At 38.2% G+C, this 72089-nt stretch overlaps 2 pseudogenes; both read right to left on the reverse strand.

Moving 5' to 3' along the window:
• Positions 1–47121: 47121 nt before the first annotated feature.
• LOC149220630 (histone-binding protein MSI1 pseudogene) lies at positions 47122–47747 on the reverse strand (annotated as a pseudogene).
• A 5298-nt stretch (positions 47748–53045) lies between these two features.
• LOC149220631 (uncharacterized) lies at positions 53046–54635 on the reverse strand (annotated as a pseudogene).
• Positions 54636–72089: the final 17454 nt, after the last annotated feature.

The following is a 72089-nucleotide window of genomic DNA, read 5'->3' on the forward strand; positions in this document are numbered from 1 at the left end:
TGAGTCTTGAAGGCCTATTTATTGTTGAGAAACAATGGAAAACCCTAAACATTCAAACACCTAACGCTAGATGATGAAACACCAAACTATGGGCCCCGTTTGGTTAAATTGGTACATCAATTTCCCGGGGTCATAACTTTGGCATACGATCTCCGTTTGATGTGCACAATATCTCGTTAGAAATATCTATCCGAGAACTACAACTTTGGGAAAAGAAAAATCAATCCATGGACCCATGTTGCTCCTATTGTTCCCAAAAAACATCGTTTAGGGCCTCAAAACGACTCCAGAAGTTCAGGACCCGAAAAACTGCTAAAAATAGTAAACTGTGCTACAATTAAGGAAACTGAAAGAGACAGTTCTGGGGGTCCAAGTGGGATAGGTGGGTGGCCACCAACCTCCAGTTGGATCATTCTTCCCCCCTTAGGAAGCAATGGTTCCCATTGTGTTGAGTTCCTCCATCTACTAAACTTGGTCCATGGTGCGTTGTTCTGCAATCTCGGATCTGTCCAGTAATGGTGGGAAGCATGGTTGAGGACGGTACACATTGAACACTTGGTGCAGGCGAAGGAATGAGGGAATGTTGTGCTCCAAAGCATTGTTTCCCACGGCCTTGTTAATGGTGTAAGGACCATGTCAGAGTGGTCTGAGCTTCTGATGTGTTCTGGTAAGGTGTTCTTTCTGCAAATGTAACCAAACTTTGTCGCTTACTTGGAACTTGCGTGGTACCTGATAGTGCAATGGTGTCCCTGTGGATGAGGAGAAGATGTTCCTCTCTGTTTTCATGACTGTATCCATTTTTTGTTGTTGCTTCTACATGGAGGAACCCTTCACGGGGATCATGGATGTGGCGATGATCTTCCCCTTACTTTGGGAGTGAACTAGACAGAAAATGAATTTCCTAGTTTGGGAGATGAGCTTGCTGCCTCTCTTAGCAGTGATCAAAGAGGTGGTGGTAGGTGGGGCTACCTCAGGTATCCTATATAATGAGTTACCCAAAGGAATAATAACAACGTGAGGCCTTGAATCATACACAGCATGTCACCTCCACAATTATGGTTGGCCTAGTAATACACCACAATCATCCAGAGGTGTAACATCACACAATACCTCGTCTGTGAAGGGTTTGATGTTGTAAGGAAGGCAACATTGTTGGCAAACTCGAAGATCTCATCCTTGGTGAAGCCACCTGATACTGTACGGTTGCGGGTGTGGTGTAGTCGGTAGGCCCAACCGCTTCACTTGCTTGAGATTCAAAAATCCAAAGTCTCGCTTCTTCTGTTTAAACTTCTGCTCGATTTTGACAACGTATCGGTACGTCGTGCTGAGCGAGGAGATGTTTAGGAACTCCATCTCTTCCTTGATGTGTCTGTGTAGGCAGTCGTGGTATTTGAGTACCAAATGCAGCTCAGAGTCCTTGATACCCAACTGTGTGCGAACGGTATGAAAAATGTTTGTGAACTCTGGCACATCTTGGTCCCTTCCCTTCCGCAGCGTGGTCCACTTTATGTATTTGTCCTCATAGCTTTTGACAGGGTAGTACTACTCCTTGATGGCATCCCGAAATGAATTCCAAGTGAGCCCGTACTTTCATCCTTCTGCTCGTAGTAGGTTTCCCACCAGTCCTTGGCATGGGGGGCTACTTTGAGAAGAGAAAAAATAATCTTTTCCAGACTTGAAAATTCATGAATAGAAAAATACCCTTCTAAAAGATTTAACCATTTATCTATGACATCTATGTCTATTTGACCCTCAAAGATGGGGATTTCAAAATTAACTTGTACCTTAAAGGGCGTGGCGTTTCTAGAGTAGCTGTTGGAAGCCGATGCGTCACCTCTGGGTAGCCGCTGAAGGATCTAGGAAAAGTTGTACATCATCGCGTTCCTTTGTCGCTCAAGGGCTTCTTCGAGCAATATTTTGATAGGATCTCCCGCCCCCTCGTCTTTCTTTTCATCCGCCATGGGAGGCCGTCGGGATTTGTGAGGCTGGTCTTGCAAAGGTTCAACCAGTTCAAGCCCTAACTCCTTATATCCCACCCTCGTTGGGGACATGTAAGGAAAGACAGAGAAAGAGTAGACCACTCTAACTTTCTTAGCAGTGATCAAAGAGGTGGTGGTAGGTGGGGCTACCTCCGGTATCCTGTATAATGAATTACCCAAAGAAATAATAACAACGCAAGGCCTTGACTCATACACAACATGTCGCCTCCACAAGTATGGCTGGCCTAATAATACATCATAAACATCCAGAGGTGTAACATCACACAATACCTCGTCTGTGAAGGGTTTGATGTTGTAGGGAAGGCGGCAGTGCTGGCGAACTCGAAGATCTAGTCCTTGGTGAAGCCACCCAATATTGTACCGCTGCGGGTGTGGTATAGTCAGTAGGCCCAACCGCTTCACAACCTCTACTAAAATGAGGTTCGTTTGGCCACCACTATCGACAATGAATTAGAGCGGTGAACCCTTCACCCACATCTGTGAGTGGAAAAGACACTCCCCCTCCTCTGGATCTTCGGGCTCATTCTTTTGTATCTTGGTGGTGGCAACGATGGCATTGGGCTCCATGTCAATCATCTGCTTCCCTTTGCCATTCCCCTTGTCGAGTTCTGACTTAGGGTCGGAACATGTATCTGATTCTGAAGCCTTCAACTCGGCCACTAGCAACTGCTTGGTCCAACACTCACTTGTGTTGTGAGTGGGGCTCTTATGGAACTCACACCACTTTCCTGTGTCCTTCTTCAACTTCATGGTGATGTTATTTTCTTGTGGCTTCAACGGGTTGTCTTGGGTTTCCCCATCTTGGCTTTGTCCTTGGTTCTGCGATTTGGGGAAGCCCTTCCCTTGCTTGAGATTCGCAAATCCAAAGTCTCGATTCTTCTGTTTAAACTTTTGCTCAATTTTGACAACGTATCTGTACATCGTGTCGAGCGAGGAGATGTTCGGGAACTCCATCTCTTCCTGGATGTATCTATGTAGGCAGCCCTGGCATTTAAGTACCAAATGTAGCTTAGAGTCCTTGATACCCAACTGTATGTGAAGGGTATGAAAAATGTTTGTGAACTCTGACACATCTTAGTACCTTCCCTGCCGCGGCGTGGTCCACTTTATGTATTTGTCCTCATACTTTTGACACAGTAGTACTGCTCCTTGATGGCATCCCGGAATGAATTCCAAGTGGGTGCGGCTAAAAATAGTGAGCCCGTACTTTCATCCTTCTGCTCGCAGTAGCTTTCCAACCAGTCCTTGACGTGGGGGGCTACTTTGAGAAGAGCAAAAATAATCTTTTCCCAACTTGAAAATTCATGAACAAAAAAATACCCTTCTAGAAGATTTAACCATTTATCTACGGCATCTGTGTCTATTTGACCCTCGAAGATGGGGGATTTCAAAATTAACTTGTACCTTAAAGGGCGTGGCATTTCCAGAGTAGCTGTTGGAAGCCAATGCGTCGCCTCTAGGTAGCCGCTGAAGGATCTGGGCAAATTTGTCCATCATCGCATTCCTTTGTCACTCGAGGGCTTCTTCGAGCAATATTTTGATAAGATCGCCTGTCCCCTCGTCTTTCTTTTCATTCGCCATGGGAGGCCGTCGGGATTTGCGAGGCTGGTCTTACAAATGTTCGACCACTTCAAGCCCTAACTCCTTATATCCCGACCTCGTTGGGGACATGCAAGGAAAGACAGAGAAAGAGCAGACTGCTCTAATACCACTTTTCCGAATTTAAACAAGAACACAACAAATTACAAAAATTACCATAAATACATAGATGCAGCGGAAACAATACTTCATTTCATTAATGTAAAATACTAAAATATGATTACAAATAGAAATGGAAATAAACCAGCTAGGGCGATGGTAGCTTATCTCTAAGAAGAGATGTGGTGGCTACATGCCTCTGAACTATGTTACAATGAGGCTTGAAGGCCTATTTATTGTTGAGAAACAATGGAAAACCCTAAACATTCAAAAACCTAACCCTAGAAGATGAAATGCCAAACTATGGGCCTTGTTTGGGTAAACTGGTACATCAACGTCCCGAGGTCGTAACTTTGGCATACGATCTCCGTTTGACGTGCACAATATCTCATTAGAAAGATCTATCCAAGAACTACAACTTTTGAAAGAGCAACATCCATCCATGGACCCATGTTGCTCCCATTTTTCCCAAAAAAACGTCGTTTAGGGCCTCAAAACAGCTCCGAAAGTTCACGACCCGAAAAACTACTAAAAATAGTAAATTTTGCTACAATTAAGGAAACTGAAAAACTGGACAGTTGTGGGATAGCTCGGTGGCCACCAACATCCACATGGATCAATACTAGCTTGTACTAGCACCGTTTCAGTTGTCGTTAACATCTCACTGCTGTCGCATGCACGACATTGTTTTGCACGGACAGCCGTCGTTGCGGTGACTCGCTTCACACACATGTGTGCTTTCCCATTTTCCGAATCTTACACTTTTTGTTTGCATGAATGATCATTCACTCTTGTTTGCACTCATCTCATCATGCTTTCACACTTCTCATGTTTTCAGTAACCCATCGGCCGGACTAGGCTGCCTTGGCCCGGACTGTGCCTTGCCCGGCTAGCACTACGCATTTCTGGAAGAGAAGGTTATGCCTTCCCTCCAGAGATTGTGCAATTCTAGCCAGGTACTGCCCTCCAAGCATGCATTGCACAATTCTTGGAGGCATTGTCTTGTTGGCCCCAGAAACTGCGTAATGCAGTTTGCTGGTTACATGTCACTGCTGACTAAAATTGTGTATTACGTAGTTTCAGTCCTCAGCAGGCCAGGTTGGACTGTGCATTACACAATTTCAGCAGTAATTCAACCTCCTGACAGCTCGGACTATGCCTTGCGCAGTTTTGACAGTCAGTCTCCCGACCTCCTGATGGAAATTGCGCAAGCTTCATGATCAATCACACAGGTATGTTGCAAGTCAGTTCTCAAGTTTGTTTTGGTTTTCGACTGACAGATTGCTTGCCATGAGTGTTTCCATGTCCACATGTATCACAAGTGTTCATCTACCTCTTAGCAACACAAGCACAATGGCCTTCAGGAGAGCAGAGTCAAAGGACACCGTTGAGAGCAAAACATGGGTTGCAACCAAGCAAGTGTCTATGAACATGCATACCCATGAAGACATCAAGTTGTACGTAGACAAGGACATCAAGATATGATGGAAAAATAATCATAGCAAGCAGCACCATGAACAGCAGCTAAAGGCAACATATGGGATGCAACGAACACAAGAGGAAGGTTCTTAACAACATAGAGGCAGAAAAAAGTTGCAAGCTCAAGCAGATCCACTTGTGATGAAAGCAACTTTGGAGACTCAGGCTATGAGGTGATGGCACGACATGAAGATCATGCGAAGGTAGAGAATGGAACAAAGAATGAGTTTCATGTGCTAAAGTAGCAACTCAAGGAAGAATAGGAGTTGCATAGATGAGAGTATTATTTGCAGCAGGAATAGGTACAGCAGCGGACGCAACATGCACTCATGGATGAAACTCTGCCTGTATAAGTTATAGATCCATCCCAACAACTGGCACGGAGTAGACATGGTGAGCAGTGTTGTTGATCACATGCAAGGGAATTCAGCAACATGCATGTCATTGTGTGCACTCATGTGATCCCACCCATTCAACACACTCACCAAGGCAAAGATAAGAAGCAAGTCCAACTGGAGCTGAACATCCAGTTGATAGTTGATGTGCATGACCACCAGCACACACTAGAATATCAGCACAGACACTATGCATCAGTGTGTTGCCAGTTCGGGCGCACCCAAGAAGACCATGTGCATGTAGTAGATGAGTTGGATGGAGGATCCATACCAATGCACCCGAATGCAACAAAGGCAAGAGTTCACTTCAGCAAGATGTCACCATGGAGCGCATGCACACCATCACAGACAACCAAGCTTGGCATCAACTCACCACCTTCACCATCACAAGCATGTCAAAGAGTTGGTCTCACCACAACAGACCGAGTGTCAGTGCTATCTTGCATGGCTTGATCAAACCATTTTGTCTCACATGGGAACATGTGCATTGTAATGTAACATCTTGTCTAGTGGAAGTTCAAGTGTCGCGATTTGGATGTAATAGTCATAGAGTAGATGAAGAGTCATGAGGGTAGACGAACTGTCACAAATGGGAATGTCAAGGGTCACCCCACCCTTTGCTATAAATAGAACCTCATAACTCATTGTAAAGGCTTTTGTTCATCCAAGCTTCTGATAGGACTATCTTAGAGAGAGCGTGGACAGTATTATAACGAGCCTTGGCTTCTCCACTATGCAGAGCTAGTACATCTCTTTGGAGGAGCAGGTGGTTGTGGTTGTAACATTCCACTATCGAAACTAGTGGTTAGACATGGACGTGATGTATGACTGGAACTTGCATTTATTAATATAACGGAGCCATCATGTTTCATGCATATGTTGTATTGTATTCTATGCTATCTGGTTTACTCTAAATGATATATGTATTTTTTTGTTTACTCATGCATGTATAAACTTTTTTATGTATGCATGTATGAATCTTTCTGAAATGTGTTGTTGGTTTAACCATCACTTTGGATTGCTAGCCAACTTTCCTTCCATGTTGTGATGCATCTTTACTCGTGTGTTCCCTTCTTAACTCTGTGCTATCACAGGTTTCGAAGGGGCACACTCATCTCAACCCCCGTGTGTTTGAACCTCTCATGCACCTTCCTTGGCTTGTTGCAACTGTCACACACTTGCTACCAACATAGACACTTTACTTGCCTCTGTGTGAAATCGCAGTCAAGGCATTACCGTATGACCCACTTCTGGGACTCCTACACCAAACGGTCTGAGGTATAATTGGTACTTATTACCGTGGGAGATTCCCTGACATGTTGACGGTTCCAGCACCGTAAACATTTTGGTGCTAGAAGGAGGGCCAGACGACAAGATGAGTCCTCACATCTGTTTTGAACCTCTACATATCTATCATGACTAACTACAAAGTTGCTCTTCCGGAGTGTACGTATTATGGAAACGACTTAATAATCTCAGAAGATATCTCAGATAACTTGTCACATAAAACATTTGATGGTGGAGGCCACGTAGCCTTGGTTAGGCATGCGGTCAGCGTTGTAGGCTCATGCAAAAGACATGGAATATTTGAAGAGTACATGACCTGCGCCACCCTTCGAGGGCACCCCATGCACTAGTGTGCCAAGCTGCCCAAAAAATCTATTCATTCTCTTGCTCATCTGATCACAGAGATAGACCTTGCATTCAATCACTTTAACCATAAAGCACTTAATCAAGAAATTCTAAAAGTATGAAAAGAACCTGATGAATCCGTTGATCAGTTTTACACATTATTTTATAATCTTGCATACTAATTTCCCGAAGATGAAATTGATTGGGAATTTCTTTATGGAATATTTGAGTATCTTCTTCACATATCCAAACCCCGCTCAACACACTTTGGTGATGGAGCTGCGCAATCACACGCAAGCACAGTTGCTGTCACAAGTGATTGTTCGCCTTCACCTCATCAAACAACTCCACCACCGTAGAGTGATGTGGGAGATCATGTACACACATCCGTTGAACTGTCACATCCTCCCACCCCACCTGCTCTTGATATCTATGAAGATTTGACTTGCCAACTTATTGGTTGTCACGTGGATTCGTTCCCTCAACCTCCATCCCCACATTCTGTTGACCCTCTGGATTGTACTGTCTTGTGTTCTTCCATTCCGAACTCCTCACCTATTGTGAATGAGGATCAAGTTGTCGATAGAGTTGGTGTTATGTAGCCAACCTATACCATCATTCATGATGAGTGTGTGCAAGAATCTAAAGAAGAACCCGTGGTGAAGGATGACTCCCTACCAACCACACCTCATCCAGTTTATTCTGACATCCTTTGTGATTCTGCCACTGCTAATTTCCCCTGTGAAAAGCCATTTCCGGATGTTTCTACTTTTGATCATTCACAGGACACGTCGGATGTCAATCTGTCATCACAGTGCGGAGAGGACACATCTTCCTTCAAAAATATGTCTAATCAGTCATCCTTCATTTCTGAAAACATAGAGGGTGAACATATTTGCTTCTCATCTACCCCTCTACCCGATTCATAAAATCATCATGATGTCGACAAACACCCTGAATTTTCTGATCTTGGTTGTCGTGATCTCTCTACTTCTTCATCTGATCATGATGTTGATTCAATCGTTGTTAATCTGTCTAAGACACTGGTCTACGATGATCTATCTGTCGACGAAGTCGAAACCCCCCCAGAATGTCGAGGCACTTCAGCCCGAGCTGATGGTTATGTCAGGTCCTTGTTGTCCTGAGGTTGGTTTCACTTCCGATCAGGAAATTGTTGAAACATGTAAGGCTCCTCATCACTCTCTGCTTTTCATTGAATATCAACCAAACACCGATATTTCGCTTCCTCCACTCGAACTACATCATCCCATTGCTCATGCGTTGGAGGAATCTTGCACAACAAGCACACATGCACAACGTAAGTGGTCTACCTTTCTCATGTTTGCTTGCATGTCATAGTCAAGAGAATGCATACAATCAACATCTGCATGCAGTGTAGCACAACACCATGGCAACTCCACAGAATGCATATCATGCGCTTTCACTCATCTTTGTTTTGTGGTTGCTTGTAAGCTTAGAGTGTGTCTACATTCATCGATATATCTTTCATGCTTGCTGGTTTGTGCAACTACGATGTTCACAAACAGTGCCTTCACCAACATGGGTCAACCAATGCACCAGTGGCTGCATTGGAAATATCACTTCACGTGATCAGGCCCATGCATTGTTAGCTTAGGAGTAGGAGTAGTGTTTTCTTTCAGTTTTCTTTCTTGCATAATTGTTTGCTTTCTTTCTTTGTTTGCTTGTTGTTTGCTTGCTTGTTTGCTTACTCACTTTTCTTTTGCATTTACTTATGTTTCTGCTTTTCTTTGTTGTTTGTTCACTTGTTTTCGTTCGTAGGTTAGTTTCACATGAAACCATGCATGACTCTTGAAACGAGTTGGGTAAAGTACAAGCGACCTTGTGCAGCTATCACTACTTGGTTATCTATCATCACGGATCTGTATGAAGAACTTGTTACTTTTAGTCCATGATACATCGATGGAAAATACGTACTATTCGAAATGAACCTTAGTGAAAACACAACGCTTGCACACTAACTAGTGTCACCTACTCTAGTCGGTTGTTTTTGGGTTAACCCTTGTCAGCTCAGTCAAGTAAAGTAAGGTGAGGAGGAAAACCTTAATAGGCACGTTAGAGGTATATAATAAACTACTTCTTTGAAGGAACAACCCCTTCTACTCTCAATAAGTTGAGATCCCTCTTCCACCTCTGAGATGAATAAGTGTTATGCACAGTTATGAAAAAATGAAAGTGAAAAATTTCGAAAAAATGAAAAAAATGAATAAGGCGAAAGAAGAGAAAGGCTTCCTGCACAGAGAGGTGATGCAAGTAACTTCGCCAGGGTACTAACCAGGCTCTCTGGTAGCAAAGCCATGCTTGTGTTCTTGTGTGACTCCATCGGGGTACTTTCCAGGCCTGCTGGCAACGGAGCAACACCAGAGATGAAACTAAGACTCTGATGACTATACTGCTTGTGCACCAATATACCCCTCAACCCAAATCGAAACAACTATATTGACTTGGCTTGCAATGTGTGTCAATCAACCAAGATATCGGCAGATGCTACATCTTAAAATCAATCAAGTGTGGAAACCAAGACGAACTGAGAACTGAACAATACTTCTGGAGGTGTTAGACTTGGTTTTCACGAACAAGGCCCATTCAGAGAGTTGTAGTTCTACCAGTGTGTCGCCAAGTGTTGTAGTGACTATGACCACCCTCCAAAATTTTTCCTTAGATTTTTTTTTGAGCCGCCCTACCAACCTTTCACAACAGCATGTCTTGCCTTGTCAAGTACATAATATTCAGTGATTTTCTTGCAGAATGACAACCTGTCCATCAAATCTTGTTTCATCCCCCTCACAGGTTGTTTCACTGGACTTAGTCCAGCTACAGGCTGAGTAGCTCCCTCAAGAAATTGCTCAATTCTGGAGGGAAACCAGCCTTCCCTCCAAAAATTGCGCAATGTTGTTTGGAAACCTGCTGGGCTCTAGAATTGCGCAATTTTTCCTACCACTGTTCACTGAGAAAATTACGCAATTCCACCCAGCATGGCTGCAAAACCCAAAAATTGCACAATTCTAGGAAGCAGCCAGCTACTCTACCTATAAATTGCACAATCCCTCTGGGCAGCCAACTCGGCTCCTTCCCAGAAATGTGAATTCTTTCCTCCTAGTTGAGCAGATTGTTGCATGTGCAATTGAGTTAATCGATCCCGTCCGGGACCAAGCAAACCTGATTTGCATGCATGGGCTTCTCCTCCCAAGGTAGCATGCAAAGGCATCCCTTGTTTCAGGGATCTATTTTTAGTAGTTGGAGGTTACATGCAAGGATCATTTCAAAAACCTCCCACCAAGTGTTGCTTTCCCTAGATTTGTGGCATGTGTGTCGCAACCTCAATTTTATCGAAACTCATCAACCAGACACTGCAGAGCTCATTCCTCACATCCATCTTGCAACTTTGACATCCCACATTGCATCTAGGAGACATCGGCACATTCAGCTCAGTTGTTTTTGGGTAAGCCTGCTTTCCATGTCTCGCACTGTGTTTCTGGAGTTTTTTGTGTTTTGCTTCGTATGAATGATGCCTGCTTGATTTCAGTGAGTGCTTGCTATCATTTTGATACATACTAGCTTTTACTAGAAACGTTTCAGTTTTCGTTAACATCTCACTGTTGTCGCATGCATGACATTGTTTTGCATGGACGGTCATCATTACGGCGACTCGCTTCGCACACATGCGTGCTTTCCTGTTTTCCAAATCCTGCAATTGTTGTTTTCATGAATGATCATTCACTCTTGTTTGCACTCATCTCATCATGCTTTCACACTTCTCATGTTTTTATTAACCCATCGATCGGACTAGGCTACCTTGGCCCGGACCGTGCCTTGCCCGGCTAGCACTACGCATTTCCGGAAGCGAAGGCTTTGCCTTCTCTCCAGAAATTGCACAAGTCTAGCCAGGAGCTGACCTCTAGGCATACATTGCACAATTCTTGGAGGCAGTGTCTTGTTGGCCCCAGAAACTGCGCAATGTAGTTTGTTGGTTTCATGTCACTACTGACTGAAATTGCGCATTGCGCAGTTTTAGTCCTCAGCAAGCTAGGCTGGACTATGCATTGCACAGTTCTAGTAGTCAATCAGCCTCCTAATAGCCCGGACTGTGCCTTGCGCAGTTTTGGTAGTTAGTCTCCCGACCTCGTGATGGAAATTGTGCAACCTTCATGATCAGTCACATAGGTATGTTGCAAGTCAGTTCTCAAGTTCGTTTTGGTTTTCGACTGACAGGTTTCTTTCCATGAGTGTTGCCATGTCCACAGGTATCCCAAGTGTTCATCTACATCTCAGTAGCACAAGCACAATGGCCTTCAGGAGATCAAAGTCAAAGGACACCTTTGAGAGCACAGCATGGGTTGCAACCAAGCAAGTGTCTATGAACTTGCCTACCCATACAGACATCAAGTTGTTCATAAACAAAGACATCAAGATATGATGGCAGTAGCATCACAACAAGAAGCACCATGAACAGCAGCTGAAGGCAGCATACCAGATGCAATGAACGCAAGAGGAAGGTTGTTGACAACACAAAGGCAGAACAAAGTTGCAAGATCAAGCAAATCCACTTGTGATGAAAGCAACTTTGGAGACTCAGGCTATGAGGTGACGGTGCGACAAGAGGATCGCGTGAAGGAAGTGAACGAAACAGAGAAGGAGTTGCATGTGTTGAAGCAGTAACTCAAGGAAGAGAGCTGCATAGACGAGAGAATGAGTTGCAACAAGAATAGGTATAGCAGGGGGCACAACATGCACTCATGAATGAAACTATGCCCGTACAAGTTATAGATCCATCCCAACAGCTGGCATGGAGTAGACATGGTGAGCAGTGTTGATGATCGCATGCAAGGGAATTCAGCAACATACATTTCATTTGTGCACACTCATGTGATCCCATCCATTCAGCACACTCACCAAGGCAAAGACAAGAAGCAAGTTCAACTGGAGCTGAACATGCAATTGACAGTTGATGCATATGACCACCAGCACACACTAGAAGATCAACACAAACACTATGCATTAGTGTTTTTCCGGTTCGGCCGCACCCAAGAAGACCATGCGCATGCTAGTAGACGAGTTGGATGGAGGAGCCATACCAATGCACCTAGATGCAACGAAGGCAAGAGTTCTCTTACGCAAGATGTCATCATGGAGCACATGCACACCATCACAGATGACCAAGCTTGGCATCAACTCACCACCTTCACCATCATAAGCATGTCAAAGAGATGGTCTCACCACAACAAACCAAGTGTCAGTGATGTCTTGCATGGCTTTCTCAAGCCATTTTGTCTCACATGGGCACATGTGCATTGTAATGTAATGTCTTGTCTAGTGGAATCTCAAGTGGCGATAGTTGGATGTAACAGTCATAGAGTAGATGAAGAGTCATGAGGGTAGACGAACTATCACAAAGGGGAATGTCAAGGGTCACCCCACCCTTTGCTATAAATAGAACCTCATAACTCATTGTAAAGGCTTTTGTTCGGCCAAGCTTCCGATAGGACTATCTTAGAGATAACTTGGACAGTATTGTAACGAGCCTTAGCTTCTCCACTACACAGAGCTAGTACATCTCTTTGGAGGAGAAAGCAATTGTGGCTGTAACTTTCCAATGTCGGAACTAGTGGTTATACATGGACGTATTGTATGACTTTCACTTACACTTATTAATATAACAAATCCGACACGTTTCATGCATATGTTGTATTTTATTCTATGTTAACTGGTTTACTCTAAATGATATATGTATTTGTTTGATTATGCATTCATGTATGGAATTTTCTGTGTATGTATGTATGAATCTTTCTTAAACTTGATGTTGGTTTAACCATCACTTTGGATTGCTAGCCAACTTTCCTTCCATGTTGTGATGCATATTTTCTCATGGGTTCCCTTCTTAACTCATCTCAACTCCCATGTGTTTGAACCTCTTATGCACCTTCCTTGGCTTGTTGCAGTTGTCACACCCTTGCTACCAACAGAGACATATCACTTGCCTCTACGCGAAATCGCAGTCAAGGCATTACCGTACAATCCACTTTTGGGACTCCTACACCAAACGGTATGAGGTCTAATTGGGACTTCTTATCGAGGAGATCCCCTGACATGTTGGTAGGTTCAGTACCATCAACAGGTAGCATACATGCCTTCATCGCTGCATTAAGGCAACTCCCATAGCATACCCACTTGCATTTGTCCCCACTTCAAAGAGTCGCTGCAAGTTTGGTAATGCTAGAATTGGTTCTTGGTTGATCTTCTTCTTTAGCTCTTCGAAATCCCTTTGCTAGGCTTTTCCCCACTGGAAACTATTGCCACTTGCAATTATGGTGTGGAGTGATGTTGTTCCCCAATGAAACTCTTAACCTCAGAAATGTTAACAATGGCCATTTCATGATGGCCTCCATCTTGGAAGGATCTATATTTAGCTCTCCTCCACAAATCACATACCCCAGATACACCAATGATTGTTGCAAAAAAATTCACTTCGTGAGATTTGTTAGTAGCTAGTGCTTCTTTAATGTTTTTAGCACCTGTGTCAAATGTGACATATTCTCCTCCTAGGTAGCACTATATACCAGTATATCATCCAAATAGACAATAACAAATGAATTTATAAAATGATACAATACATCATTCATTAATCTCATAAATGTAGCTGGTGCATTACATTGGATAAATGGCATAACTAACCACTCATACAAACCTTGCTTGGTTTTGAAGGTGGTCTTCCATGTATCTTCTTCTTTGACTCGAACCTAGTGATATCCAGACTTCAAGTCCAACTTGGTGAAGTACTTCACTTACTGCAACTGATCTAAAAGATCATCTATCCTGGACAGGGGGTATCTGTTCTTGAGCATGATTTTTTTCAACACCCTGTAATCTATACACTTCTGCCAAGTCCCATCCTTCTTCGCCACAATGATGATGGGTGACCCACATGGTGATGTACTCAGTTTAATGACACCCTACTCTAGTAGTTTTTGTAACTGTTTCTTCACCTCACTTGCTTCTATAACAGACTTCCTATATAACCCAATATTTGGAAATGGGGAGTCTGGCAATAGCTAGATCTTGTGCTCCACTTCTTTCCTAAGTGGTAATCCTTTAGGATCTCAGAACACATCCCTGTATGTCTATAACATCTCCTCCAACTTTTGTTAATGTTTCTTAGTACACCCCTCTAGGGATGCCTTGCCTCTTATTGAATCCTCTTAAGATTGACTTTCTCTTAAAAACAATAAAACATACTCCATGTTGGAACTGATCAATTTCTTGGTTTGGTTAGCCTTACCAATGAGATTTTTTACTTGCCTTTGTGCACAATGATAATGAATGATTTTCCATCCTTGATGAGTCAGTAATAGTTATCATTCATTAATATTGTATTACGCATATACATGTATGGACTCCCAAACATGACTCCGCATACATCAAGTGGAACCACATCTAGGTCTTCTTCATCAATAAAATCAGCACTAATAGCAAATCTAATTTTTCACTGTTTAGTTACCTTAAAATTTGCACCCTTATTTACCCATCCCAACGGATATGGGTTTGGAAGATCGTGAACTTCTAACCCCAACTCCTTGACCAACTCTGCTGTAGTGATATTTGCCTACTATCCTGAGTCAAATATAGCACCAATATTTGTATTCTTGACTTGTATCTTTATATGGAAGAGTTTGGTCATTTCTTTCTCTTCCTGTTGTTGAAGGATACTCAGATTCTGACGTAAATATGATCTTCTCATCCACATTTGATCTACTTTCAAATTGTTTGCTCGAATCAATGGCCATGAGATTCTTCTTCTTCTTGTCTTTCTTCTTGTTCTTCAGGTTTATCTCTAAACGCAACTTCCAACATTTTTCCTCTGTATGGCCAACAATGTTGCAGTGATTGCTAGGATATTTTCACTGGTTTTTTATGGCTAACACCTTCTTATCTTCTGACTTTTTTCTTCTTATTCCCCTCCTTAGAATCTTCTTGTTGCTCCTCCTGCTTCAATCCACTTGATTGCGCTCCCTTCAAACCTATGTTCTCTAGGTATTGTTCCTATACAAAAGCCTCATCCACTAATTTAGGATTGCACAACATCACTTTCTCATCCACATGGCAATGCAAACCCCCCAAATACTTGAGGAGTACATTTGGGTTCTTTAAAGGCTATGCTCCAATTATCACCTCCAGGTTGGATTGACACATATGGATGGGTAGTAAGAAGAACATGCATACAGTTTTGGTGGGATATGACATGTTGATTCAAAAATTGCCCCATCTTCCTCTAAACCACCTATGGAGGAGAATCTGGAACAGAGACAAATTTCCCATGATAAATCTTTTTTGTTGGGAATTGGTCCACAAGAAATTTTTGACTGCGAAATATCTCAGAAAGTGAAACATTCATGGTCCCTCTCGATGTTTTTTACATGAAAAGGCTAAAGAGAATATCCCTCATGTATTTCGACACTATCCATTTACAATGCAGGTATGGAAGCTAGCATTGGAAAATGTGATTCATATCCTTTCCATTCACAAGAGTTGGTAGGAAATGATTGATCAATGGAGTCAAAAATTGCCTTGGCAGTGTAAATCAGACTTGACGGTAATGCGGTGTTGGATGGTTGTCCTGAAGTATTTTTTATGGGTGATTTGGATTTCCAGTAATCAAGAAATATCTAATAATTCTCGTCCTAATCCTATTAAATTGGCCCTCAAAGCAATTCAATTTATCTTTGAGGCAATTTTGGCTCAAGACTTTGATCCCAAGAAACTAAATGTATTGTATTTAAGTGAAAGGGAATGGTTCAATTTCGATCATCCTTCCAATAATGTTGGCAACTTCAATATCAAGCCTTCAGTTGACAAATATTTCTTAATTAGAATGGATCCATATGAATTCTTGAAATGGAGGAAAGATAAGAGTAGGAATTTTGTTTTCTTTGATGGAGTTTCAAAGGGCGACCCCGGGAGGCTGGAGCAGGAGGGATTATTTTTTGTTTCAGTGAAAAAAGAGTGATCTAATATGATTGGGGCTAGGAACATCAAGCAATAACTAGGTTGAATACTTATCATTATAGAAAGGATTAGAGCTGGCAATCTCAAAGGAAAATTGTCATCTTTTTTTGTGACTCTATGGTAGTAATCTAGTAGGTAGCCAAGATTGATGAGAACCCATTGAAGTTTCAAATTCCCATTCTGTGGAGGATTAGTATTCAAATTGCAAAATTCAATAGTGTGGAATTTTATCATATTAAAAGTAACCTTAATCCAATGGTAGGTTCGTTGGAAAATATAGGTGCCACATTGAATTAAGGAGAACCGGTTTTGGATGAGGGGAAACCTACTCACAAGCCTCTACCATGACAAGCATGAAAACAAAGATAGTTATTGAAGTCATAATTCGAATAATGGGATGAGATGTCTATTATCCCTCTGTTAGAGTAGTTGCAGGTGCATCATTTCACTCCTTTACTTCCTTTTTGTATCGATGACCCATTTCATATGTAAAGATTATGTTCCATTTTATTATCTAGAGTGCCCACATATCTCAATATCTCTAAGTGATAGATGTATGTTGGTTCTGAATGGAAATAAGTTCGAGTGGAGGAGAGGAATTAGTAGCTCTGCATTTGATATTCAAAAAACACACTCAAGCTTGCAAGAATTAATGGATCTAGGTATTAGTTGGAGGAAGGAAATTATGTTTTCATATCCAAATGTCTAGCGCTTGTCTGAGAAGCATAGCGACATTCAAGGTGCAGGAAGGACAACCGAATTGGGGAAGGAAGTAATGCATGGGTATAAGAGGAGACAACACTATATCATTGTAGTAAATTGGCCCATTTGGTTCTCATTCCATTTGGATTATTTGTGAGACAATGTCGTGACATTTCTAACAGAGATTTTTCACAGTGCAGAGAGCGAGAATTGCAATTTCTTCTTAGCCCAACTCTCAGCTTCCATGGAGTTTCTCATCAATCTCATTTCTAGGTAGGGAAAACTGCAATTGATATAGTCATAAGTGCATTTTTATTTTCTCAATGAGAAGCTCAATTGGTTGGAGGCTAAAATGGTAAGGTTGCAACTCGCGAGTGATTTGTTGAATGTCAAGATGGGAAAATTTGCCATTATATCTAATTCAGACTCAGTTGAGGAGAGCAGTGAAGAAGAAAATGACTATGGAGTACAACAGGAGTTGAGCTTAGAGCTGCATCTGGGGAAATTTGGAGTAGAGTCTGCTTCCTCTCAACCTAGACTTGAAATTCATGGAACTGACGAAATCCTCGATCTCGGGGTGAACCTTGACAGGTAGTTTTTTTTTGTTGATATAAAAATAGTTTTGTAATTTCATACTAGTTTTAGGATTTTTTTGTAGAATTTATAAGGATAATGTGCTTATAATAGTGGGATGTAGACAAAGGAGAATGAGGGTCACTTCTTTTTGGTTTATATTGAATGCAAATGTTGAAAATAGATTCCATTATGTAAAATGTTCTAGCCTTCAAATGAGATTGTGTTAATATAAAACTTATAATCATTTCTTTTAAAAAGATCCTTGTTTTTCTAAAATCGTTTCTTTAAAAAAGATCCTTGTTTTTCTAACCTCAGTTGTAATCATCCTTTTACATATAATTACCTTTCATTGGAAAAATTTAGCCATCAGATTATTGGCCTTGACTTAGGATTTGATTTAATACTCTAGGAAGTTGAGTTTTTCTTCTATAGTGTGGTAGTTGGTTATAGCAATGGCATCATTTGTTTGTGTTTATTAGAAATTGGGACAATTTGATTCTTATTATTCATCTTAAATTATAATAGCGACATCATTTATTTGTGTTGATTTGGAATTAGGAAAATCTAGCTTGTGCTTATTGCAAATGACAATAGTTGTGCTAGAGATAATTTGGATAAATTATGGGAATAAACAATTGAATTATATGTTGAAGAGTTGAATAGTAAAAATAAATACTTGTATGAGCATATCAAGCCTCCGGTGCAATCACTGAAGTGCGTTGATGAAATCCATGTTTTTTCAAATTGGGATTATTATTAATCTTGATGATTCTAAAAAAATCTCACATTTTTAATGTTCATAAATATTTAATCTAGATTCTAAATGCAAAAGTGTATTGAGCCTATTTCTTTGCATAGTAATAAAAATGGTTTGAATTCGTTGTAATCATATGTAAAAATTTCAAATAATATGCAAATTAAAATACTAATACTTTAAAATTCATTAACTAGGAACTAAAATTTAATCTCATGAAAGAGTGAATTTGTCACATTGTTTATGGCATATATTCAATTGGGATTATTATTAATCTTGATGATTCTAAAAAAAAAATCTCACATTTTTAATGTTCATAAATATTTAATCTAGATTTTAAATGCAAAAGTGTATTGAGCCTATTTCTATGCAAAGTAGCAAGAATAACACACACTCATAGTCAGATAAATAATAACGCACACTTTGCTTTTTTCATTGTTGTTAAATAGATCATTTTTATTATGAATTCTTATAAATACTTGTATAATAATATCAAGGCTCTCTGGTCCAATCACTGGAGTGCATTGATGAAAGCCAAGTTTATTAAATTGTTATTTTGGGAGTCAATTTCAAATTGGGATTATTATTAATCTTGATGAATATCAAAAGAAAGTCTCGCATTTTTTAATCTTTTGTAGATATTTAATATAGATTTATATGCAAAAGTGTATTGAGTCTATTTATTGGTGGAGTTATAAGAACAATTTTAAAATAATATGCAAATTAAAATATTAATATTTTAAAATTCATTAACGAAGAACTGAATGTTGTCTTGAAAGAGTAAATCAGTCACATTGTCACCACATATATTCATAATAAGAAGGATAAGGATTCATTTTTACTGTTTTTAAAAGGATAATTTTTGTTATGGATTCTTATAAACATTATGATCAATAAATTTAAATAGTTAAGATTTATTTTAATGATTTTAATTGTTTATGATATAGTTATGTTGTCATTTTTATTTTTTAAATTGTATTTTTAAATAACTTAATCTAATATATAGATGAAATGTTTTATCTACAATATATTATTTAGATGAAACGGCAAGTATTATGAAAAAAACATTTTCTTCTATTAGTTAAATTGCCTTGTCTATTTAACCTTAATTGTAATCATGCTTTTGCATATAATTAACCTTAATTTGAAAAAAATAGCCATCAAATTATTGGCCATGACATAATTTGATTTAGTGCCTCAAGCCGTTGAGTTTTCCCTTGAGAGTGTGGTGGTTGGTTATAGTAATAGCATCATTTATTTGTGTTGATTAGAAACTATGGAAATCTAGTTATTATTGTTGATCTTAAATTATAATAGTGTCATAATTTATTTGTGTTGATTTGAAATTAGGAAAATCTAGCTTGTGCTTATTGCAGATAACAATAGGTGTGGCAGAGATAAATTCAGTAAATGATGAGAATAAAAACTAAGTTCTATGTTTAAGAGCTTAGTAGAAGATATAAATACTTGTATAAGCATATCAGTACAATAAATAACCAGAGTGCATTGATAATATCCATGTTCATTATATTTTCATTTTGGGATCCAATTCAGATTGGGATTATTATTAATCTTGGTAAATCTAAAAAACCTCACATTTTTAATCTTTGTAGATATTTAATCTAGATTTTAAATGCAAAAGACAAAGAAATTGGAAAGACAACCATGATACACAAAACACATACAATTATTTTTGTATTACACACAAATCGATTTGCATATTACATTTCAAAAGAAAAATACATCCCACATATATAGTGCTCATGAGATCTAACAGATTCCAAACTAGGAGATTAATGTTGAGAAAATCTAGAGTCAGCGAACTCCAACAAACCAAATCTATCTACATTTTATTGTAAGCATTATTTCCAAGTCTCTCCCATAACGCTTACATTACACAATTAGCATTACATAACTCACAAATTGCATATAAGTCTCATTTGTCTCATATGGTCTTCACTAGCACTTCTACCCACTCAATTAGCATTACATAACTCACAAATTGCATATAAGTCTCATTTGTCTCATATGGTCTTCACTAGCACTTCTACCCACTTTGAAGTCACAGACCATGGTCTTTATCCACCACAATCTTCAAGCTTCCCACTTGACTCATTCAAAGTACAATTGTCTCTGACCACTTTGAAGTTTCACAGACCATGGTGTTTATCCACCACAATCTTCAAGCTTCCCACTTTCATTTAGGGTACAATTGTCTCTCACCATCATTGGAAAACTTGTAAGATCAACAATATTGACATACTGAACTCGTCGAGGCTTTCGTTATAAGAGCTATCAAGTAATGAACCACTATATGGGCTTACCACCATCTGTCAAATACTTTATTTTCGATTGTGGTATGGATATTGAATTTGTTCAAAAGTTGATCAAAAGCTTGACCTGTCTCACACACATGGATCTCATAAAAATAACTTGTAATTGATGCTCTTGAACCATGAAGCACAACAAGACCTACCAGTGTATAATAGATTCACATAATCAAATTAGAAATATATTCTATAGACACCAAAGAGCATCAAAAACCACTAATTTAAATTATACAAATTATACACATTTTACAAACCTAATGAAAAACTACTCAAATCTCACAACAAAAAATTCATGATGGTATCTGCTATCATCTAAGCAAATTCAGTTCAATCTTCATCTTAGAGTTTCTTCACTAGATTGAATTATTAAAGCGGTCAATTCTAACAAACTCACACTGCCATATGACCGGATTTAATATGTTTATCATATGACCGGACTTAATATGTTTATTATACAAACTCCAGATAAATTTAAACCATAATAACAAAGGATTTCCAGTATCAAAATTCACATGTTTTAATGTTTGCGTCATTTTTTGAGCTCCACATTCGCACTACACCATTATCATAACTCAGACCCACAAAGCGCTTGTTTCACACAACAATGGGTTGATATGATCAGAGCGAACAATCCTCACTCGGCGGCCTCTAAACACTCGTCTGCTACAACGCATGTCCACTAGCAACCACTCCAATGCGGGTCAACTCTCTTTGTAGTAGAAAATATTCACTAAGTAGTTTACTGAGCCACTGAAACTAGGCCACCTATTTAGCATGAGGTCAAATAACGGTAATACTCTTCCATGGGCAGGGACACCTTCTCCCGTACATTGAGCTTTGCAAGTGACTTGCAGCAAGAGGCCTGACCATTCCTTCATCTAGCGCTACTTTATGGGTTGTAGCATATCAATCCTCATCCTCGGGCCATCGTATCACAGTTATCGAATTGGAATCGGAGGAAGAGGAGGAATCAGCACCATATCCTGATCACCATCATCGTCATGGTCACCTAAAAAAAATCCGGCGTGTTGGAAGGCATGACCAATTTCAGAAGCATCAACAGGCTGCCATGGAAGGCGCTCAGTGGTAGCTTTGTTTGTGCGGCAGAGACCTTGAGCCGATTTTGCTTGGGCATCGATAGGCTTAGAAGACAAAGCAAGGTCGTATCAGTTGCCTTCAAATCTATTTCGGCACACAAAATTTCAATCGAACATCCAGTAATCCTTCTTTTGCAGCTAGCAGTGTTTTCATTTCTCCGTTGATGGCCAGGGTTTCCAGAAGCTTAGCGGAGTCAATCTTGGCATCTCAACTCCCATTAAGAGAATTTCAATAGTCAAACTCAATAGCTGAGGACTCACGACGATTCGACTAGTATAATTGGTGCGAACTGCATCAGCACCACGCAGTTTTTTTCTCTGCACTCCACATCATGACATTTCTGCTGAAGCATCGCCACTTTTCAGGCAGTAATTACCTTTGAAGCATCGCCAATTAGTGCCATCCTCAGCTTTGAACGTAGTTACCTCACCAATCATGGGCTTCGATGTCACCGCACACCCATCCACATCGGCAACAGAAATCACACACATCAACCAGCTTAACACAAAGTCACACTTAAAAACATGTCTACACTAATTTATCTAATCTGTGTATAGAGGATCAAACCTCATATTTCTTCCATTTTCTTGGCCCTCCCCGGAGGAAGTCAGGGATCATCATGGATATAGTTTTTTCATTCTCTTGGGCTCTCTTTTGAAGAAGTGAAGGTAATAATGGATATGACACCAACAAAGAAATAGGAAGAGCAATTATGATACATATAATATAATTATTTTTTTATTAAGCACAAATCAATCTATATATTTTATTTCGAAAGAAAAATACATCCCATTTATATAGTGTTCATTAGATCTAACAGATTTCAAATGAGGAGATTATTGTTGAAAAATCTCTCAACAAAGTCCAACAACCAACAAACCATATCTACCTACATTCTATTGTAAGCCTTATTTCCAAGTTATTTGTAAGTAAAAGTGTCTTGAGTCTATCTTTGGGCAGAGTAATAAGAATAGTTGGAATTCATTGTAATAATATCATCTATTCACATATAAATTTGGTTAATTGTGTTTCCTATGATTCGGAGATTACCAAATTTAAAATTAAATGTGATTTTCTCATTTAGTAATAGCATTAAATCTTAAAACTTAAATACTTGATAGAAAAATAATTGTTATTATTATTGATTTTTTTGTTTCTAGAAGATCCGTGAAATGTGTGTAAAACTTCCTTCTTCAAAACTTGCAAATTGCAAATATTTGCAAGTGTAGACTCTGAGAGTTTGAATTCATGAAATGCTAGAAGAAGAATTGTGGAATGAGTGTGAAACATCCTTCTTCAATATTGGACATTTCAGACTCATTCCATAGTTCTACTTGCAGCATTTTATATGAATTTGAACTCTCATAGTCTACACTTGCAAATAATTGTACTTTCTAATTACAAATTCTTCTAATTAAATAAATAAAACCTTGTATTTTGTGGATAGTATACTAATGATGACTCCAACTATGATAGTGAAATTTCTGAACAAAGTTATGTCTGGTTTGTAGCTAATGATGTGAAGGAAAAATAAAAATGTCAAATATACGAAAAGGTATAATGTCAATTCAAATTTATTTTGGTTAGAATGCAAAGCCCATCTCCAACCATCATAATAGTTTGTCTTAATATTAGCTCATAAAACATTATCTCTACAAATGATTAATATTACAAATTGGTTTCAATCTTAAGTCAATAACCCTGCAAATATATGAAAGATATAGATCTCAAATCTTAATTATGTTATGATTTGTATTATACTCTGTTTATAAATTGAATAATAAAGCTTGGTAGAATTCATATCCCAAAATAAAATCATCAGTTTTAGAATAACTATAAGCTATTGGTTGTAAATCCATTCATGTTAAAGACCACTAAACTAATTTTGATTAAAGTTGATACTTTGATCCATCGAATGAAAATAGTATTTAACTTCCACCTTATGAATGGTTGAGTGAATCCAACAAACTTTCACCTTACAAATTAAGTAAATGCTAAGAAAGTGACTATAGTGAGTGATTGTGTAAAGATTAATTGTATTCTATATACTTAATATATTTATTCTTTGTTTAGTTTCAATTGACATTGTTTTCTTATTAAAAAAAAATTAAAAACATGTATTACCTCAATATTGACCATGGATGGAATCACACGTCACCCTGATAATATGTTGTAAAGTGTCCCTCTCAATACAATAATCCTTAAATATTGATTAAGAAGAATAATCTTTAAATATTGATTAAGAAGTGAGTGAGATAGATTATTGAATATGAAATAAATAAAATAAATATATTTTTTATTATTTAAATTTCTTTTTCTATTTAAAAAAAGTTATAATTAACTAATTAACTAGTAATAGTTAAGTAAAATTAAGAAAATAAGAGTTGGAAATAATTGTAAAAATGAAATTGATTAAAAAATAAAAATTTAAATATATTTTGGATGGAGATAGTTTAATGGCCTTTAGCCATAAAATTGAGGAATTGATTGGCTGGAGAACCTTTATCTCATTACTCTTCACCCACACCAAAAAAGCATAACAACGTATGATCACATTTATCGCTCTCTTTTAAGTTATTCCTCTACCTAATCTTTTTTGCCAATAGCAAGCATGGATCTGGCCCATATGTGAAGACCCATATGGATGTGCCACCTGTTCTGGGGCGCTGAGAAATATTTGTAAAATTACCAACCCACCCACTCACACTCTAACACAATGTGTACGCTGAGCCTGCATAAATAAATTAAATTATACCTTGTTACATATGTTATTGAATTAATGTAATGTAGTGTACAGAAATTCGGAAATGAGTGCCATAGAAAGGGTTGGAGTAAAATCTTCCTCAACGTGGCCGCCCCCACGCCATTGGAAAGGGAGATGGCATTTCCTCGATCCTGATTTCTCACACAGTCACATGTTATCTCGGACTTACTTCTCACAGAAGGCTTCAACAACATAATTCCCAAAAAGGAAACTATCCTACCACCCACCCGACACAATCAGTTTACTACCCATTAATAACACACCTGATGGGAGAATGACATCTAAAATAACTTAGGAAACAGAATGCAATGAATTACTCGAGCAAAGTTGCAGGTAGTGCAGGTAGGTAAATAATTAAGTTAATTATTATATATATCAAATTTCAAAATATTTTGAAAATTTACAATCAAATTAGATTTAACTAAATAAAAAAAATTTCCCAATTTCGAGTAAATAACTTAAATGAATTTCTTAATATTAATTTAAGCAAGCTGCTGCTAAAATTGTTGGAAGGTTTTTAGTCTTAGACTAGGCAGTATTTCTAAATAACTTTTATCAACTTTGTTATTTACAAGAGTGTCATTTTATTACTTATTTTATTTTTTTGAGTAGAAAAATTTGCAATTGGGTCAGTTTACTATTTGATACTGATAGATTCTGGTCACTACCACTATCACTCCAAATACTTATATATAGAGATACCTCTTCTTACAACGAATAGTGCTTATGTATACAGAAAGAAAAACCCCCCTTAAAACAAAAATATATTAAGAAAATTTAAACTTATTAATACATAAGGCTTCATTTTCATGACTATCATCAATTGAACTACCCCTAAATACTATACTCCAATCACTTTACTTGAAAAAATACATATTTCTTTGCCAGTTTTCCCTATATAGACAGCCAAGCCATGAGATGTTGGAAACACTGGATTGGTTTTGAAAGGCTCTTGAGATTGGTCACAGTAAAATATAGTAAGAAAGCAGAAGGAATTCTTGGGCAGCAAAGAAATTAGGTTAGCGACATTGTTAAGTATCTGCTAGAAATTGTTGGGATGTTTACTGCATTCCATATCCCTGTGGAAGCTATGAAACCAAACACTACTGTTCATATGTATCTATGATAATAATATAGCTAAACAACAGGAATTTCCACCCCATCTTCTTCACAGGCGGTATACATCCCTTTGGGCTTCTTGGTATTGGCCCTTTTTCATGAAAGCCTGATATCAATTTAACTAAGTAATGAGAGAGATTAGCAATCCTTGTTAATGGATCAAACATTAAGTCTCAAGAGCACATGTGCAATGACACGCTTAGTGGAGAGAGACCAATTGAATTCCTAAGTTCCAGCCTGTTATGAGGATAGGATTCTAATGATTATTTCTATGTAGGGTGCTCATGTTCAAATTGTGTTGCATTAAGTCATACTCCTCCACGTGTTGCATTCATTATTTATTACTTTTTCCATTTCATTACAGATTTTGGAATTTGATATATATGAATGAAGTTAAAAAATTAATTTTATTTTTATCAATTAAATTTGAAAATATTCTCAAAAATTTATAATTTATATTAAACATTATTTATTAGATTGAAATTTCGAAGATTACTTCTCAGGTAATGGTCGTTGTCCTTGTCATTCACGGGTATGTGTGCAGATTTATGCTAGTTTGGTCTTTGGTTTGTTTTTTTCATAGCTTTAGTGTTCCAGCCATTTTACCTCTCACCATCCACTGCATTTCAATCTCCATCGAGTTGCAAATTTGTCACTTCAATTGGAATCAACACATATACCCAGAATATTACTGGGATATGATTTAAATGTGTTATTTTAATATATATTTGTTATTTCAGATAAAATTAAAAATATATATATATAATTAGCTAAAATATAAAATAATAAAAAAATTTGAAATTTTTAACCATAATAATTATTGTTTTTTAATTATTTTACGTAATAACAATTTATTTATTTTTTAACTATATATAGTATAGACATAATAATTGTTTTTCAATTGTTTTATGTGATATATTAAACTATTTATCTATTTTTTAACTAACTTATATAATATAATACATAAATTTATTTATTTTTTAACTATATATAATATAGATAGGGTGTAGGAATTTACAGGGTAAGTTCCTCAGACAGAACACCAAAGGACACCGCTCACAACCAGATCGCAGATCAATACACCAGTATTTTTGACGTGGTTAAAACCCTCAAAGAGGGAAACAGTCCACGGCCTGAACCAACGCGGCCACTTCAAGCAATTTATTAATAAAAGAATGAAAATTTACATAAGCTTCTCTCATAGACGGATTACCCTACAAATGACCCTCCATGCGCTTTAAATAGAAATCATGGACCAATCGGATGTCAAGCCACGGATCAAGTGTCGGTAATACCGAGGAGAGAATGAACCGTCGGATCACTACATATCGTGACCGTCGGATTGTAAGTTACAAAATGTACAAGGTAAAGAAACACACTTTACCTAACTCTATACTAGACCAAGTTGTACTTAACTATTTCCTATGTATCGGAATATCCTAACATCCCCCCTTAAGAACAACTTGGGATAGGATTGAAGGATTTACAAATATGACACAATAGGAGAAGGAAGGAGGCACTAGAGCCTATCCCCCCTTAGTGACAACTTCCTGAACTCCAACCATAAATCGAAGTTTAGTGAACTTCGCCTCTGTGAGAGCCTTTGTAAAGATGTCTGCAACTTGATCATCTGTTGAACAATATTGCACTTCAAGAACATGGTCATGAATGAGCTTTCTGATGAAGTGCATGTGCAGTTCAATGTGTTTGCTGCGTTGATGTTGGACTGGATCTTTGCATAGCTGAATGACACTTTGATTATCACACCAAAGTGTATTCGGATGCTGCTGGTGAAAGCCAAACTCTGACAGGATCTGACGAAGCCACAAGGCTTCCTTACTAGCTTCTACGGCACCACGATACTCTGCTTCTGCTGATGAAAGAGAAATGGCACCTTGTTTCTTGCAAGCCCATGTAATAGGTCCTGAACCAAGAGTGAACACATAACTGGCAGTAGACTTCCGATCATCAGGGTCACCAGCCCAATCAGAATCAATGAAACCAACCAATAGAGGAGTTGCTTCGGCACTGTAATGAATCCCAAACTGAACTGTACCTCGAACATAACGAAGTATTCTTTTAGCTGCTTTCCAATGACTTTCACATGGGTTTTGCATAAACCGAGCAACAAGGCTGACAGCAAAGGAAAGGTCAGGACGAGTATGGGTTAGATACAAAAGTTTTCGTACAAGTTGACGGTATAAGGTAGCATCAACTTCAGGAGAATTACAAGTGACTGAAAGTTTGACTCCAGACTGAAAGGGAGAAGGGGCTGGCTTACAGTCTTCCATGTGAAAGTGGCGTAGAATATCACAGGCATACTTGGACTAAGAAAGGGAAATACCTTCCTTGGATTGCAAGACTTGAAGACCGAGAAAATAATGTAAGTGTCCTAAGTCTGTCATTTCAAACTTCCTTTTAAGGCTAGACTTCACATGGTTTATAAGGTTGGGATCACTACCAGTCAGGATAAGATCATCAACATAAAGAACAAGAATGATAAGAGACTTGCCCACTTTCTTGGTGTAGACAGTATTGTCAGAATGACACCTAGAGAAGCCAGATTCTAAAAGAAAGTTATCCATTTTAGCATACCAAGCTCGAGGAGCTTGCTTGAGACCATAAAGGGATTTCTTAAGCCGAAATACAAGGCTGGAGTCTGTTTGTATAAAGCCAATAGGTTGTTCCATATAGATTTCTTCATGCAAGTCCCCATGCAAGAAGGTAGATTTAACATCCATCTGATGGACTTCCCATTTGAACGAGGCAGCAAGGCAGGCGGATAGAGTTCATTTTGGCAACAAGGGAGAAGGTTTCAGTGTAGTCAATGCCTTCAACCTGTGAAAAACCTTTAGCAACAAGACGAGCTTTATGTTTATCAACTTTCCCATCTAGTCCATACTTGGTTCTGTAAACCCATTTGCATCTAACAAGTTTTCGTCCCTTTGGTACAGGAACAAGATCCCATGTATCATTTGCCAATAATGAATGATATTCTTCATTCATAGCTGCTTCCAAGGCTTCCATCTTCTTAAAGCATTTGGATTCTAAGTGGCTATCTCGATTACAAAAGTTGCAATGTTTATCAGTCTTCTTCCATTTGTTTTTATTTTTCTTATAATTTTGTTGAAATGATTTTTCATTTTGAGGCTGAGATTGCTTAGGACCCTTATTTGGTTTAGGACCATTCTTTTTAGGATATGACTTCTTAGGATTCTTTGAATTTGGTTGCTGCTAGGTGGCTAACGCTTTCTTGGAAGAGTTTCCAAGATTAAGAAGACCAAGGTGTAAGAGTTTTTCTTGTTCTCTTATTAAAGAATCACAAAAAGAGTCAAAGGAAGGGGACTTGTAATCTGTTCCTTGAGAAATGAAGGTTTCTCTTGTAGAATGGAAGGTGGAAACAAACACAGAGTAGGTTGGTCCCAACTTAGTAAGAATGGAATAGATAAGGTTACTATCTTCTTTCTTAACCTTAACACCTTCCAAGAGATATCTAAGGGTCTTGAACTTGGACAAGAAATCTTCAATGCAAGAAAAATTATTGGGGTCCAATGTAAGCAACTCATTTTCAAGTTGATGGGCTCTAAGTTCATTTTTAATCCCAAAAACTTTATTGATTTGTTTCATTGCTTCATCAGGAGTATCAAGTTCTGCAATATGGAATCTAAGATCTGGAGAAATAGACATCCCTATCAATCCACGTGCTTGATCTTGCCTATTTTCCCATTTAGCAGCCTTATCTTCATCCTTCGGTTTCTTTTCTTGGCCTAAGGCTATTCTGTAGAGACCTTTACTTCTAAGTAAATCCTCAATGTAGGACAACCATTGGAAGTAGTTGGTGCTGTCAAGGGTAACTTGGTATTGACTTTCCATTTCAATGGAAACTGAAGCTAAAGATGCTGAAACTAAGTGTTCCAATGGATAGATCTCGAAAAATTAGGCTGGTTTAAAAAAAACGGCTCTGAAAACGGCTTCCGGATGAAGAAGTTATGGCTTTTTGAAAAAAAGTTGATGAAGTCGCCGACGAAGTGCGGGAATGTGCGGAAATGAAAAAATCCGCCCCCAAAAAATGGAGACTTGAACCCAAGACCTCTACTCTCTTAAAATAGCTTTGAACCAATTGAGCTATACAAAAAATTTGAGAGAGAGAGAGAGAGGGGGGGGTTGATGCTTTGGGTTGCGTGCTTGCTTTGAGAAGGCTCTTTTTCCCTACAAAACAAAAAACACAAAACCCAACACGGACATACAAAAAAAACGAACCTTGCGGCTCGAAGTTAGCTTTAGCCGAAAAACTAAATATTTTCAAAAATGAACCTTGCGGCTCAAAGTTAGCTTTAGCCGGAAACTAAATATTTTCCTCAATGTTTCTGATTTTCCGAGATCACACTAAGGCGCAAGGAAAAGAGCATACGCATGAGAAAAATCCTTCCTTTCTGTTTCTGATTTGCCCAGATCACACAGAGTCGCAGGGCAAAGAGCATACGCAGAAATGAAAGGTATAGATCCGGTAATAAAAAAGGCTAAATAAACTGAAACCGAAATAAACAGAGAGAAAATAACTGTAAACTGCAAATAAACATTGTATACCTCCATATCTTAAAAAGACGCAGCTAGGGCTACCGGAAACCTTTTCGCGTGAAACGAAATGGGTTCCTCACTGGAACAGATGCTCCCAACACAACAGAGCAGTCCTCTCGGCCCGAAAGCAGTCAGAAACAGTAAATCTAGGAAACGGCACTCGGATGCAGTTCTACCGGCTTCAGATTTGGATCACCAACTGACGCGGCCCTCAAATAGCTCTGATACCATGTAGGAATTTACAGGGTAAGTTCCTCAGACAGAACACCAAAGGACACTGCTTACAACCAGATCGCAGATCAATACACCAATATTTTTGACGTGGTTAAAACCCTCAAAGAGGGAAACAGTCCACGGCCTGAGCCAACGCGGCCACTTCAGGCAATTTATTAATAAAAGAATGAAAATTTACATAAGCTTCTCTCATATACGGATTACCCTACAAATGACCCTCCATGCGCTTTAAATAGAAATCATGGACCAATCGGGTGTCAAGCCACGGATCAAGTGTCGGTAATACCGAGGAGAGAATGAACCGTCGGATCACTACATATCGTGACCGTCGGATTGTAAGTTACAAAATGTACAAGGTAAAGAAACACACTTTACCTAACTCTATACTAGACCAAGTTGTACTTAACTATTTCCTATGTGTCAGAATATCCTAACATAGGGTTGATATCAAAACCTTTTACATAATATGGATAAGGAGATATTTATTTATAAATCTTAATATGGTAGTAAGATATTTTATTTATAAGCTACATATGTTGTTATGTTATTAATATATTTTTAAATACATGTTAATATTATTTAACAATATATGAAAATCATAATTTTGAATAAATTATTATGATACACATATTAATGTGTTAAGTGGGGACATTTTACAACTATGTGTGATTCATTTTATGCTAAACTTGAAGTTGACATGTGTCTTTCTAAGATTATATATATATATATATATATATATATATATAAAAAAACAACATATTAAAAAAAAAAAAAAAAAATTAGTTAAAACATCTATTAGTGTATTGCTCAAAACCACCATCTTATTCTACCAAGAGAAAAGAGGAATTAAATCTCTAGAGCTCCACATATTTCTTCAAGTTTTGCACTCATAAAAGGATTTACATCTTGAGAGATTTGATCCCTCTTGGCCTTTGGTAGATAGGGAGTTAAAATAGATTTATGGTGGTTATAGTTTTCTCTTGTAATTTGGCAACCTTAATGGCTTCTTCCACACTCCATAGAATAGATGGCTTCTTCCATGTCAAGGAAGTCTCCACAAAATAGAAGAAAAAGAAATCATGGGGATTGTCGCCAATGGCAGAAGGTGATGAAGAAACCCCAAGAATTGTTGGCAATGGCAGAATGTGATGGTGTACACAAACAGATAATAGGAATAACAACATTGCTTAATGTTATCATCATTGCCATTTCTCGCATTATCCTCAATACCAAATGTAATCAATGGTTGCTAACCAGCAATCTAGGGATGCGATGGAGGAGAGTATCAATGTGAATGAAATCTTATCAAAATATTGAGATAGAGAAATGCATTATTACATTGAATCCTCATCTTAATTTGATATCCATAAAAATATGGTTGAGAAAAAGAGTTTGGGAAGAGTGTGAAGCTTCCTCAACTGTATTATTGGAAATAGTTTGAATTGGAATTATAGCCATCCTTTACAAATCCCCATGCTACACTTTCCCAAACATTTATGTAACAACTTCAAAGATGGAGACAGGCGTGCTCAACATTCATACTCTATGTTTTGTATGCTTTTGAAAGAGTATTAAGCAAGGATATAGAACTTACAAACTCCTGGAGATATTTGTTACTAGAATTCGAAAGAAACAATTTTAAACAGAATCTTGGTGTGTAGGGTTAAGGATTTAAGATAGGGTAGGGTTCAAACTCATTCTTTTAGCTACTCTATATCCAATTGGACATTGGCTATATATAATGCCAAATTTCATAAAAGATATAAATTTTATAGATTCTTCTTGGATTCTACTCACTAAAACAAACTTCCATATATGTGGACATTGTAGGTTTTAACATTGTACAGAAATTACCTGTATACGAATTCTAAAACACAGAAAAATAAACAATGCGAGAGCATAACACATAAAAAACATATACACATAGATTTTCCCACTGGATCCCAAAACCAAAAACCATCGCGTCCAAAAAACATGTGCGAAAATCATGCACAAAACCATAGGTGGGTCTGCCCAACCTAACATAGGGTCAAAAACCAAAATTTTCCGGGGCGTTGCCCCGGACCCCATAAAGTGGGGTTACGAGTGCCCTTCAAACCCCCTGTTAACTATGTGGAAAGAATATAACACAACCCAACATTCTCCCACTTGTTGTTTTCTTTCCATAAGGGCCATAAGAGAGCTTAGTCATTTTCCCAACCCTGAAATGCCCATTGTCTCTCTACACCAAGAGAACTTCTCAGAGCTCACAGATTTTTTCAACGCATCTACAGTTTTCTTCAAAGTGTCCACCTTTACCAGCAACACCTTTTTGTCTTCTATCATATCCCTCACAAAGTGATACTGAACATCAATGTGCTTTGTCTGAATGATATGCAGGGTTCTTTGCCAAGAAAATTGCACTTTGGCTGTCACAGTCTATCCTTATAGCTTCCTGTACTAACCCCATACTTGAACACAATCTCTGCAACCAAACTGCTTCCTTGCTTGCATGAGTGGCTGCCATGTATTATGCCTCTGTAGTTGATAGTGCCACTACAGATTATTTCTTACTCATCCAACTGACTGCACCTCCAAATAGGTTAAACACATAACCACTTGTAGATCTTCTCTGATCTAGATCTCCAGCCCAGTCTGCATTAACAAAGCCACGAATATCCAACACTCTATCCAATCCTAGTCTTCCTTGGTAGCATAGACCATAATAACTAGTGTCAAGCAAATACCTGAAAACCGGCTTCACTGCTGTTCAATGCTCCTTTCCTGGTTTTGACATAACCCTGCTCAATACTCCCACTGCATGTGCAATGTCTGGTCTAGTACAGACCATTGCATACATCAGGCTACTGACTGCACTTGCATATGGAACACGGGACATGTCCTCTTCCTCTTCTTGTGTCTTGGGACATTGTTCAGCAGATAACCTCACACCTACAGGAACAAGAACCTTCACCAGTTTACTATCCTGCATATTAAACCTCTGTAGTATTGTCTCGACATACTTCCTTTGGTTTAACCAAAGCTTCCTCTTTGCCTGAGCTCTTTTAATTTCCATGCCCAAAATATAGTTTGCAGCACCAAGATATTTCATGTCGAATTTGGAGGACAATTGGGTCTTCAAATCTTGGATAATTTCTTTGTCATTTCCAACCAGCAACATATCATCCACATACAAGACCAGATAAATAACACGGTCACCAATTAATTTAAAATACACACAGTGATCTGCTTTGCTTCTGGTGAAGCCAAGTCCCCGTATAAATGTATCAAATTTATGATACCACATCCTTGGTGACTGTTTTAACCCATACGGAGACTTCTTTAACTTGCATACTAGTTCTTTCTTACCCTTCGCTGCAAAGCCTTCAGGTTGCTTCATGTAGATTTCCTCTTCTAGATCCCCATGAAGAAATGTTGTCTTCACATCCATCTGTTCTACCTCAAAATCAAAAGCAGCAGCAACAAATAAAAGTAATCTGATAGAAGTTGCCTTGGTAATAGGAGAAAAAATATCACCAAAATCAATTCTCGGCACCTGCGAATAACCTTTTGCTACCAACCAAGCTTTGTATTTCTCCACTTTTCCTTCTGCATTTGTCTTCTTTTTGAACACCCATTTGCTGCTAATGGGTTTCCTTCCAGCCAGCAACTCCACCAGGTCCCAAGCCTCATTTTTGTGCAAATATGCCATTTCATCAACCATGGCCTCTTTCCAGAGTTTTCCATCCTCTGAATTAACTGCTTCCTTCACAGTTCTGGGATCATTGTCAGTAATAGATAAAGCAAAATTTGAATAGAAAGCAGATGGACTATACCTTTCAGGTTGCCTTCTTTCTCAAACTGATCTTCTCATAGCCAGATTTTGTGGCTCTTCATCCTCTGATTCCTCCTCTGCTGTAGAGTCTGATTCTTCCTCCTTTAGGTCAAACTCTATCTTCTCAGGTACCTTTCGTTGGACTTCATGTTTAATAACATCTTTAACCTCTCTGAACACCACATCTCAGCTATACACAACCTTCCGTGTGACTGGGTTCCAAAGCTTCTAACCCTTTAAACCATCCTTATACCCAATAAAGATGCACTTTTCAGATTTACTATCTAACTTGGTTCGTTTCTCCTTTGGAACATGTACATATGCATCACATCCAAATACCCTCAAATGTGAAAGAGAGCGTTTCTTACCAATCCATACCTCTTGTGGAGTCTTATCCTCCGATGCTAATGAAGGTGACCTGTTCACCAGGTAACATGCAGTATCCACCGCCTCTACCCAGAATTCTTGTCCTAACACGGCACCAGTGAGCATGCTTCTTGCCCTTTCCATCAACGTCTTATTCATTCTTTCTGCAACTCCATTTTGCTAAGGTGTATATGGAGTAGTCTTCTACCATGCTATACCACACTTCTTACAGAATTCTTCAAATTCCTTACTGCAAAACTCTCCATCGTTATCTATCCTCAGCACCTTTATCTTCTTCTTTTCTGGTTTTCCACCAGGGCCTTAAATTCTTTAAACCTATCAAAGACTTCAAATTTCTTCTTAAGGAAATTTATCCATGTATTCCTTGAGAAGTCATCTATAAATGATACATAGTACACAGAATTACCTAGTGATGGAACCTTCAGAGGTCCAAACACATCACTATGCACAAGTTCTAATATCTGTTTCACCCTCTTACTTCCAGAGTAGAAACTCACCCAATTCTGCTTCCCATATACACAATTTTCACAGAAATCAAAATCCAGAGAGTTATTACTCATACCTTCTACCATACCTTTACCATGAAGTATTCAAAGGCCCTTCTCTCCAATATGTTCAAGCCTTTGATGCCACAGCATGGTCCTCTCTCCAGAGATGACTAGATTTTTTGCTCCACTTTCAAGAACCACAGAACTGTTGCACCCATCAACAACAGTGCTACCTTGTAGCTTGTATAGAGTTCCAGTCTGAACTCCCCACATCGATACCAGTGCTCCCCGAACCATCTTGCAGGTATCCTTCTCAAACACTGTTTTTACACCTACATCATCCAGCTTGCTTACAGAAATCAGATTTCTGGCCAATGCAGGAATATGTAGAACACCTGGAAGTGTTCTAACCCTTCCACCTTACAACTTCAACTTTACTTTTCCGCGACCAATGATTCTAGCCTTCCTGTCATCCCCCAAGAAGACATCACCACCATCATACTCACAGAACCACTCTCTATGGGGAGTGAAGTGAAAGGATGCACTTGAGTCAATCAACCATGCCTCATGATCTACATGTGTACTTGAAGAAGCCAAGTACACATCCCCACCTTCATTTGAGGTGGTTTTCGCCTTTGTAGAAGGAGCATCATCAGATCCCTTTCCTTTATCAGGAGCTTTAGATTTACAATCCATTTTGAATTTCCCTTCCTTTCCACATTTCCAGCACGCCACCTTTACAGGTTTTCCTGGAGATTTAGATTTCCCTCTAGATTTAGATCTCCCACTCGATAACTTATTTTTGTTTCTATTCTAGGACCGTCCTCATACAGACAAGGCATCACCATTCTGGATCTCCATATTTTTCCATCTTATCTCCTCCATCAGCAAGGATGAGACTATTTCATCAAAATGCAAGGCAATTGCATTGCTACCTATTACAATAACCAGACTATCCCACGAATCTGTTAGAGAACACAACAAACTGATGCACTTATCTTCATCTAAAATTTTAATATCAACAGATGCTAACTGACTTACCACAATATTAAACGCATTCATATGCTCTTTCATCGAGTCTCCATCTTTCATCCTCAGGTTATACAACTTTTTTCGCAGGAACAATTTATTCACCAGACACTTAGATTGGTACAAAGTCCCTAACTTGTCCCACAAAGCCTTTGTTGTAGCTTCCCTTGATACATTCAACAATACTGAATCTGAGACACACAATCGTATTGTGCTCTTTGCCTTCCGATCCAACTTCTTCCATTCTTCATCGGTCACTCCCGTTGGTTTAGTACCTGGATCTACTACAATCCACTGATCTTTATCCACTAATAGATCCTCCATCTTGAGTTTCCACAACTCAAAACTTTGACCACTAAATTTCTCAATCTCTATCTTTCCACCACTCATCATCTTCTTTCACCACCAGAATCGATCTTGCAGATCTCCTACTGAACAGGGTCTACCACAAGCCCGAGCAAAACCCCTCAGCAACAAAGGCGTCCCCTTGAAGCCAAAAACAGCTCCGATACCAAACGTAGGTTTTAACCTCGTACAGAAATTACCTGCATACGAATTCTAAAACACAGAAAAATAAAAAATGCGAGAGCATAACACATAAAAAACATATACACAGAGATTTTCCCACTAGATCCCAAAACCAGGACTACCAGCTTGATTTTTCATTATGTTCCTTTCAATGTTACAATACATATTTATACATGCCAAAGCATCCAATACCATGGACCGAAAACCATCGTGTCCAATACCATGGACCGAAAACCATCTCGTCCAATACCATGGACCATCTCGTCCAATACCATGGACCGAAAACCATCACATCCAAAAAACATGTGCGAAAATCATGCACAAAACCATAGGTGGGTCTACCCAACCTAACATAGGGTCAAAAACCAAAATTTTTCGGGGTGCTACCCCGGACCCCATAAAGTGGGCTTACGGGTGCCCTTCAAACCCCCTATTAATTATGTGGAAAGAATATAACACAACCCAACAGACATGCATGATAGAAATGTTGATGGTGCATAATGTGAATATGCTTGAGAAGCTAGTGCTTGATTGACACAAGTCAATTTGGACCACTACCACTGTCACTCCCAGGTGCCTATGTATGTCCCTTCCTAAAACAAGGGTAAATCAAGGGAATTTGAATCTCGAACCTCCTCGTACATAACACTTCATTTTCACATCCATGGCCAATTGACTTTCCCACTAAGGGTTGTCATCCCATCACTTTATTCGGAAGTCAATACATATTTCTTTGCTAGCTTTCCTAATATAAATACCCAAGCCATGAGTTTTTCATAATAGTGAAATGTAGACAAAGGAGAACAAGGGTCACTTTGTTTTGGTTTATCTTGAATGTAGATGTTGAAAATAGAGTCCATTATGTAAAAAGTTATGGGCTTCAAACCAGACTGCATTAATATAAAACTTACAATTGTTTCTTAAAAAAAAAATTGCCTTGTTTTTCTAACCTCAGTTGTGGTCATCCTTTTACATATAATCACCTTTCATTTGAAAAAATTTAGCCATGAGATTATTGGCCTTGACTTAGGATTTGATTTAATACCCTAAGAAATTGAGTTTTTCTTCTACAATGTGATAGTTGGTTATAGCAATGGCATCATTTGTTTTTGTTTATTAGAAATTAGGGCAATTTGGTTCTTATTATTGATCTTAAATTATAGTAGTGACATCATTTATTTGTGTTGATTTGGAATTAGGGAAATCTAGCTTGTGCTTATTGCAAATGACAACAGTTGTGGTAGGGATAAATTGGGTAAATGATGGGAATAAAAATTTGAATTATATCTTGAAGAGTTAAATACTAAATATAAGTACTTGTATAAGCATATCAAGTCTCTGGTGCAATAAACGAAGTGCGTTGATGAAATCCAGGTTTATTAGATTCTCAATTTGGAAGCCAATTTCAAATTGGGTTTATTATTAATTTTGATGATTCTCAACAAAATTCTCACATTTTTAATGTTCATAGATATTTAATCTAGATTTTAAATGCAAGTGTATTGAGTCTATTTCTTTGCTAAGTAATAAGAATGGTTAGAATTTGTTATAATAATATATAAAATTTTCAAATAATATGCAAATTAAAATACTAATACTTTACTATTCATTAATGAGGAAGTGAAATTTAATCTTGTAAAAGAGTGAATATGTCACGTTGTTTATGGTATATATTCATAGTTAGTTAGATAATAACACACACTTTGATATTGTGAAACTAATCTATGATTTTTTTTTATTGTTGTTAAATAGATAACTTTTACTATCAATTCTCATTAATACTTGTATAAGAATATCAAGACTTTGGTGCAATCACTAAAGTGCATTAATGAAATCCAGGTTTATTAGATTTTCATTTTGGGAGTCAATTTCAAATTGGGATTATTATTAATTTTCATGATTCTCAAAAAAAAAAAAATCACATTTTTTAATATTCCATAGATATTTAGAAATAGTATTTAATATGGATTTATATGCAAAAGTGTATTGAGTATATTTAAGGGTGGAGGAATAAGAATGATTGGAATTCATTGTAATAACATCTATAAAAAAAATATGCAAATTAAAACTAATAAATCACTCACATTGTTCACCATATATATTCGTAGTAAGAAGATAATGATTTTTTTTATTGTTTTTAAATAGATAATTTTTATTATAGATTATTATCAACATTATGATCAACAAATTTAAATAGTTAAGTTTTATTTTAATTATTTTAATTGTTTATGATATAGTTATGTTGTCATTTTTAATTTTATAATTGTATTTTTAAATAAATTAATCTAATATATATATGGAATTGTCTATCTACAATATATTATTTAGATGAAGTGGTAAGTGTTATGAAAAACAATTTCTTCTATTAATTAAAATGCCTTGTCATTTTAACCTTAATTGTAATCATCATTTTGCATATAATTACTCTTAATTTGAACAAATTTAGCCATCAAATTATTGGTCATTACTTGGGATTTGATTTAATGCCTCAAGTGGTTGAGTTTTCCCTCTAGAGTGTCGTGGTTGATTATTGTAATAGCATCATTTGTTTGTGTTCGTTAGAAACTAGGGAAATCTAGTTATTATTGTTGATATTAAATTATAGCAATGGCATAATTTTTTTATGTTGATCTGAAATAAGGGAAATCTAACTTGTGCTTATTGTGGATGAAAATAGGTGTGGCAGAGATAAATCGGGTAAATGATGAGAATAAAAACTAAGTTCTATGTTGAAGAGCTTAGTAGTAAATATAAATACTTGTATAAGCATATTGGTACAATAACCAGAGTGCATTAATGAAAGCCATGCTCATTAGGTTTTCATTTTGGGAGCCAATTTAGATTGGGATTATTATTAATCTTGGTGAATCTAAAGAAAAAACACACATGTTTTAATCTATGTATATATTTAATCTAAATTTTAAATGCAAAAGACAAAAGAATTAGAAGAGTAGCCATGATACAAAGAGAACATACAATTAATTATGTATTATACACAAATCGATTCAATAATACATTTCAAAAGAAAAATACATCCCACATATATAGTGTTCATGAGATCGAATAGATTCCAAACTAGGATATTAATGTTGAGAAAATCTAGACTCAACAAACTCCAACAACCAACAAACCAAATCTCTCTACATTTTATTGTAAGTGTTATTTCCAAGTCTCTCCCATAGCACTTACGTTACATTATTAGCATTACATAAATCACAAATTACATATAAGTCACATCTGTCTGATATGGTCTCTACTAGCACATCTACCCACTTTGAAGTCTCATGGACCACGGTCTTTCTCCACCAAAATCTTTGAGCTTCCCTCCTGACTCATTTAAGGTACAACTATTTCTGACCATCATTGACAAACTTGTAAGATCAACAATATTACCATACTCGGCTCGTCGAGGTTACCACTATAAGAGTTTTCAAGTAATAACCACTCTATTGGGTTTTCCCACATTGGGTTTTTCTAGGGACAATTGTCCAAAAACAACTGTGTTGATGTGATTGGTTCTTGGACTTGTTATTTTCTCTATGTAATTATGTTATAACTGTAGTAGAATTTATTTTAATGTTTGTTGAAGGGATTTCGTAAATAACTTATTGTGAGAAATAAGTGGGTGAAATAAATCAGTTACTACAGTAGAATTTCGGGTTAGAAATTTTCACGTGGTATTGGAGCAGAGATTCGAAAACAAGAGAGAAGAATCAGCTATGGGTCAGGAGCATGATGCAGAGGCATCAACTCAAAGGGAATCATGCAGATTTCCAAAAAAATAAGAAAGCATGAAGAACATGGATCACAATTATTCTATGTTAGCTTCTAGACTGGAAGAAGAAGTCGCTTGCCTAGAAAGTTCTCCCTCCTCTGAGGTTTGGTATATAGACAGTGGAGCTTCTTGGCATATGACAGGAATTCGAGATTTTTTTTCAAATTATCAGGAAGAAAGGCTGAATTTTCAGATCACCATGGGAATTAAGGCAAAGTGTACCCTCGTAGGAAGAGGTACTATAGTCTTTCAAACCAAATCAGGAGAGCGGCTTCTAGCAACCAATGTGCTACATGTGCCAGGATTGGGGATGAACTTACCCTCTGTATCTCAAGTTCAAAGCAAGGGCTATGACGTTTTCTTCATTAAGGAGAAAGTATATGTCAAACACCTGAGTTGGAAAAGGAAGGCCCAGATTGGAATCAGAAGTAACAGGTTGTATAGATTACAGCTAGAATATCTAATGGCACTGATAGGCATCAATGGAGATAAATATTTGAATGAACTATGGCATAAGAGGATGGGACACTTACACCATGGGGCTCTGAGAATTCTCGTGAAAAAAGTATCAGGAGTTCCATAATTAAGTATCGAGTGAGATGTTGTATGCAGAGGGTGCGCTCTAGGCAAGTATGTCAAAGCAGCGTTTTCCAGAAGTAACAATAGGGCTCAGACTGTTCTAGGATTGATACACTCAAATATCTGCGGACCTATGTCCACAAAATCTCTTAGTGGTGCCAAAGACTTCATCACCTTCATCGATGACCATTCCATGAAGACTTGGATCTAATTTCTGAAAACCAAGGATTATTTTTTTGGTCGATTCAAGGAGTTCAAGGCTCTAGTAGAGAATCTGACAGGAAAGAATATAAAAGTGTTGTGCTCAAACAATGGTGGAGAATATGTTGACAAGGAATTCACCGATATTTGCGCTAGGGAAGGCATCAGAAGAGTGTGGACAACTCCCTACAACCCAAAGCAGAATGGAGTAGCAGAAAGGAAAAACAGGACTATTGTGGAAGCAGCTAGGGCGATGTTGTATGATCAAGATATGCCCAAATTCCTGTGGGCAGAAGCATGTAACACGACATTTTATATCTAGAACAGGACTCCACACAAGGCATTGACAAAGATCACTCTAGAAAGTGTATTCGCCGAGAAGACACCTGAAGTCAATTATTTCAGGATATTTGGGCATTTGGCATATTGTCGTATGCCCGAAGAAAAGAGAAAGAAATTAAATCAAACTACTCATAAAGGATATCTTGTGGGATATAGCGAGAATGCTAAGGCATATAGAGTCTATCTTCCAGGGAGTAGGAAGGTAGTAGTTCAGTGAGATGTAAAGTTCATGGAAGACAGAGCTTTCAGGAAATCCCGAGAAATGCCTTACGAGGAGCAATCAAAAGACAATCCATTGGTCCAACCATTTCGACCAGCAGAAACTAGTGCCAACAATTCTCCTAAAGGAAAAGCTTCAGAACAGGAGGAATCTCAGGAAGAGGAAGAGTTAACAGATGTACCCGCTACCAATGGAAGAACGAGTCATGAACTACGAAAGATTCTACAGGATGCAGAGGACTTCATTGGTGCACCCAGGAATGATAAAAAGGAGTGAAGACAACCAGACAGATACCAGGCCTTAGTAGCTCATGTCGGGGAACCCTCTATTTTTCAGGAGGCCACTCAGAATCAAGTATGGGTAGATGTTATGGTGGAGGAATATAGTTCTATAATGGTCAATGATGTCTAGGAAGTGATACTTAGGCCTCAGGATAGGTCAGTCGTAGGTTCGAGATGGATCTACAAAGTCAAATATGTTGCAGACAATAGTGTGGAGAAATACAAAGCTAGGTTTGTGGCTAAGGGGTATGCTCAAAAGGAAGGGATAGACTGCGAAGAAACCTTCACCCCAGTAGCCAGGTATACTTCTATTAGAACCGTGATATCCCTTACAACACAGATGGGGTGGGAGATTGACCAGTGGATGTCAAGACGACATTCTTGAACAGGGTGATAAAAGAAGAAGTATACATTGAACAACCAGAGGGTTTTGAGACACATGAGAAGAAATCTCATGTATTCAGATTAAAGAAAGCCTTGTATGGGCTTAAATAGGCACGTACAGCATGGTACGGTCGAATTGATGGATACTTGCAGAAGATGGGGTTCGTTAAGAGTGATGCAAATCCTAATCTCTATTATCTTGTCGTAGAGAATGAGCCTCTAGTCCTGGTGTTATATGTGAATGATATTTTCCTGACAGGATCATCCAGGCTCATCAAATATTGTAAGAAGAACCTAGGCATAGAATTTGACATGAAGGATTTGGGATAGATGCATTATTTCCTTGGGTTGGAAGTTTAGCAACAGAAGGGTGAGATCTTCCTTGGACAAGGGAGATATGCTATAGAGATATTGAAGAGATTCAGGATGCAGAAATGTAGACCTATGGCTACTCCAATTACCACCAACTAGAATAATATTGATGCATCAGAAGATAAAGACATTGATCCCACCTTGTACAGGCAGCTTATAGGGTCCCTGATGTATCTGGTCAATACTAGGTCAGACATTTGTTACATTGTCAACACCCTCAATCAATTCATGGTGGAACGCAAGAGGGCACACTGGGTAGCAGCCAAACATATTCTCAGGTATATAAAAGGAACAATTAAGCATGGACTATTGTACACCCAAGGCAATGACATCAGGTTGAGTGGGTTCACTGACGCAGATTGGGTTGGAAGTTCAATAGATCGGAAAAGTACAACTAGGTATTGTTTCAACATTGGATCAAGAATGACCTACTGGTGTAGTAGAAAACAGAAATTTATGGCTCTGAGCTCAGCTGAAGCAGAAGATATGGCAGCTAGCACAACTTTGTGCAAAGCCATATGGCTTAGGAAATTGCTTGTGAATCTATTCTGGAGAAGGATGGAAGTAAACAGGATTTTGTGTGATAATCAAAGTTGCATTAAGCTCTCTGAGAATCCAATATTTCATGATTAGTCGAAACACAGTGATATCAGGTGTCACTTTGTCAAAGATTGTGTCCAACGAGGGGCAGTACAGTTAAGGTACACTCCTACAGGAGAACAGGTAGCATATATCCTCACCAAGGCTCTAGGAAGAAAAAAGTTTGTTTATTTCAGGGAGAAAATGGGGATGGTGAAGAATACATTTCAGTAGAACAAATGGATAAGTATCGGGAGTTGGAGTGTAGCAGTTAGCAATGGTAGTGTTATAGGCAGCATGATGCAACATATTCAGAGGGAGCTACAGTATAAATGTAACAGTGATAGTTGGAGTGTCATGGATAGCAATACAGGTTGCAACAACGCAGTAAATGAGGGGCATAGGACTGATGCCATGGATCAGTGTGGTGCTTCAATTGGGAAACACTGCTATAGCCATTCCTCGCTAAGAGGGAGTGTTGATTTTAGGTATCATCAAATATGCTCTAGCTCCAAAATTTTGTGGAGGGGCTAGAATACATGAGATCTCCTAGACCCAGAAATCGTTTGGAGAATTCCACCCAAATGAGGAGTTATTAAAATAATTAATATTTTTAATGAGTTCCTAAGTCTAAACTTCGGAAAACAAAAATATTAATGGGTATTAATAAAGATAAGGGTGAGAAGCTTCTAAGAGACGAGAATCAAGTATGTTTTAATATTATCCATTGATTAGAGACTTAATCTCGGTCATTGATTCATCAATAGGAAAAGTATAAGAGAAGACTTGAGAATCATTTGAAAACACACTAGCGGATACTCATTATCCCAAGGAAAATCGATTCTCAAAGAGAAGAAGATTGATTTCAAAGGGAGAGGCGCAGGGTGGAGGAAGAGGAGGGCATTAGCAGTAGTCAGTGACTGAGGAGGAGGTGACGCAGGGGTATTGAGAGACATCGTAGAGGAAAGACGCAGTCCTCATGTAGGCTTACGCAGAGGGTTGCAGAACCACGCAGAGTGACGCAGAAACTTGCAAAGTGATGCAGAAGTGACGCAAAAGTGGAAGAAGGGTCTCCAGGGTGACAGAAAGTTTTCAAGAAAGGGATGAACCTTGCCTCAAGTGTTTTCTCTCAATAGTGTCTCAGTTTCTTTGTAAAATCATTCCTTGTAAAGCGATTGTTGCTGAAGATTAATAAAACCCTCATCTGTTGCACCGGTTTTCCCACATTGGGTTTTTCCAAGGACAATTGTCCAAAAATAACTGTGTTGATGTGATTGGTTCTTGTGCTTGTTATTTTCTCTATGTAATTATGTGATAACTGTAGTAGAATTTATTTGAATGTTTGCTAAAGGGATTTTGTAAATAACTTATTGTGAGAAATAAGTAGGTGAAATAAATGAGTTACTACAGTAGAATTTCGGGTTAGAAATTTTCACAGTAAGCATTATTTCCAAGTAAAAGTCTATTGTAAGCATTATCTCCAAGTTATTTCCAAATAAAAGTGTATTGAGTCTATCTTTGGGCGGAGTAATATTAATGGTTAGAGTTATTGTAATAATATCATCCATTTAAATTTAAATTTGGCTAATTTTGTTTTGTATGATTTGGAGATTACCAAATTTAAAATTAAATGTGATTTTTTTCATTTAATAATAGCGTTAAATCTTATTATTATTATTGAATTTTTTGTTTCTAGAAGAATTGTGGAATGTGTGTAAACTTCCTTCTTCAATACTTGCAAATTACAAATATTTGCAAGTGTCGACTTTGAGAGTTTGATTTCATGAAAGCTGGAAGAAGAATTATGAAATGAGTATGAAATGTCTTTCTTTAATATTGGACATTTCACACTCAATCCATAGTTCTTCCAACATTTCATATGAACTACACTTACAAATAATTGTACTTTCTAATTGCAAATTCTTCTAATTAAACTTATATTTTGTGGATAATATACTAATGATGACTCCAATTATGATAGTGAAATTTCCCAGCAAAGTTATATGTCTAGGTTATGGCTAATGGCTTGAAGGAAAAAAAAATGTCAAATCTATGAAAAGGTATAATGTCAATTCAAATTTGTTTCGGTTGGGTTAAGATTAGCTCATAAAGCATTATCCCTACAAATGATTAATATTACAAACAAGTTTCAATCTTAAGTCAATAACTTTGCAAATATATGAAAGATATAGATCTTACACATCTTAATTATGTTTATGATTTGTGTTATACTCCGTTTTATAAATTGAATAATAGAGTTTGGTAGGATTCATATACCAAAATAAAATCAGCCGTTTTAGAATAACTATAAGGTATCCATTGTAAACCCATTCATGTTAAAGACCACTAAACTAATTTTGAAATAAGAATGGTAGCATCTGGGTCCTTCATAACTCCAGTGGAATCACCATGAATGTATGAATTTTGAATTCTTCAACAATGGAGTCACCAAGGTAGATTCGCAGCCTCAAAAATTCTTCTGAGCTCCTGCTACCTTCAGAAGTTCAGTCTCTTGATTTCGGGAATGAATAATCTTCAGGCTCCCGGCAGACGCACCAAAATGTTATCTCAAAATCAGACCCTGATAGGCTGCTGGTCAGGTTGACTCTAAGTAACTATTTCAAACCTACTTTAGGCTGAGACCTAGCCTCCTCAACCTGAGAGGGCTCTCTCTTGATGGATTAATGATTTTGATTAAAGATAAGATGGCTAACTCTTATAGAACAACTGTGAAAAATATGAATGCTGGAAACACATTAAACAACTATCCATTGGGCTTATGGAGTCAACAACACCTCAATATAACAGTGAACTTAACCTTACATGGAAGTCAAGGCATTCAGCATTTAGACATTCAGAACATCAACTCATATGGGACCACACAGTTTATAAATGTATACAGGAAATCAGAGCACATTCAGTGAATTCTGAGTGATTATACATCTATACCACTGTAAGAATTAAGAAAAGGACAACATCACATATTCTGAACATAAGAAATCCTTCATGAATCCTGAGAAGTAAAGTCAAAATTATATTACTGAAAATGAGTCTTACATAAGCCAAATACAAGCTTTGTTATAAAGTTTTCCAACCCTGATTACATTGCTGTTTCAGCTATATATAGAGCTCTTCTACCTAATTGAGGTTCCTCCTCCAGCGTGAGGGGAACTCCAATTCTGCCTATGATGACACCTACTAACATTTGAAACTAACTAATAAATACAGCAAACTACAAATTGACAGCTCTAAAACCTAAAACAATTAGGATTCTAATTCGACATCATGTTGAATATATCATTTATTACAATCAAGATGGTGCTCCTACGAGAAAAAGGATAAAACGGGCTCATTCTCTGACAATTGGTCTTTTTTTAGTTTAGCTGTGATGGATGCTCGAAGCTTCTTACTGGTCCTTAATGTCGTATCCCTTTACCTCTACTGAGAAACAGGAAACTGTCCCTGTTTTTATGCCTTTGTTTTCCTCAAAGATATTCGGAAGTAATTAGCCATGTTGATTTTCTTGAATTAGTAATGAGTGCCACGTCCTTCGTGTGTTGTAAGCTTTTCCCATGTGCATGTGTGCTGACACAAAAACTTTTTTAATGCTGATAGGAAAGTCTTCAAAATTTGGTTCATTGATCGTTAATTATGTAGCTTCAGCAGTTTCGTAGCGTGCTACGAAACTGCTGAGTTGTTCCCAAAAATCACAGTTTCAATGCTAAACTCTGACTGTCTTGAGCTTTATTTTCTCAACAGCCACTCATTGAACGGATTAAAGGCCAAAGAGTTAACCTCACTCTGATGAGCTACAACTGATTGTTGAGGCTTGTTAGGTGCAGGTGTACGCATGTCCCATATGAGCAAATGACAGTCATCTCCAACATAGCCAAAAATATATTCGTGCTTCAAATGCCATGAAACATCCCCAACTTCTCCCTCATGGACCTTAAATATTTGATTGGCCTCAAGCACTTTCTTTCCAAATGCAGCATTTATATCCCACAAGCATATTTGTGCATCGTTTGAACCACTTAGTAGGTGACCTTCTTTGAGAGGATTCCATGACAAACCATATCCTTCATTAGAATGACCTTTCAATATCGGTTCAGGATTGCAAATCCTTTCTTGAGGAGCCTTTGATGGATGCTTGCTGTAATCAAACACATAAACATCTGGGCTCACTGTCTTCGTTGCAATGACAAATGAATTCTGTGGCATGATTAATCTTCTGGATTATTTGTACCTTGGCTTTGGTGGATTGAAAAACCTTCAATGATGTCATTTTCAGAGTTTTGCAGGGGAATCTGGACTTCTGCTATCACCAAATAATTTGGCTCGTCCTCTGAAGTACGGGTACCCACTATCATTTTCTATTGAATTGTTTTTTTTTTTTATCATCCATTAACACTGACCAGTCATTTGACAGCTTCAGTGCTGCAATCTGGTGTTCGTTTTGACTTTTGTTGAAAATGATTTGCTCAAACGAGAGCGCTTTAGCCAGCCGCAGCAGAGTAATCCCGCAATGACATATATGACACCACATGCAAGCAACATGTAGCTTGCAATCTCACGCAAAAGAATGATATATTTTTTACTCACTGTTCCTTCAAACAGAGCTCTTGTCATGATAGCAACAAATATTTGAAGCATTCCTCTTTCCACCCAATACTCCAGAATTCGCCAAAACTTCTGAATCCACTTCCATTCAGTCTCTGCGATCACCACAAATAACGCAATAAGCACTGTATAACCCCAGAGGATGCCATCAAAGACATCTTCACCATTTTTGAATGAATGGCTGAGAGCACGTTTATAACAACGCAGAGGAGCGTGCTGAGGATGGTAATGACGCTGAAGCATCTGCAGACGACCAAGAAGGGATCCATGCGGTTCACATTCTGAGAGTTTTAAGTGTAGTTTTAGGCTCTATGAGCACCTGAACAAGTTGGTCTTCAGTCAACGTTGAGAGGCTAACAAGAACAGGAAATCGTCCAGTGAACTCTGGTATTAAACCATATGCAATAAGATCACTACTCTCAACCGACTCTAGCAAGGATGATGTCACCGCAGCATTTGTCAGGCCACCAGTCCTCATATTAGCTCGTATAGGCATTCCAAAGCAAATAGAAGAATCTTGCCGTCTCTCAGAAATCGTTTTCTCTAGATCCACGAAAACCCTGCCACATATAAAGGGAATATCCTTTGTATCGATCTGAATATGATCGCCACGAGGATGTTTGCGAGCTCCCTTTTCTGGAACATGTACAACTGTTCCTTCTAGCATTTTAAGTAATGCCTGTTGAACAGCTTTAACATTGAAATCAGCGACCATGAGTAGTTTATACAAAATAGACTACAAAAGTAGTAAACCTGAAGTTTCCTTCACTGGGAGAAAGCATGATCTTGGAACATTGACACCAATTGCACGATCAAAAACTTACAGCAATGCCTGCAGCCATTTCAAGCTGAAGCACCTTTACCGCATTTACTTCCTTCGGATTTGGAATTATCTTCTTCTGGGGGTTTTTCTATCTTTCTGTTCTTCAAGACATTTTGCAAATTAGAAACAAAGGAAGGTGGCAAGAGCCCGTTCTTCTCAAAAGTGATACTGCCAGATTGATCACAAATCGAAACCAGAATCAGAAGTTTCGGTCTTAATAGAGAATTTTCAGATTTGGTTTTGGATGGAAGTCCTGATTTGAATGGTACAGGCAAGAATCAAATTTGAAGGTTACAGAACACGCGTCAAGACCGACATGTAAGACCTTGCACATGCTATCCCCGTAAACTTCTTGCAGAAAATATGACAGCTGGGGTGAGATTTGCTATGGATCAGCACGAATTCCCGATTTCATAGCGCAGTTAGTGCAAAATCGGTGTTTTGCGCTACGAAATCACCTAGACGGAGGTTTTTGCGCTGTGAAATTTGAAATAGAATTGACATATGGAGCTTAGGTGTGGTGTGAGACCATTGATGGACTAAAACAAAGAATTGACCCCATTTGACACACTAGCAAGACTCTTAACAAGACTCTAAAACAAGATGAAAAGACTAGGCCCAAAACTAACACCAACCCTTTGACAAATTTAAAAAATTGATGTTCAGAATTTAAACTAACTGCGCTATGAAATCGGGAATTCGTGCTGATCCATTCAAAAATAAGAAAAGGACAACATCACATATTCTGAACATAAGAAATCCTTCATGAATCCTGAGAAGTAAAGTCAAAATTATATTACTGAAAATGAGTCTTACATAAGCCAAATACAAGCTTTGTTATAAAGTTTTCCAACCCTGATTACATTGTTGTTTCAGCTATATATAGAGCTCTTCTACCTAACTGAGGTTCCTCCTCCAGCGTGAGGGGAACTCCAATTCTGCCTATGATGACACCTACTAACATTTGAAACTAACTAATAAATACAGCAGACTACAAATTGACAGCTCTAGAAACCTAAAACAATTAGGATTCTAATTCGACATCATGCTGAATATATCATTTATTACAATCAAGATGGTGCTCCTACGAGAAAAAGGAGAAAACAGGCTCATTCTCTGACAATTGGTCTTTTTTAGTTTAGCTGTGATGGATGCTCGAAGTTTCTTACTGGTCCTTAATGTCGTATCCCTTTACCTCTGCTGAGAAACAGGAAACTGTCCCTGTTTTTATGCCTTTGTTTTCCTCAAAGATATTCGGAAGTAATTAGCCATGTTGATTTTCTTGAATTAGTAATGAGTGCCACGTCCTTCGTGTGTTGTAAGCTTTTCCCATGTGCATGTGTGCTGACACAAAAACTTTTTTAATGCTGATAGGAAAGTCTTCAATGACACATGTTTTCCAATGCCTGAAAGATAGGAAACTACCCCTGTTTACTGGTCTTTAGTTTTCCCCAAAATATTCGAATGCAAATAAGCATGTCCTTTATCCTTTACCCAAAATGGAGCAGACTGCCACGTCCTTGATGCGTTGTAAGCTTTTTCCCATGTACATGTGTGCAGGCAAAAGTTTCTTGTAAACTGTTTGATATATCCTGAACTGTGGTAAATGTGCTCTCTTTATGGCAAAAATTTAAAGTTGGATTTGAATATATATTTTCTCCATGGTTTTCATCATTGTTTCAAACTTGTCTTCTTGAGCAGAGGTAGAAGGTTTCTCTTCTTCCTTCAGCTTAGTCTTTGCCATCTTTGATTTCTTAGCAGCAAGCATATTCACCTCTACCTTAATTGCATCATTTTGCATGTCAGCAAGAGAGGCAGACTCCCTTTCTCTGAGTAAAAGAGAGAAATCTGAATCAAATGATTCAGCATATCTCAACTGTGCCAAAGCTCCAGGAGGTTTCAAATGAGCTGGAATAGAATTGTATATTTTGTTAAACCTCTTAGAGAAGTTTTGGACAATTTCGTCTGGAGCTCTTCTAAGATTGTTGTATTTGGTAAGGGCTTGGACAGGGTTGGTTCTGTTTCCCCATTTCCTTAGAAAGATATCTTCAAATTCTACCCAACTGTGAATGCTTCCGGCTCTAAGGGCTTTAAACCATTTTCTGACTTCCCCAATGAAAGTTTGAGCAAACAATCTTAGTTTTACATCTTCATCATCCACTTCTTCCCTGTCAACAAAATCATTGAACCTATCCACATGTTCCTCTGCTGTAATATCTTCATCTCCTCCCCATGTTGGAATTCTGGCAGAATATTTGCTAGGAAGATCATGTAAAACAGCAGGGAGAGCTAGAGGAGCATACCTAGCAGGTATAGCCATAATGAATGGAGGAGCAGTGATAACAGGTATTGTATGACCAGTGGGAGCAGAACTAGTGTGAGATAGTGTCTGAGGACTATTTGGACTAGCAGAGGCAGAAGATAAAGTATTGGTACGAAAAGGACTATTTGGACTTTGCAAACCACTGACAAAGGAACTCCAATTTGGGAGAGGTAAACCGGTTTTGGATTTGAGCAAAACTTCAAAAGGATCAAGCTCTTTGAGTTGATTCAAATCTTCTTCTTCTAACAGTAATTCTGAAGTAACAACCTCCCAAAACTCTTCCTTATCTTTTTGTGACACTAAGGATGAAGTATCAATGCCTCTTTTTTGTAAATCTAAAATAATTCCAATAAGTTCTTCTTCGTTCTCAGACCTCAACAATACCTCATGAATTTTATCATCTACAATTTTATCTTCAGGACTTCTAGAAAATTCAGGGAACAAAGATTTTGATACAGATGAAGTACCTGGTATATCAGGAAATCTTTGCCTGCTCCTTGAGATGGTGTTTGGATTATCCACAGGAGTAGGCGGATCTGGGTCAGGATTACTCCTTGTATATCTTCCTCTCGAAGCCACCTTTTTAACTTTAAGATTGTATGGAGTCACCAAGGTAGAATGCAGCCTCGAAAACCTTATGAGCTCCTGCTACCTTCAGAAGTTCAGCTTCATGATTTGGGAATGAATAATCTTCAGGCTCCCAGCAGACGCACCAAAATGTTATCTCAAAATCAGACCCTGATAGGCTGCTGGTCAGGTTGACTCTAAGTAACTATTTCAAACCTACTTTAGGCTGAGGCCTAGCCTCCTCAACCTGAGAGGGCTCTCTCGTGATGGATTAATTATTTTGATTAAAGATAAGATGGCTAACTCTTATAGAACAACTGTGAAAAATATGAATGCTGGAAACACATTAAACAACTATCCATTGGGCTTATGGAGTCAACAACACCTCAATATAACAGTGAACTTAACCTTACATGGAAGTCAGGGCATTCAGCATTTAGACATTCAGAACATCAACTCATATGGGACCACACAGTTTATAAATGTATACAGGAAATCAGAGCACATTCAGTGAATTCTGAGTGATTATACATCTATACCACTGTAAGAATTAAGAAAAGGACAACATCACATATTCTGAACATAAGAAATCCTTCATGAATCCTGAGAAGTAAAGTCAAAATTATATTACTGAAAATGAGTCTTACATAAGCCAAATACAAGCTTTGTTATAAAGTTTTCCAACCCTGATTACATTGCTGTTTCAGCTATATATAGAGCTCTTCTACCTAACTGAGGTTCCTCCTCCAGCGTGAGGGGAACTCCAATTCTGCCTATGATGACACCTACTAACATTTGAAACTAACTAATAAATACAGCAGACTACAAATTGACAGCTCTAGAAACCTAAAACAATTAGGATTCTAATTCGACATCATGCTGAATATATCATTTATTACAATCAAGATGGTGCTCCTACGAGAAAAAGGAGAAAACAGGCTCATTCTCTGACAATTGGTCTTTTTTTAGTTTAGCTGTGATGGATGCTCGAAGCTTCTTACTAGTCCTTAATGTCGTATCCCTTTACCTCTGCTGAGAAACAGGAAACTGTCCTTGTTTTTATGCCTTTGTTTTCCTCAAAGATATTCGGAAGTAATTAGCCATGTTGATTTTCTTGAATTAGTAATGAGTGCCACGTCCTTCGTGTGTTGTAAGCTTTTCCCATGTGCATGTGTGCTGACACAAAAACTTTTTTAATGCTGATAGGAAAGTCTTCAAAATTTGGTTCACTGATCGTTAATTATGCAGCTTCAGCAGTTTCGTAGCGCGCTACGAAACTGCTGAGTTGTTCCCAAAAATCACAGTTTCAATACTAAACTCTGACTGTCTTGAGCTTTATTTTCTCAACAGCCACTCATTGAACGGATTAAAGGCCAAAGAGTTAACCTCACTCTGATGAGCTACAACTGATTGTTGAGGCTTGTTAGGTGCAGGTGTACGCATGTCCCATATGAGCAAATGACAATCATCTCCAACAGAGCCAAAAAGATATTCGTGCTTCAAATGCCATGAAACATCCCCAACTGCTCCCTCATGGACCTTAAATATTTGATTGGCCTCAAGCACTTTCTTTCCAAATGCAGCATTTATATCCCACAAGCATATTTGTGCATCGTTTGAACCACTTAGTAGGTGACCTTCTTTGAGAGGATTCCATGACAAACCATATCCTTCATTAGAATGACCTTTCAATATCGGTTCAGGATTGCAAATCCTTTCTTGAGGAGCCTTTGATGGATGCTTGCTGTAATCAAACACATAAACATCTGGGCTCACTGTCTTCGTTGCAATGACAAATGAATTATGTGGCATGATTAATCTTCTGGATTATTTGTACCTTGGCTTCGGTGGATTGAAAAACCTTCAATGATGTCATTTTCAGAGTTTTGCAGGGGAATCTGGACTTCTGCTATCATCAAATAATTTGGCTCGTCCTCTGAAGTACGGGTACCCACTATCATTTTCTGCTGAATTGTTTTTTTTTTTATCATCCATTAACACTGACCAGTCATTTGACAGCTTCAGTGCTGCAATCTGGTGTTCGTTTTGACTTTTGTTGAAAATGATTTGCTCAAACGAGAGTGCTTTAGCCAGCCGCAGCAGAGTAATCCCGCAATGACATATATGACACCACATGCAAGCAACATGTAGCTTGCAATCTCACGCAAAAGAATGATATATTTTTTACTCACTGTTCCTTCAAACAGAGCTCTTGTCATGACAGCAACAAATATTTGAAGCATTCCTCTTTCCACCCAATACTCCAGAATTCGCCAAAACTTCTGAATCCACTTCCATTCAGTCTCTGCGATCACCACAAATAACGCAATAAGCACTGTATAACCCCGGAGGATGCCATCAAAGACATCTTCACCATTTTTGAATGAATGGCTGAGAGCACGTTTATAACAACGCAGAGGAGCGCGCTGAGGATGGTAACGACGCTAAAGCATCTGCAGGCGACCAAGAAGGGATCCGTGCGGTTCACATTCTGAGAGTTTTAAGTGCAGTTTTAGGCTCTATGAGCACCTGAACAAGTTGGTCTTCAGTCAACGTTGAGAGGCTAACAAGAACAGGAAATCGTCCAGTGAACTCTGGTATTAAACCATATGCAATAAGATCACTACTCTCAACCGACTCTAGCAAGGATGATGTCACCGCAGCATTTGTCAGGCCACCAGTCCTCATATTAGCTCGTATAGGCGTTCCAAAGCCAATAGAAGAATCTTGCCGTCTCTCAGAAATCGTTTTCTCTAGATCCACGAAAACCCTGCCACATATAAAGGGAATATCCTTTGTATCGATCTGAATATGATCGCCACGAGGATGTTTGCGAGCTCCCTTTTCTGGAACATGTACAATTGTTCCTTCTAGCATTTTAAGTAATGCCTGTTGAACAGCTTTAACATTGAAATCAGCGACCATGAGTAGTTTATACAAAATAGACTACACAAGTAGTAAATCTGAAGTTTCCTTCACTGGGAGAAAGCATGATCTTGGAACATTGACACCAATTGCACGATCAAAAACTTACAGCAACGCCTGCAGCCATTTCAAGCTGAAGCACCTTTACCGCATTTACTTCCTTCGGATTTGGAATTATCTTCTTCTGGGGGTTTTTCTATCTTTCTGTTCTTCAAGACATTTTGCAAATTAGAAACAAAGGAAGGTGGCAAGAGCCCATTCTTCTCAAAAGTGATACTGCCAGATTGATCACAAATCGAAACCAGAATCAGAAGTTTCGGTCTTAATAGAGAATTTTCAGATTCGGTTTTGGATGGAAGTCCTGATTTGAATGGTACAGGCAAGAATCAAATTTGAAGGTTACAAAACACGCGTCAAGACCGACATGTAAGACCTTGCACATGCGATCCCCATAAACTTCTTGCAGAAAATATGACAGCTGGGGTGAGATTTGCTATGGATTAGCACGAATTCCCGATTTCATAGCGCAGTTAGTGCAAAATCGGTGTTTTGCGCTACGAAATCACCTAGACGGAGGTTTCTGCGCTGTGAACTTTGACATAGAATTGACATATGGAGCTTAGGTGTGGTGTGAGACCATTGATGGACTAAAACAGAGAATTGACCCCATTTGACACACTAGCAAGACTCTTAACAAGACTCTAAAACAAGATGAAAAGACTAGGCCCAAAACTGACACCAACCCTTTGACAAATTTAAAAAATTGATGTTCAGAATTTAAACTATATCTATATCTATATCTAGCAATAAAAATATAGTTGAGAAAAAGAGTTGGGGAAGAGTGTGAAGCTTCCTCAGCTGTATTATTGGAAATAGTTTGAATTGGCATTATAGCCATCCTTTAAAAATCCCCATGCTACACTTTCCCAGACATTTATGTAACAACTTCAAAGATGGAGACAGGCGTGCTCAACATTCATACTCTATGTTTTGTATGCTTTTGAAAGAGTATTAAGCAAGGATATAGAACTTACAGACTCCAGGAGATATTTGTTACTAGAATTCGAAAGAAACAATTTTAAACAGAATCTTGGCATGTAGGGTTAGGGATTTAAGATAGGGTAGGGTTCAAACGCATTCTTTTAGCTGCTCTATATCCAATTGGACATTGGCTATATATAATGCCAAATTTCTTAGAAGATATAAATGTTATGGATTCTTCTTGGATTCTACTCACTAAAACAAAATTCCATATATGTGGACATTGTAGGTTTTAACACCGTACAGAAATTACCTGCATACGAATTCTAAAACACAGAAAAATAAACAATGCGAGAGCATAACACATAAAAAACATATACACAGAGATTTTCCAACTGGATCTCAAAACCAAAAACCATCGTGTCCAAAAAACATGTGCGAAAATCATGCACAAAACCATAGGTGGGTCCGCCCAACCTAACATAGGGTCATAAACCAAAATTTTCCAGGGCGCTGCCCCGCACCCCATGAAGTGGGGTTACGGGTGCCATTCAAACCCCTTGTTAACTACCTGGAAAGAATATAACACAACCCAACATTCTCCCACTTGTTGTTTTCTTTCCACAGGGGGCCACAAGAGAGCTTAGTCATTTTCCCAGCCCTGAAATGTCCATTGTCTCTCTACACCAAGAGAACTTCTCAGAGCTCACAGATTTTTTCAACGCATTTGCAGTATTCTTCAAAGTGTCCACCTTTACCAGCAACACCTTTTTGTTTTCTATCATATCCCTCACAAAGTGATACTGAACATCAATGTACTTTGTCTTTGAATGATATGCAGGGTTCTTTACTAAGAAAATTGCACTTTGGCTGTCACAGTGTATCCTCATTGCTTCCTGTACTAACCCCATACTTGAACACAATCTCTACAACCAAACTGCTTCCTTGCTTGCATGAGTGGCTGCCATGTATTCTGCCTCTGTAGTTGATAGTGCCACTATAGATTGTTTCTTACTCATCCAACTGACTGCACCTCCAAATAGGTTAAACACATACCCACTTGTAGATCTTCTCTGATCTAGATCTCCAGCCTAGTCTGCATCAACAAAGCCACGAATATCCAACACTCTATCCAATCCTGGTCTTCCTTGGTAGCACAGACCATAATCACTAATGCCACACAAATACCTGAAAACCCGCTTCACTGCTGTCCAATTCTCCTTTCCTGGTTTTGACATAAACCTACTCAATACTCCCACTGCATGTGCAATGTCTGGTCTAGTACAGACCATTGCATACATCAGGCTACCGAATGCACTTGCATATGGAACATGGGACATGTCCTCTTCCTCTTCTTGTGTCTTGGGACATTGTTCAGTAGATAACCTCACACCTATAGGAATATGAACCTTCACCGGTTTACTATCCTGCATATTAAACCTCTACAGTATTGTCTCAACATACTTCCTCTGGTTTAACCAGAGCTTCCTCTTTGCCCGATCTCTTTTAATTTCCATGCCCAAAATATAGTTTGCAGCACCAAGATCTTTCATGTCGAATTTGGAGGAAAATTGGGTCTTCAAATCCTGGATAATTTCTTTGTCATTTCCAACCAACAACATATCATCCACATACAAGACCAGATAAATAACACGGTCACCAATTAATTTAAAATACAAATAGTGATCTGCTTTGCTTCTGGTGAAGCCAAGTCCCTGTATAAATGTATCAAATTTCTGATACCACATCCTTGGTGACTGTTTTAACCCATACAGAGACTTCTTTAACTTGCATACCAGTTCTTTCTTACCCTTCGCTGCAAAGCCTTCAGGTTGCTTCATGTAGATTTCCTCTTCCAGATCCCCGTGAAGAAATGTTGTCTTCACATCCATCTGTTCTACCTCAAAATCAAAATAAGCAGCAACAGATAAAAGTAATCTAATAGAAGTTACCTTGGCAACAGGAGAAAAAATATCACCAAAATCAATTCCCGGCACCTAGGAATAACCTTTTGCTACCAATCGAGCTTTGTATTTCTCCACTTTTCCTTCTGCATTTGTCTTCTTTTTGAACACCCATTTGCTGCCAATGGGTTTCCTTCCAGTCGGCAACTCCACCAGATCCCAAGCCTCATTTCTGTGCAAAGATTCCATTTCATCAACCATGGCCTCTTTCCAGAGTTTTCCATCCTCTGAATTAACTGCTTCCTTCACAATTCTGGGATCATCGTCAGTAGTAGATAAAGCAAAATTTGAATAGAAAGTAGATGGATTATACCTTTCAGCCTGCCTTCGTTCTCGAACTAATCTTCTCACAGTCGGAGTTTGTGGCTCTTCATCTTCTGATTCCTCCTCTGCTGTAGAGTTTGATTCTTCCTCCTTTAGCTCAAACTCTATCTTCTCAGGTTCCTTTCGTTGGACTTCATGTTTAATAACATCTTTAACCTCTCTGAACACCACATCTCGGCTGTACACAACCTTCTGTGTGACTGGGTTCCAAAGCTTATAACCCTTTAAACCATCCTTATACCCAATAAAGATGCACTTTTCAGATTTACTATCCAACTTGGTTCATTTCTCCTTTGGAACATGTACATATGCATCACATCCAAATACCCTCAGATGTGAAAGAGAGGGTTTCTTACCAGTCCATACCTCTTGTGGAGTCTTATCCTCCAATGTCGATGAAGGTGACCTGTTGACTAGGTAACATGCAGTATCCACCGCCTCTACCCAGAATTCCCGTCCTAACATGGCACCAGTGAGCACGCTTCTTGCCCTTTACATCAACGTCTTATTCATTCTTTCTGCAACTCCATTTTGCTAAGGTGTATATGGAGTAGTCTTCTGCCATGCTATACCACACTTCTTACAGAATTCTTCAAATTCTTTACTGTAAAACTCTCCACTATTATATGTCCTCAACACCTTTATTTTCTTCTCTGTCTGGTTTTCCACCAGAGCCTTAAATTCTTTAAACCTGTCAAAGACTTTAGGTTTATTCTTAAGGAAATATATCCATGTATTCCTTGAGAAGTCATCTATAAATGATACATAGTACACAGACTTACCCAATGATGGAACCTTCACAGGTCCAAACACATCACTATGCACTAGTTCTAATATCTGTTTCGACTTCTTACTTCCAAAGGGGAAACTCACCCGATTCTGCTTCCCATATACACAATTTTCATAGAAATCAAAATCCAGAGAGCTATTACTCATACCTTCTACCATACCTTTACCATGAAGTGTTTGAAGGCCCTTCTCTCCAATATGTCCAAGCCTTTGATGCCACATCATGGTCCTCTCTCCAAAGACGACTAGATTTTCTGCTACACTTTCATGAACCACAGAACTGTTGCACCCATCAACACCAGTGCTACCTTGTAGCTTGTACAGAGTTCCAGTCCGAACTCCCCGCATCGATACCAGTGCTCCCCGAACCATCTTGCAGGTATCCTTCTCGAACACTGTTTTTACACGTGCATCATCCAGCTTGCTTACAGAAATCAAATTTCTGGCCAATGCAGGAATACGTAGAACACCTGGAAGTGTTCTAACCCTTCCACCTTGCAACTTCAACTTTACTTTTCCGCGACCAATGATTCTAGCCTTCCTGTCATCCCCTACGAAGACATCACCACCATCATATTTCTCATACTCGCAGAACCACTCTCTATGGGGAGTGAAGTGAAAGGATGCACCTGAGTCAATCAACCATGCCTCATGATCTACATGTGTACTTGAAGAAGCCAAGTCCACATCCCCACCTTCATCTGAGGTGGTTTTCGCCTCTGTAGAAGGAGCATCATCAGATCCATTTCCTTTATCAGGAGCTTTAGATTTACGGTCCCTTTTGAAGTGCCCTTCCTTGCCACATTTCCAGCACACCACCTTTACAGGTTTTCCTAGAGATTTAGCTCTCCCTCTAGATTTAGATCTCCACTCGATGACTTATTTTTGTTTCTGTTCTGGGACCGTCCTCGTACAGACAAGGCATCACCATTCTAGCTCTCCATATTTTTCCATCTCATCTCCTCTGTCAGTAAGGATGAGCCTATTTCATCAAAATTCAAGGCAGTTGCATTGCTACCTATTGCAATAACCAGACTATCCCACGAATCTGGTAGAGAACACAACAAACTGATGCACTTATCTTCATCTGAAATTTTAATATCAACAGATGCTAACTGACTTACCACAGTATTAAACGCATTCAGATGCTCTATCACCGAGTCTCCATCTTTCATCCTCATGTTATACAACTTTTTTCGCAGGAACAGTTTATTCACCAAACACTTAGATTGGTACAAAGTCCCTAACTTGTCCCACAAAGCCTTTGTTGTAGCTTCCCTTGATACATTCAGCAATACTGAATCTGAGACACACAATCGTATTGTGCTCTTTGCCTTCCGATCCAACTTCTTCCATTCTTCATCGGTCACTCCCGTTGGTTTAGTACCTGGATCTACCATGATCCATTGATCTTTATCCACCAACATATCCTCCATCTTGAGTTTCCACAGCTCAAAACTTTGACCACTAAATTTCTCGATCTCTATCTTTCCACCACTCGCCATCTTCTTTCACCACTAGAATCGATCTTGCAGATCTCCTACTGAACAGGGTCTACCATAGGCCCAAGCGAAACCCCTCAGTAACAAAGGCGTCCCCTTGAAGCCAAAAACAACTCCGATACCAAATGTAGGTTTTAACCCCGTACAGAAATTACCTGCATACGAATTCTAAAACACAGAAAAATAAACAATGCAAGAGCATAACACATAAAAAACATATACAAAGAGATTTTCCCACTGGATCCCAAAACCAGGACTACCAGCTTGATTTTTCATTATGTTCCTTTCAATGTTACAATACATATTTATACATGCCGAAGCATCCAATACCATGGACCGAAAACCATCACGTCCAATACCATGGACCGAAAACTATCGCGTCCAAAAAACATGTGCGAAAATCATGCACAAAACCATAGGTGGGTCCGGCCAACCTAACATAGGGTCAAAAACCAAAATTTTCCGGGGTGCTGCCCCGGACCCCATAAAGTGGGGTTACAGGTGCCCTTCAAACCCCCTGTTAACTACGTGGAAAGAATATAACACAACCCAACAGACATGCATGATAGAAATGTTGATGGTGCATAATGTGAATATGCTTGAGGAGTTAGTACTTGATTGACACAAGTCAATTTGGACCACTACCACTGTCACTCCCAGGTGCCTATGTATGTCCCTTCCTAAAACAAGGGTAAATCAAGGGAATTTGAATCTCGAACCTCCTCCTACATAACACTTCATTTTCACAACCATGGCCAATTGACTTTCCCACTAAGGGTTGTCATCCCATCACTTTATTTGGAAGTCAATACATATTTCTTTGCTAGCTTTCCTAATATAAATACCCAAGCCATGAGTTTTTCATAATAGTGGAATGTAGACAAAGGAGAACAAGGGTCACTTTGTTTTGATTTATCTTGAATGTAGATGTTGAAAATAGAGTCCATTATGTAAAAAGTTATGGGTTTCAAACCAGACTGCATTAATATAAAACTTACAATTGTTTCTTAAAAAAAAATTGCCTTGTTTTTCTAACCTCAGTTGTGATCATCCTTTTACATATAATCACCTTTCATTTGAAAAAATTTAGCCATGAGATTATTGGCCTTGACTTAGGATTTGATTTAATACCCTAAGAAATTGAGTTTTTCTTCTACAATGTGATAGTTGGTTATAGCAATGGCATCATTTGTTTTTGTTTATTAGAAATTAGGGCAATTTGGTTCTTATTATTGATCTTAAATTATAGTAGTGACATCATTTATTTGTGTTGATTTGGAATTAGGGAAATCTAGCTTGTGCTCATTGCAAATGACAATAGTTGTGGTAGGGATAAATTGGGTAAATGATGGGAATAAAAATTTGAATTATATGTTAAAGAGTTAAATACTAAATATAAGTACTTGTATAAGCATTTCAAGTCTCTGGTGCAATAAACGAAGTGCGTTGATGAAAGCCAGGTTTATTAGATTCTCAATTTGGAAGCCAATTTCAAATTGGGTTTATTATTAATTTTGATGATTCTCAACAAAATTCTCACATTTTTAATGTTCATAGATATTTAATCTAGATTATAAATGCAAAAGTGTATTGAGTCTATTTCTTTGCTAAGTAATAAGAATGGTTGGAATTTGCTATAATAATATATAAAATTTTCAAATAATATGCAAATTAAAATACTAATACTTTACTATTCATTAATGAGGAAGTGAAATTTAATCTTGTAAAAGAGTGAATATGTCACATTGTTTATGGTATATATTCATAGTCAGTTAAATAATAACACACACTTTGATATTGTGAAACTAATCTATGATAAAAAATTTATTGTTGTTAAATAGATAACTTTTACTATCAATTCTCATTAATACTTGTATAAGAATATCAAGACTCTGGTGCAATCACTAAAGTGCATTAATGAAATCCAAGTTTATTAGATTTTCATTTTGGGAGTCAATTTCAAATTGGGATTATTATTAATTTTCATGATTCTCAAAAAAAAAAATCACATTTTTTAATATTCCATAGATATTTAATATAGATTTATATGCAAAAGTGTATTGAGTCTATTTAAGGGTGGAGGAATAAGAATGATTGGAATTCATTGTAATAATATCTATAAAAAAAAATATGCAAATTAAAACTAATAAATCACTCACATTGTTCAACATATATATTCGTAGTAAGAAGATAATGATTTTTTTTTATTGTTTTTAAATAGATAATTTTTATTATAGATTATTATCAACATTATGATCAACAAATTTAAATAGTTAAGTTTTATTTTAATTATTTTAATTGTTTATGATATAGTTATGTTGTCATTTTTATTTTTCTAATTGTATTTTTAAATAAATTAATCTAATATATAGATGGAATTGTCTATCTACAATATATTATTTAGATGAAGTGGTAAGTGTTATGAAAAAACAATTTCTTCTATTAATTAAAATGCCTTGTCATCTTAACCTTAATTGTAATCATCATTTTGCATATAATTACCCTTAATTTGAACAAATTTAGCCATCAAATTATTGGTCATTACTTGGGATTTGATTTAATGCCTCAAGTGGTTGAGTTTTCCCTCTAGAGTGTCGTGGTTGGTTATTGTAATAGCATCATTTGTTTGTGTTGGTTAGAAACAAGGGCAATCTAGTTATTATTGTTGATATTAAATTATAGCAGTGGCATAATTTATTTATGTTGATCTGAAATTAGGGAAATCTAACTTGTGCTTATTGCAGATGAAAATAGGTGTGGCAGAGATAAATCGGGTAAATGATGAGAATAAAAACTTAAGTTCTATGTTGAAGAGCTTAGTAGTAAATATAGATACTTGTATAAGCATATTAGTACAATAACCAGAGTGCATTAATGAAAGCCATGCTCATTAGATTTTCATTTTGGGAGCCAATTTAGATTGGGATTATTATTAATCGTAGTGAATCTAAAGAAAAAACACTCACATGTTTTAATCTACGTATATATTTAATCTAAATTTTAAATGCAAAAGACAAAAGAATTAGAAGAGTAGCCATGATACAAAGAGAACATACAATTATTTTTGTATTATACACAAATCAATTCAATAATACATTTCAAAAGAAAAATACATCCCACATATATAGTGTTCATGAGATCCAATAGATTCCAAACTAGGAGATTAATGTTGAGAAAATCTAGACTCAACAAACTCCAACAACCAACAAACCAAATCTCTCTACATTTTATTGTAAGTGTTATTTCCAAGTCTCTCCCAGAGCACTTACATTACATTATTATCCAAGTCACATCTATCTGATATGGTCTCCACTAGCACATCTACCCACTCTGAAGTCTCATGGACCATGGTCTTTCTCCACCAAAATCTTTAAGCTTCCCTCCTGACTCATTTAAGGTACAACTATTTCTGACCATCATTGACAAACTTGTAAGATCAACAATATTACCATACTCGGCTCGTCGGGGTTACCGCTATAAGATTTTTCAAGTAATAACCACTCTATGGACCTGTTAGCACTCCAGGAAGCTCTCCTAGGTTGTAGCTCAGAGATGCCTGGAAACATATAAATCTTCATTATCATTCTCTGAACTATTGGAATGGATTGGGGTTTGGATCAAGTCAGATGACTATTTCAACTCTATTTTCACTCAAAACATGCATGAACACCCTCAGCTTGACAAGGCTTTCAACCACTAATGCTCAATAGTTTATAGATTCAATGAATAGATGGAGAATCTTGACTGTACCAGCAGATATATACATAAACACATATGAATGGCTAGCTACAAAAGGTAAATGAAGCTTACAAATCTAATTTATCAATGCAGAGATAAGATGACAGTTATCTGGCATTCAACAGAGAAGAAAACATGAATAACCCATTCAAGTGCAAGCTTAGAACGAAGGTAAAGATGGCGATTGAACATATAACAACAAAAGAAGCTTGTATTACTAGAATGAAGATGAGATGTTGAGAGAAGCGAAGTCTCCACAGTCTCCAAAAGTTGAACCCTTGATACTTCTAACTTTCAGCCATTTATAGGCTTTTTACAATGCTCTCGGGCTCTCTGAGGCTCAAGGTGTCTTAATCTATCCCCTTTGGCTTCTAACTGCTTGATGCCATCATTCGACAGACATGAGCCAGAGGTCTCTTTTTGTCAGGTAGCTCGCTTGTGCCAGCGATGCTCCATGATTACTTCTGTTGGTTATGCTACATCGTGCTGTGGCTTTTTCCCCTTTCGGCCATCTATCTCCCGGCCTCTGTCTCCTGGGCTATGTCCGCTCGAATCTCTCTTCTAGCGTTGAATAATCATTGCATAACGCCTTAAGGGGAGGTGGCCACCTATTTTGCCACGAATGAGTGCATCGGGCCTTTGAAATCCCTGAAACGGTCACTTTTTGTTAACACAAAAAAGCATTCAAACTGTGAAAATCCGCCACAAACATTGTTCATCGGGACTTCAAAAGTCCTTAAATTGGTCTATTCTCTTATCAGGTCCATCCTCATTCGTTGTCGCAAGTCACTTAGGCCTTGTTCCAGGGCTTCCCTTTGTATTTTTGAAATACGTTTAAAACATTGAAAATAATGTAAAAATGGCTTCCTCCGGACTTGAAACAATATACATTTTAATTCACAAACCCTTTTGGGTCCGGGTCTTATCGCATTGGCGTTGTTTCTTTGTATTTCATTAAATAACGAAATATGTGAAAATACATTAAAAAATGTCTTTCGGCAGATCTCAAAATCTATGCAATAATGTTTATATAGCCATCGGGTCTAGTTAATTGCATCGCATACATGTATGGGTATAGGCCCCACTCCATAATGTTTCTTTGATTGTGATATCGCGATGCGATTAGTCGCAATCGCATATCGTGATAGCCCTGGGCTGTTGTAAGCACTCTGTTGTGGTTGCCGATTGTGATGTTGCCGATTAGATCTAGACTGTTGATCAGCCAAATCTGACGACTACTGTGCCTTCACTTGTTTATGCCTCTGATACTCTATTTTTCACTGTTTTTACATGTTTTTGGCCTCCCGATAGTGTTTCTCCGCCATTCTAAGGGCTCTTCTCATGCGATTGTTTTAATCTTTGGCATGATTTTACTAGATTTTGAAGACTTGGAGAGCATATTTGGATCCATTTGGATCAAGACCCGATGCAATTATAGATGCAAGAGTAATATTTTTGAAGTCCGAGTTATGGCCAAAGCGAAGCAAGAGGAGACGTGGCTGTCAGAGCTAAAACAAGGGACATTTCTGCTAAAAATAGCAACACTGCACCTCAGGGGCCAACACTGGCTCCTTTTGGGGATGAAAGCCTCCTTGTGAGGTTTCAAGAACTACAGACTACTACCTTTCCAGTAACAACCAAAACAAAGTTATCTCCTAGTGTTCCATTGGGCATGGAGTTTATTTGCATAGAAAACAAAAACTGAAAAAAGCTATTACAATATTAAGGCCTTAAAGCCTCATATGAAGTAAAGTTTCAAAAACCGCCCATTGACTGGGCCATCAAAAACACCTTCCCCCTCCAAATTGTGCAGAATGAAAGTATTGTTCATCTGAACTTGAGCAATGACAAACGGTCCTGTCCATAAGGCATCAAATTTACCATGGTTTCCCTTCTTTTCCTTCAATGCATCCCATTTGAGGACCTAGTTACCAACCTAAAAACTGTCCATTTTTTCCTTTCTATCAAAGGTTTCTTTGATCTTCTTCTGATGAATTCTTGACTTCTCAACCAATTGTTCTCTGATCTGTTGTAATTCAACCAAGTTATTCATTCTCCTCGCTATGTCATTCTCTTCATCCTGTTCTTCTTGCAAGAATTTGGCCACAAGGAGAATCAGTTGGATAGGAAAAACAACATCAGCGCCATAAACCAACTTAAATGGAGAATTTCCTATGGACTTCTTGTTGGTAACTCTATCAGCCCACAGTGCAAACTTCAACTTGGAATCCCAGTTCCTTTTGTTGTCCTCCAGCAGTTTTTTGATTATCCTTACAAGACTCTTGTTAGATGATTCTGCCAGGCCATTGCCTTGAGGATAATATGAGGTAGAATGCACCAATTGAATGCCCATGGATTCACACATGTCCACCAATTATTCTGCCCTGAAAGTTGCTACATTATCCGACACTAGTTTGGTTGGGCAACTAAATCTAGTGAAAATATTCTCATTCAAGAACTTTATGATAACCTGATGATTAACATTTTTAGTGGGTATAGCCTCAATCCATTTGGTAAAATAATCAGTGGCTACCAAGATCCATTTGTGATGGCCACTGGAATGTGGATTGATCTCACCTATGAAGTCCAAGCCCCATTGCTGGAAGGGACCATTGGCGTGTACTGGCTTCAAGGGCAGAGATTTTGGTTGTTGTCCTCGTGCAAACCTCTGACATTTGTCACAAGACTTCACAAAAGAAAACAAATCAGGAACAGAGTAGGCCAATAATACCCAGCTCTCAGGATCTTGTGGGTTGTAGTTTTCCAATAATGGTGCCCTCTGCGGATGCTAATGGAACCGGTGCGTGACTTCCACAGATTGTCCTTTGTCTAGACATCTGAAGAGGATCCCTAATGGATCTTTCCAATAGAGCAGGTTTTCATTAATGCAGAATTTGGCTGATCTGAGCTTAATGGCGCAGGCTTGACTCGAGCTAAGCCCTAGAGGGACTTCTAGCTTCTGCAAAAAATGAACTATGCTAGAATACCATTCACAAGTGGCTAGATTTTCAGCGAAAGACTGATTCTGCTCTCGCTCTACTACTACTTCCTCTATCTGCCCACCACCTGAATTTGAACCCATGCAATTGATGTCTAACAAACTGCAATTTTCCTCAGCCATAAGCTTAGCCAAGCCCTGGCCTTTGACAAGCTTGGTGGGCTTCACCTCTATGTTGAACTCTATGAATTTTGCAATCCATTTAGCTCTCTTTCCATCAATATCTGACTGAGTTAGGACATCTTTTACTAAAGCTGAAGGTACATACGCAACCACTTTGGAATGCAAAATATAAATTCTGAATGCCTTTAAAGATTTTATGAGAGCATAATCTTGTTTTTCAATAAGGTCATACCTTAGTTTAGTGTCCCTCAGAGTTTTGCTGAAAAAGGCCACAGGGTGCTCTACACCTTCATCATTTTTCTGCAATAGAACTACTACAAGTGTATCATAAGAGGCAAAAGAGAAGATATAAAACTCCCTATTATAATCTGGGTTGATTAGAGTGGGAGCTTCCATGATAGCTTGTTTGATGGCTTAAAAAGAGCTTCTTGCACCATCTGTCCATTTTATTTATGATCCTTTCTTCAGCATGGAAGTGATGTGCTTCACTAGCTCTGCGAAGTTTGGAATAAACCTCCTGACAAAGTTAATCTTACCCAGGAAAGATTGAATGTCCCTTTTTGTCCTTGGGATGGACAATGTCTGAATTTCTCGAACTCTTGTTGGATCGATCTTCACACCTTTAGTAGAAACAATATGTCCCAGCAGTTTACCTTCTTCTAGAGAAAACTGTTACTTCTTTGGGTTTATAGAAATTCCAAAACGTCTGCACTTTAGAAACACCTTCTTCAAATGCTGCAAATGGTCCTTGTGAGCACCGGAAAATACTGTTATGTCGTCAAGGTAAATAAGGACAAACTTGTCCTTCTCTCCCACAAAGGCTATGTCCATGGCCCTCTGAAAAATAGCCCCAACATTCATCAATCCAAAAGGCATCTTGGAGTACATGAAAGTGCCCAAAGGAGTAGTGAAGGCAGTCTTTTCCTGATCTTCTAGACGTACAGAAATATGATTGTAACTTGAAAACCCATCTAAGAAAGACATGACTCTAGCCCTTAGAACTTTTTGCAGCAAGTGTTCCATCTTAGGCAGGGGGTAGTTGTCTTTTTTAGAGCATTTGTTCAAATTCCTGAAGTCAACACAAAGCCTTATTTCTCCATTCTTCTTTCTTACTACCACAAGGTTAGTTATCCACTTTGAATACCTTAGGGGAACTATGATCTTGGCCTCCAACAGCTTCTTGATTTCCTTTTCAATCAAAGGTAATAAGAGAGGGCTGATAGGTCTTAATTTCTGCTTAAAAGGGATAGTGTTCTTCTCCAATGGAATTTTATGCTGAATGATGTTGGTGACATAGGTCTTAAGCTCACTGTACTCCCAAGCAAAAATATCAGAAAATTGTTTCATCAGGGTGTAATACTCAAAACTTTGGGTAGAAGACAAGTGAGTGGACAGATTTATGTGCTTTCGATGGGCTGGACTCCCTACATTATGTTTATGCACAATAGACTCATTTTCTATTTTGGCAGGCTTATAAGGTACATCATTATGATCAAACAGCTTCTCTAGGGGCACCAATCCTTTGGGTATATGGTTATTAGGCAACTGAACAATGTTGTCTTGACCAATCTCATCCTTTAGCTTGGACTGGTTGCATTCTTCAATGGTTTCTTTTTCTTGGTCGATGTGCATTTTAGAAAATTCATCAATGACTTGTAAAATCCTATTAATTTCATCATCATCTTCAAAAACTTTCCAGTATTTGACATTGTAAGGCAGAGATGGTCTATATTTCACCTAAACTTCATAAGTCAATTTAGGAGGCAAAGGAGAAATAAACGTGCTAGCAGACACAGCAAGGGAATCAGCAAGCTGGTTCTTCATTCTTGGGATGTAAGAAATGCTGAAAATATTAAAAGAGTCCTTGAGCTTCCATACCTCATCTCTGTATGCTTTCAGCCTTGGATGCTTTGCTTGGGAAGTTTTTTTGACCTGCTGAATGATAAGGTATGCATCTCCAAACACCTTCAAACCTTTGATGCCCATTTCTTTAGCAGCGTTTAAGCCCAATATCAAGGCTTCGTATTCTTCTATGTTATTGGTGATCTGAAAAGTTAACTTGAGAGATAAATGAATGCATTCTTGTGTGGGGGACACAAGGACTACACATGCCCCTGCAGCTTCCTTAAAGCAAACTCCATCAAAGAACATGTCCCAAATTTGTGAGCCTTCTTCCTCTGTGACTTGGCAAACCAGTTTCTTAAGCTGCATGGAGGCCAACTGGGATTCTTCAATCTGAAGAATACAGGCTCCAAAATCAGTGTCAACAACATAGATGGGACGATTAGTGGGATTCCTTTCATCACTGATTATATAAGCCAACTAAGCTTCCCTGTATAATATCCTACTCTCACCTCCAAAAACTGGTACAATAGCATAGGACAGATCATTTTGCAATGTTCCAGCTAATCTCTTGATCCAACCTCTGGAGAGCAACATGCCAAACTTGGGGGGTACATCTGCTACCACAATACCTATCATCATGCTTTTCATGGGCAACTGAGACAAGGTGATGGCTAAGTCCTTGATTAATCCCAAACATTTCACTTTTCTAGAGTCAAAAGAAAACAAGTCATGATAAGACTTGGTAATGTCAAGACCCAACTCATCCATGACAACCTTGGGCATTAGATTAGGGCTAGCTCCTGTGTCCAGAAGGCAGTTGTGAAGGATTTTTTCTTGAATAGTCAAAGATACATAGAATGATGGGGAGCTGGCATCACAATTTTCAATCATTGGGCTGAGAAAAATAGTTGGTTTGTCGTCTTGCAGATTTACATAGTCAGTGGAGGCTTGGATGGCTTTAGGCTCAAGGGCCTCGAGGATAGATCTCTTGAAGGACTCATTCTTCACTAGTTCAATCAGAGGTATAGGTATGCTTAGCTTCTGAATTTCTGATTCAAAACTGAAAGGAGAAGGATACTTGTCAAGGCCTCCTACCTCGTGAGCTATAGCTTTGAGGATGATGGGATCAACTGCCGGTTGTTTCTGCTTTTTAGCTTGCTATATTGCACGAACAACAGCTCTCTGAACAAGAGTTTCCTTGGCATTATTCATCTTCGACCTCAGATCATATCTGTGTTGATCATCAGTTTTCAGAACAGCTCCACCATCCCACTCTTGGCTGATCTAGTCATTGAATAATGACTTTTCATAGGCAGCTAAGGTAAAAAAGGAGGCACTGCCTTTGTCTTCCAAACAATGGATCTCATCATCTTCTTCAAACTGCTCTTCTTCCATGACTACATTCTGGAAAGGGGTCTTCACCCTTTGGTCTTCATTGGCATCTTTACTTCTTTACAGAATCTGCAACTGCTCATTAGCTCTTCTATATGGATTTGGATTTCTAGGAGCAAAGGTATTAGGAACTCTTCCTTTCCCAGGGTGTTGCTCAACCTTTAATTTGGAGATTTTAGAGGCTAATGACTCTATCATCTTGGTCATTTTATCTATCTTTGGATCTGAAGATGATGAAGATTCTCCCCTCTATCTCCTTCTATCAACATTCCCCTTGAGCTTCTCTACAGCCATGATGTTTGATTCTACTTCCAAGGCTGCGTCTTGCATATCAGCCAAGGTAGCACATCATCTCTCCATCAACAGTAAATAGAAGTCAGAATCAAAGGCACTGGCATAGGTGAGTTTAGCAGAGGTAGTGGTGGGTTTTACTTTAGCTGGTATCTTGTTGTACATGCGGTTAAACCTCTTATTAAAATCAGAAAATAACTCACCATTTTCCCTCTTTAAGTTCCCAAACTCGGTGTGGTAGTAGAGTAGATCCTTCTTATCCCCCCAATGCTTTAGGAATGCATCATCTAAAGCCTCAATATCTGGTATAGAACTTGGGATCAATTCTCTGAACCATTTTCTAGCCTCTCCATCTAGACTTTGGACAAAGACTCTCATCCATACATCATCTTCACTAATGTCTAGGTTATTAGCATAGCTATAGAATGATTCAAGATGTTCCTCAGCTGAAACACCTTCAGTCCCAGTGAACTTAGGCCTATACTTTTGATATTCTCCAATAGGCATGGCATTCAAAGGAGTGGGCAGTACTAGAGGTCCATACCTAGCAGCTATGATTCTTTCCATTTTGGTAGGTGCTTGTGGTCCTGCCATAACTATGGCGGCTATAAGGGTACTGGAAGTCTGAATGACAGAGGGCTGAGGAGTGACTGATAGGACTAAAGGAGTATGATGGATAGGAGGAGAGGCTTCCTTCGGCTTAGAACGGAAGGAGGACCTAAAGAATAAGGATCTCTATGAATCTCTGAGATTTTTTCTTCACTGCTAGTATTAGATGCTATACTCTCAACATGTATTTGTTCTATTACAGGATTTTCTTGAAGAGATATAGAATATTGTTTAGAGCTACCTGAACCTGATGCTCCTTTCTGCAATGCCTTTCTTTCTTTGATGATTTTTTCAGGGTCAAATACTGGGTCAGCTTGTGGCTTCTGAGGATTTCTCCAAGTATGCCTCACAAACTGAGCCAGAACTATGAAGTGGAGTCGCCAAGAGGTTCATCCTCTAGTAGAGTCGCCAGATAGATGATTACAACCGAAAAAGTGCCCAAACTTTGTCTATCATCAAAGTTGGATCTATGTCGTCTCCCAGGGAAGTTGAGCTTCAGTCTCCTCTCCCTGGCAACGACGCCAATTATGTTAGCACTCCAGGAAGCTCTCCTAGGTTGTAGCTTGGAGATGCCTGGAAACATATAAATCTTCAATATCGTTCTCTAAACTATTGGAATGGATTGGGGTTTGGATCAAGTCAGATGATTGTTTCAACTCTATTTTCACTCAAAACATGCATGAACACCCTCAGCTTGACAAGGCTTTCAACCACTAATGCTCAATAGTTTATAGATTCAATGAATAGATGGAGAATCCTGACTGTACCAACAGATACATACATAAACACATATGAATGGCTAGCTACAAAAGGTAAATGAAGCTTACAAATCTAATTTATCAATGCAGAGATAAGATGACAGTTATCTGGCATTCGACAGAGAAGAAAACATGAATAA

This window comes from Pinus tabuliformis, chromosome Q, assembly GCF_031772625.1.
Source record: "Pinus tabuliformis cultivar Carrire ecotype Pingquan chromosome Q, CPIR1, whole genome shotgun sequence".
Lineage (NCBI taxonomy): Eukaryota > Viridiplantae > Streptophyta > Pinopsida > Pinales > Pinaceae > Pinus > Pinus tabuliformis.